The sequence below is a fragment of the Salvelinus alpinus genome, chromosome 1 (genome assembly GCF_045679555.1).
Source record: "Salvelinus alpinus chromosome 1, SLU_Salpinus.1, whole genome shotgun sequence".
In the NCBI taxonomy this organism is placed as follows: Eukaryota; Metazoa; Chordata; class Actinopteri; order Salmoniformes; family Salmonidae; genus Salvelinus; species Salvelinus alpinus.
Genome location: NC_092086.1, coordinates 58499894 through 58563863, shown reverse-complemented (window position 1 = coordinate 58563863; position 63970 = coordinate 58499894). Strand labels below are relative to the sequence as shown.

Sequence of the window (63970 nt, the reverse complement as noted above, 5' to 3'; positions counted from 1 at the left end):
TTTTCATAGCCAATCATTCAGAGTATCTCTACTGCTCCTGCTGTCTCTAGAGAGTTGAAAACAGCAGGTCTGGGACAAGTAGCACGTCCGGTGAACAGGTCAGGGTTCCATAGCCGCAGGCAGAACAGTTGAAACTGGAGCAGCAGCACGGTCAGGTGGACTGGGGACAGCAAGGAGTCATCATGCCAGGTAGTCCTGAAGCATGGTCCTATTGCTCAGGTCCTCCGAGAGAGAGAAAGAGAGAATTAGAGAGAGCATACTTAAATTCACACAGGACACCTGATAAGACAGGAGAAGTATTCCAGATATAACAGACTGACCCTAGCCCCCCGACACATAAACTACTGCAGCATAAATACTGGAGGCTGAGACAGGAGGGGTCAGGAGACACTGTGGCCACATCCGATGATACCCCGGGACAGGGCCAAACAGGCAGGATATAACCCCACCCACTTTGCCAAAGCACAGCCCCCACACCACTAGAGGGATATCTTCAACCACCAACTTACCATCCTGAGACAAGGCCGAGTATAGCCCACAAAGACACAGTTGACATCCACTGTCAACTGTTGGTGCCTTTCCAAATCATGTGCAATTAATTTAATTTACCACAGGTGGACTCCAATCAAGTTGTAGAAACATCTCAACGATGGTCAATTGTAACCTGACCTAAATTTCGAGTCTCATAGCATAGGGTCTGAACACTTATGTAAATTAAGTATTTCTATTTTATATTTATTTGCAAACATTTCTTAAAAATGTAATCCATTTTAGAAAAAGTGGTCTGAATACTTTCCCAATGCACTGTATTTATGAAAAATATGTTGTATTATATTTTACTAACTACCATAGCATGCTGTGAAAATGTATTTTTGATTTATTTAACTAGGCAAGTCAGTCACGAACAAATTCTTATTTTCAATGACGGCTTACGAAAAGGCAAAAGGCCTCCTGCGGGGACAGGGGCTGGGAATAAAAAAAGAAATATAGGACAAAACACACATCACAACAAGAGACACCACAACACTACATAAAGAGAGACTTAAGACAACAACATAGCATGGCAGCAATACATGACAACAACATGGAAGCAACACAACATGGCAGCAGCATAACATGGTAGCAGATTAAAGAGCTCAGCCATATGCTCCTTGTCAGTAACAACCACATTATCGACATTAAGGGACATGGGTAGCTGTGAGGAGGGTTTATTCTCCAGGTCTTTAACCGTTTTCCATAACTTCTTGGGGTTAGACCAACAGAGAGAGAACTGCTCCTTAAAGTAACTAACTTTGGTCTTCCGGATCGCCTGAGTGCACTTTTTTCTCATTTGCCTGAACAAGCCAGTCAGCCTAACTATGCGTGCGCTGAGGCTTTCGCCAAATGGTATTCTTGAGGTGGAGTACAGTGCCTTGCAAAAGTATTCATCCCCCTTGGCGTTTTCGCTATTTTGTTGCATTACAACCTGTAATTTAAATCGATTTTTATTTGGATTTCATGTAATGGGACATACACAAAACAAAACTTTTTGGTTAAAAGTACAACTGAAAATATTTAAAAAAGGAGGTGCAGGCGTCTTCGACATAGGGGATAAAGCTGATTCTACATCAATTTACAGAGACCAGGTCATGAAGGAAGGCTTGCTCATTAAAGTTTTTTAGCAAGCGTCCATGACAAATCAGGACAGGTCATTTCACTGAGCAGCCATTTCGAACACAGGCTGTAAAACTGTGATCACTAAGGACATTACAGAAAACACCAGACTGATACCTATCAGGATTCTTTGTGAGGATAACAACGAGATTAGCCTTTCCTGGGTCTTTGGAGTCATACCTTGTGGGATTGGTAATAATCTGAGAAAGATTTAGCGAGCCCCATTGCTTTAGGACTTGGTCAGGTGGTTTAAGCATGTCCCAGTTTAGGTCACCTAACAGGACACATTCAGACTTAGTGTAAGGTTCCAGGAGAGAGCTTTGGGCATTTAGAGTACAGGCCGGTGCTGATGGAGAACGATAATACCCAGCAACAGTCAAGAGCTATTTGAAAGTTGAATGCTTAAAACACAGCAAATCAAACTGTTTGGAGAAAGACTTTGTGGAGACAAGCAAGCACGGAAGGTGTTCCTTGGTAAAAATTGCCAGAGCACAAGTCAGAATTGGGGCTAGCAACAGTAGATGCACCAGGGTGTACATGCACATTTCCAGATATCATCAGCAGTAATACAATCAGGGCACGGCAGAGGACAGGGAGAGCTCTGTAGTGTTGATTTATGACATTTGAATGTGGATTAGATGGCAACAAGATCATATTGTACAGCAATTTCATCAGGTAACATGAATACCACGTCGGCATCCCGAGTGTGGAAACAAACATAGTCTGTCCCACGGTTGGGTAAACAAGCAACTTCATAGTCAACAAAGCACACAGGAGTCATGAGGCAAATAGCATAAAGCACAAGATAAAATATATAATTACTTGGGGCTAGCCAGTCACTCGCCCCAACAGTGCGTGTGCTGGAGACGAGTGAAAGCTCGGGAGAGAGGGTGGAGTGTGGCGGGGGTACCTGTACCAGACAGGTGGAGGCAGGCTAGGGCAGACGGTGAACAGATCGCCAGGTGGAATCCAAGCAGCAGTGCAGCAGGCAATGGGAGTAGGTGTCACAACCACTTGGGAGAAGATTTTTCAGGTTCCTTGTAGAAATTCCCAGCTAGCTAGCAAGTCTTTGTCCACCGTTTTTTTCCAAGTGGAAAAGGAGGTCATTAGCTAGCTATATCTCTTTAGTGTTGGCAAATTGTCCTTTACAACATCCAAACAAAGTTGTCCTGTGGCTGTTGTATTTTGGAGATTACGGGGAGGATATTTTCTGATGTGATCAAAGCAACAAAATTGTTTATTGAGGTAATTGACAATTGAAGTGTCCTTGCAGCATATCAGATCAAAATAGAGATAAATCCAGGGGATACTGTATTGTAAGGACCTCTGCACAGATGGAGGGGGCTTCAAAGGCCTCTGCATTTGGGTAGGGGAGGCTGTGAAACTCTCCTGCCATTGTTGGGCTCAAGGGCTTTGACACCTCTACTTCACACCTGTGCTAATTGATCTAATCTGTCCTAGCAAGCCTGGTAGCCTTAACTTCGCATTCAGTCCTTGTAAAGTCAAATATATAATTTATATTTGTTTTTCTTCTTGCCTTTAAAAGTAACTTCTGACTAAACATTACTCAGTTCCAGGTTAGATGGTGTTTTCAGGTTTCTTGTGCTTCTTTTGCTGATCGTTGGTTTGCCAGCGCATTCGCTGTATATACCTAGGAAATAATACTCTTTGTTAGTAGGAATCCTTCCAGGTAATTTTGTCCAAAATTAGGTTGCAGGTTTGGAGTTTTGATTTGAAGGTTGATGTTGTGGAGGGTAGAATCCTGTATATGTCCTTGCAGAAAAACAAAACTTTATCTAGCTCATAATCCATCTTTCTGTAAAAACATGCTGAAAATGCAGAAGCCCATCTACTCATTAGCTCTCTCTCTGAATGTTTTACTCTGTGAAGTTCCACATATTTATTTAAATATATAAACATGTGGAAATATATAAAAACAGTCATGCTGGACAAGTGTGCCTGCTAAATTACTCAAATGTTATCTACAATCACCACACGTACTCATTTCATGCATTCTGTAATATTGCTATTAGTACTTTGGTTGGGAACAACACCCAACAGTATATCATGTCTGGATATATAAATTGAAGTAGGTCAAAAACTGTTTTTTTCTTCTTCAATCCATGGATCAACTGGCTAAACAAACAGAACTTGAAACCTCCAGCGGATAAAGGAGATTGATACAAAAAGATTTTATTTTCACAATATCAAAAGTCAACAGTGAACCCTACAGAGATTTGTGGATCAATAGGCATCAACAAGCTAGAGAGAAGAAGAAAAAAACAGTTGTGTGTAGTGATCCCATTTAACCAGTTACTTTATTTTTGTTTGAGTGTAGGTGCATGCTGAATAGCATTGAGAACAATGTTTTTGAAAACTGAGACAAAACACAAGCAAACAGTAAACTGAAATAGCAAACTGGAGCAAAAATCATTTTTGCAGTTCATCCTTTACACAACAGTTATACAAAAATCTAAGAAAAGAAAAATGTGTAAGAAATTATGCATATGGAAAATTCAACCCAGAAATGGGGTTACTTTCCTATATCTGCAGATTAAAAGATTATCTCATCTCCTTTCAAGTATCCCTCCATCTGTAGGACAATGTTCCCATTTTCAAATGTAAAAATACTACAAGATTAAGGGGAATGGCAAATACCAAACAACTCAATGGCGGCAAGAGGGGATAAGAGAAGTTAATAGGAGGGGAGGAAGAAAAAGGAGAACTCCGTGATGGCCATTTTAAAGAGCTGAAATAACAACAGTCATGGGCACAGTTTCAAACGGACCCAAAGCGGTCACAACTAAACACTTCATGATCTTCCGACCAAGGTCTGGACAGTATCAGCAGTATGGTAATAGCTCCACCTCATCCTCTGACAGGGTAGGTGGATAGAGGGCTAGGTAGAGTTTCTGCCATATTGCTCACACTGACACAGCTCTTTCATCTCTCCAGTGGGTAATCAAGAAGTGTCTAGAGCGGGGTTGGCAACCCTGGTCCTGGAGTGCGGCAGGCACTTCCTGTTTTTGATTAAACTGACCTGGAAGACCAAGTGTGTTGAATTTAGGCAATCACTGAACTGATCAATAAGCTTATTAGCTCAGTGTGGCGCCTTGAGACAATTGTACAGTACCTGCGGCACTCCAGGAACAGGGTTGCCTACCCCTGGTCTAGGAGTCAGTTTGAAACAGAACCGAAGAGATTCAAGACACCAGAACCATCCTAACATAAAGGGCGCGTTCCTCTGCCCAGGCATTGCTGACGCATGCCAGATCTTACAACCCCTGGATAGGTATTTTAAGTATCAGCTAACCACATCAAGTTATAGCAAACGACGCATCAAGTTATAGCAATCGACGACAGTCGATGACGTGGCACGTAACCATTGGTTGATGCACGCAACGTCTAAGCAGGGGAACGCGACCAAAGGCTCCATATTCCCTCCAGGGTGAGAGGTCACAGGAAGTAGTCTGCCACTGGCTTTTTGGAGGGAATGCCCCTGGTTTCCTGCGGAGCGGCTTCAAATATGATGAACTCCCTCTGCAGGTGCTCATCCAGCTCCAAGATGGCCGCCACATTACCACATCTGTTTGTCACAGAGAGAGAGACAGAAGGGGTCAGGAAAAAGAGGTGGTTGCTATTACGACCGAAACAAGCTAACCAAGCACATGCATACACAGCAGAGTTTGGCCATAAACTCAGCAGTCCAAATACAGAATATGTAGGACGGGAGAAGAAAACGAGAGGAGAAGCGAGCAAGAAAAAGATGGAGACAGGACACAGACCTGTAGCAGTAGTTGGGTGCGGACCACACAGTGAGCACGGTCTCATTGAAGTGCCACTTGTATCCCTCCATTACCAGCTGGTGGGCCCTGCAGATCATGTGGATGTCGTTGGCTGCGTTGAACTGGGCCACCACGTCACTGCCAAACAGGTAGCCCGCCCCCCTTGGGCTCACACCCCACCCTGTAGTGTCTGGGAGAGAGAGAAGCAGAGATATTCTGGTTGTTACTGGAGTCGTCTCATTCCTTTTCGTTGGGGCATAGATGCTAAAATGTGTGACAGAAAGACTTGGAGGAATCTTCACCATCGTGCTTATAGCTACACGTTTTTGGGGCAGAAGGTTATTTAGGGGGTTGTTTCTGGACAGTATCAGTATCTTACCTTCTGGGTCAGACCACAGCAGGTCACACATGGGGCCGTCGTGAGGCACTTCCTGCTTCCTGTCGATAGTTCTGATTTGGTCCAGAGTTTGAATAGATGGAGAAAGGCCGCCGTGCACACAGAATATCTACACAAAGAGAGAGTAAGAATCTACACTGAACAAAAATATAAAACACAACATGTAAAGTGTTGGTCCCATGTTCCCTGAGCTGAAATAAAAGACCCCTGACATTTTTCATACGCACAAAAAGCTTATTTCTCTCAAGTTTTGTGCACAACTTTAGTGAGCATTTCTCCTTTGCCAAGATGATATGCCACACCTGTCAGGTGGATGGATTAAGAAGCTGATTAAACTGCATGATCATTAGACAGGTGCACCTTGCGCTGGGGACAATAAAAGGCCACCCTAAAATGTGCAGTTTTGTCACACAATCCCACAGATGTCAAGTTGAGGGACCGTGCAATTGGCATGCTGACTGCGGGAATGTCCACCAGAGCAGTTGCCAGAGAATTGAATGTTAATTTCTCTACCATAAGCCATCTCCAACATCTAGAAAATTTGGCAATACATCCAACAGGCCTCACAACCGCCGACCACGTGTATGGCGTCGTGTGGCGAGCAGTTTGCCGACGTCAACATTTTGAACAGAGTGCCCCATGGTGGCGGTAGGGTTAAGGAATAGGCAGGCATAAGCTATGGACAACGAACACAATATAATTTTTAAATCGATGGCAATTTGAATGCACAGAGATGCCGTGACAAGATCCTGAGGACCATTGTTGTGCCATTCATCCGCAGTCATCACCTCATGTTTCAGCATGATAATGCACGGCCCCATGTCGCAAGGATCTGTACACAATTCCTGGAAGCTGAAAATATCCTCGTTTTTTCATGGCCTGCATACTCAGATATGTCACTCATTGAACATGTTTGGGATGCTCTGGATCAACGTGTATGACAGTGTGTTCCAGTTCCTGCCAATATCCAGCAACTTCACATAGCCATTGAAGAGGAGTCAGACAACATTTCACAGGCCACAATCAACAGCCTGATCAACTCTATGCGAAGGAGATGTGTTGCACTGCATGAGGCAAAAAAATAATAATTCAACGTATCTGTGAGCAACAGATGCATATCTTTATTCCCAGTCATGTGAAATCCATAGTTTAGGGCCTAATGAATTTATTTCAATTGACTGACTATATTATATGAACTGTAACTCAGTAAAATCTTTAGAATTGTTGCATGTTGTGTTTATATTGTTGTTCAGTCTAGTTAAGGCCTTACACAATCCAACTCCAGAAACAGGTTTCTTTAAAAACATTATTCTTCATACAGCAGCAAAACATGTTTGAACCGATGAGTGCGATTGCGATCGTTACTTGCATTAATTACAGAGTTAACAATTACAGAGGAAAACTAGAGCTAGCAGGAAAGATATAAAGAGGGGAGATTGTAGCGAGTCGTGCTGTTTCAGTGAGACCTAGATATTTAGTGAGACTAGCCATCTAACCATGACAATCTAGCCTGGTCCCAGATCTATTTTTGCTGTATTGTCAACTCCTATGTTCATTGTCACGTCCCTACATGGCATGACCATAGGAGTTGGTAAGATGGCACAAATAACAATCAGAGAGAAGCAGAGAAATATGACTGAAGGGGCTGGGGAGCGCACCTTGCCGTCGATGATGGCAGAGAGGGACAGGTAATCAAAGATCTCGGTGCAGTATCTCCAAACAGTGACCGAGCCGTACTTTCGGAGGCACTCGTCATAGAAGCCGTAGACCTGTGTGATCTGCCGTGACTCATGGTTCCCTCGGATCAGAGTGATCCTGTCTGGATACCGCACCTGTGGGAGGAGGAAGGGGTAAGTTACTTGTTAGAACTGGTCCTTCAGAGGGACCCTACTGGCTAAAAAGCAAATGAGAGGGGTGGTAGGTCCAACTTTGACCCATAGAGAGCTTAGGTTAGTAGTAGGGCTAGACACAAAGGTCACACATCGCACAGTACAATGAAGAAGTACACAAAAATGTCCAATCATTGCATTTCCTGAATTTACATAAGTTTAAATTGAATTAACCCCCACCTTGCATAGCATTAGAAACACTACTACAGAGGGGGTAAAAGAGGGTCAGAAGAATAAAAACAATTGAATAGCTTTGATTTGGCTTCTCTCGAGTACCTTGAGTGCTAGCAGCAGCAGGAACGTCTCAACACTGTAGAAGCCTCGGTCCACAAAGTCACCCATGAAGAGATAGTTTGTCTCCGGAACATCACCCCCAACCTTGCACACACGCAATTGAAGTGTTAAATAATGACACAGCAAAAATGGCACAGTAGAATATGACATGTATGTAAATTACATAGAGTTTATGGCATTATGAAGCAAAATGGTGCTTCATGGTGCATATGTTGAGTTTGGAACTGTACACACACACCGCACAGAGCAGCACTCAGAAATCATACAGATGAAATGCAGGAAATGCACACAAAAGGAGACTGAACTTACTCTAAACAACTCCTTCAGGTCATAAAACTGTCCATGGATATCCCCACACACCTGTGATAGAAAATGAGAATTGTAGGGAATTAAAGGGAAACAATTCAGGAAGTAAAGCTGAGCAAACATGTATTTAATCCACTAATACTAAACATGTGCTTGTAACATAGAAAAATCTATATTTTTTGTATTTTGATCTTGAACAACGTTTATTAGAGGTAAGGGTAGCGCTATCTTGAATTGCCATGGTAACGCCGATGTGTCATTGCATTGGTAGGAGTGAGCAAATTGTGAGTTTTGGCACAGACTGCAAGTGAATGCTGCCACCGGGAATTTCTTCGCCTCTACTGGATTGCGATCAGGACAACAATATTGAGGAATGAAACTGTATACAATTCCTTTTGATGTAATGATATGTACACTTTAGAGTATTTTTTCAGTTGATGAGTCGGTGAAATGAAATTGCCAAGCCGAGTAGACAATCAGCCAAAATGAGGCAAAGTAGCTAACTAGCTAGCCAGTCTACTTGATTGAGCTCAACTTGTCTTTATGTAAATATTTCATTGATAACTACAAAACTAAAATACTCCTATTGACACTTTGAAGAGCATTTGTCATTATGTATGAGCTAGACCTAGCTAACACAAACTGGCTAATGATTAAGTTAGAAATGAAGAAGTGCTACATGGTATACCGGTACCAAAACATCATGATACTTATGGATACCAACATTTTCGAATACCATAGTGCCGTTTCATATGATACTACCCGTGTTATGTGTTAATAACATTTAGACTACGGGGGGGGTGGTTGAAGAATGCTTTGCATGGCTAAACAAGGAGTTTTCTAGCTTAAGTACATGTTCATTAAAAGTAGTTAAACCTACGCCCCAGTTTGTCATTATACAAGGAACAAACATAAACCTACCAACATTTTCGGCCCTACCGATCTAAAAAAAAACATTGGCACCTGTAATTTCAACAACAACAAAAAGAAAAGTAGCCTCCCGGGTGGCGCAGTGGTCTAAGGCACTGCATCGCAGTGCTAGCTGTGCCACCAGAGACTCTGGGTTTGAGCCCAGGCTCGAAGGAGTCCGGGAGGTCCATGGGACGACGCACAATTGGCTTAGCGTTGTCCGGGTTAGGGAGGGTTTGGCCGGTAGGGATATCCTTGTCTCATCGCACACTAGCGACTCCTGTGGCGGGCCGGGCGCAGTGCATGCTGATCAGGTCGCTAGGTGTACAGTGTTTTCTCCGACACATTGGTGCGGCTGGCTTCCGGGTTGGATACGCGCTGTGTTAAGAAGCAGTGCGGCTTGGTTGGGTTGTGTTTCGGAGGACGCATGACTCTCGACCTTCGTCTCTCCCGAGCCCGTATGGGAGTTGTAGCGATGAGACAAGACAGTAACTACAAACAATTGGATACTACAAAATTGGGGAGAAAAAGTGGGTATTTTTTTAATTACAAATAAAAAATGTAAGCAACAGCATCTAGTCTCTTGTAAGCACCGGTCCAATAATGTCCCCTTCACTTCAATGCGCATATCACGTGGCAGCAGTAATCCGCCCGCCGAATCCCATTCCAGCAATCACTCACCAGCTTCTCTCTATCCTCTCTTCCTGCGCATATGTTCCTCAGTTTTTGAAATAAAATTTAGCCCTGATGGCGAGGGTAGATGCAGACACTGATCAGTCTTCTGTTGTTACATTTGATACATTGGAGCAGTGCGCAGAGCAAGCAAAGTTGATAGGGCTACATTCTATATCATTTAATTCCTGGTATAACCAAGACAAGAAGGCCAGTCTGATAGGCTTTGCAAGTTCGCTGTCACGCAGCAGTGCCAGAGGAAAAACAGCTTCGCGACAGTCATACTTGCAGCTTTACAGCAAAGAAAATGACTTGTCACTAGCTCAAAGGGTGAAAAAATATGACTCACATTACTGGAGCAACCTTTTTCTTCCTGTGCGATTTCGAACGCATTTGATATTTCACAAACCATGTGGCGGGCTGTTTTAAACTAATCCCGGGCCGCTAATCATTGTTTTGATGAACAACGTTCACTCATGTCACCTAGCTGGCTAACAACCTGGTAACTTGACAGTAAGTCTTGGCAAATTTGATTAGCACAGGGTCTGCTACTCATGAGATGTGCTTCAAAAGGTAGGATTAAAATAGGCCTAATGGAAGTCTAAACTATCAAAAATCTCTTTCTGGTGCTCCTTACATTCTGTTTGGTGCCTAACGTTTTTAAAGTTGGGAGCAGTGTGTATGTGTTTCTGGGAGAGAGTTGTGTGTTTATGAGGGAGACTGAGAGCGTGTGTGAGGGAGGGAGAGTGTGTGTCTTAATTGAAGAGTAAAGGTTTCATGCAGTGTTTTCCCCTTACTGCCACAATGACATGCAGACCATTATGCATGTATATTCCTTCCTCCCATCCCTCCAGCCAAATCACAGGCAGGCCTTTGCAAATATGAGCAAATTAGTCATTCTACGCAGTATTCTATTCTACAGTGAACAGTGTGAAGTAAATTCAATATGTTGTATTGCGTAGAAGTGTGAATATCAGTGACACATTTTTTGTGTAGCACATGCGCATAGCGTTTAGAAAACGGGAACAAGTGCCGGGAATGGGGCGAACAGGACACTGGGCCACTGAATCCCCCGGTATCGTGGCAAAACTAGAGGGCTGCTGCAGGATTGCTATTTACCAGTAAAATGTATGATCCCCATATAGCTAACTACATAGCTAGATAAGTGTATTTTTATCTGTGATGCTATGATTCCTAAAAATGGTAAGCCTGCTGGCTGTTGATTCCAAGAATGAATGTACCCTTAGCCTGAAGCCTATCCCTGATGATGGCTAGCTTTAATGACTTTTGAAAGCACAGGCTGGTAGTCAGATGGTAACTAAATCATCCTGGTCTAACTGGTTTGTGACTTACAGGCATAAATTATCATATTATTTCTCTAAAAGTCCAATCAAATCAAATGTTATTGGTCACATACACGTGATTAGCAGATGTTATTGCGGGTGTAGCGAAATGCTTGTGCTTCTAGCTCTGACAGTGCAGTAATATGTAACAAGTTATATCTAAAAAATTACACAACATATACCAAATACACACAAATCTAGGTAGGAATGAACTAAGACTATATACATATGGACGAGCGAGGTCCGAGCAGAACGGACTAAGATACAGTAGAATAGTATAGAATACAGTATATACATATGAGATGAGTAATGCCAGATATGTAAACCTTATTAAAGTGACTAGTGTTCCATTCCTTAAAGTGGCCAGTGATTTATAGTCTATACCTATAGGCAGCAGCCTCTAATGTGCTAGTGATGGCTGTTTAACAGACTGATGGCCTTGAGATATAAGCTGTTTTTCAGTCTCTCAGTCACAGCTTTGATGCACCTGTACTGACCACGCCTTCTGGATGGTAGTGGGGTGAACAGGCAGTGGCCCGGGTGGTTATTGTCCTTGTTGATCTTTTTGGCCTTGCTGTGACATCCTGGAGGGCGGGTAGTTTTCCCCGGTAATGTATCAGGAAGACCGCACCACCCTCTGGAGAGCTTTGCGGTTGTGGGCAGTTGCCGTACCAGGCTGTGATACAGCCGGACAGAATGATTTCAATTGTGCATCTGTAAAAGTTTGAGGGTTTTAGTTGACAAGCCACATTTCTTTAGCCTCCTGAGGTTGAAGAGGCTCTGTTTCACCTTCTTCACTACACTGCCTGTGTGGGTGGTCCATTTCAGTTTGTCAGTGATGTGTTCGCCAAGGAACTTGAAGCTTTCCACGTTCTCCACTGCGGTCCCGTCGATGTAGATAGCAAAGGGTGCACCCTCTGAAGTCCACGACCATCTCCTTTGTTTTGTTGACGTTGAGTGAGAGGTTGTTTTTCAGGCACCACACTCCCAGAGCCCTCACCCTAGGCTGTCTCGTCATCGTTGGTAATCAAGCCTACTACTGTTGTGTCGTCTGCAAACTTGATTGAGTTGGAGGCGTGCTTGGCCATGCAGTCATGGGTGAACAGTAAGTTCAGGATGGGGCTGAGCACGCACCCTTGTGGGGCCGCAGAGTTGAGGATCAGCGGAGTAGAGGTGATGTTTCCTACCTTCACCACCTGGGGTCGGCCCAGCATGGAAGTCCAGGATTCAGTTGCACAGGGCGACTCCACTTTGTCTCTATACTGACGTTTTGCCTGTTTGATTTCCTTGCGGAGTGAATAACTACACTGCTTATATTCTTCCATATTCCCATCCCGCGAATGCTACCATCTATCCACGGTTTCTGGTTAGGGTAGGTTTTAATAGTCACACTGGGTACTATATCTCCTATACACTTCCTCCTAAACTCAGTCACCGTATCCGTGTATGGGTCTTGAATTTTTTACGCAAGCTGCCCGGAAAATATCCCAGTCCGCGTGATCAAAACACTCCTGAAGCGTGGATTCCGATTGGTCAGACCAGCGTTGAATAGTGCGAAGCACAGGTCCTTCCTGTTTGAGTTTCTGCCTATAGGACGGGACGAGCAAGATGGAGTTGTGGTCAGATTTGCCGAAAGGCGGACAGGGGAGGGCCTTGTAAGCATTCCGGAAGTTTGAATAGCAATGGTCGAGAGTCTTAGCAGCGCGAGTAGTACAGTCGATATGTTGACAGAACTTCGACATTCGAGTCCACAGATTTGCTTTGTTAAAATCCCCAGCTACAATAAATGCAGCCTCAGGATATGTGGTTTCCAGCTTGCATAAAGTCCAGTGAAGTTCCTTGAGGGCCGTCCAGGTAACTGCTTGAGGTGGGCTGTAAACGGCCGTGGCGATGTCGGAGGAGAATTCTCTTGGGAGATAATATGGTCTGCATTTAATTGTTAGGTATTTTAGGTCGGGTGAACAAAAGGACTTGAGTTCCTGTATGTTTCTAGAATTACACCATGAGTCGTTAATCATGAAAAACACCCTTCTGTTTCCCGGAGAGATATTTATTCCTGTCTGCGCGATGTACTGAGAATCCTGCTGGCTTTACCGGCTCCGACAGAGTATCCCAAGAGAGCCATGTTTCTGTGAAACAAAGTATGTTACACGCCCCGATGTCTCTCTGGAAAGAAATCCTTGCTCTAAGCTCATCAACTTTGTTATTGCGAAGTCTAAGCCTTTCGAGGGAGGTTCTAAGCCAACATATGGAATTGTTTAAAGATGGTCATACCATGGATCATTTAGATATTTTATTTTAGGGCCCCTGTAGGCATCAGAAAATATAAAATATTGAATTTGGCTTTTGCTACTATAGCTCATTAAAACGCATTGAATAACACATTCATAAATGGCAAAACAGACAGTCAAAAAATAAATCATAAGGAATAAGGTTTTGAAGTGTCTGTCATATATAGGAGATAAGCTCAAGAAATATATTATGTGGGTTGAATGCTGTAACACAGAATAAAACAATTAATACAAGTCCCATGATGGTAATGACTGCCCATTACTGCTTATTAACCATTTATTTACATTAATAAAATATTTGTTTTATTTGATGAGTTTATTATTTCATTCCAAGTCATCATTTCATATAGAGCTGCTGCCTATGCGGTCTGACAAAATCACTATTTTAGTAGTTTTTCAAAGTAAATAAGGCATATACTTTTATGACTGCTGAATACCAACTATCAATCCCTTAGATCATGTATTTTCAGGCTCGCGAAGCAACTGCTTTCTATCTCTCTCCATCCTGTGTTCTCTCTTCTCCCCCTCTCAGGGTCTTGCGCCGCATAGACCGGACAAGTTTAAGTGGGCGTGCAATGGATTATGGTCATTGTAGTTAACTACCACGTTTTCTGTGCTTAACTATGTAGAATATTGGCCTGTTGGAAACTACAACTCCCTACTACATCACAGTGTTCAGGCTTGATCTGATATATCTACAGAAACTGCACATCGAGCTTACAGAAAAACGAGTCTCCCCTTTCCATAATGGGGTCATACTAGTTTGTAGCCCAAACAGTTTGGATGCTACAGATAGAAGTTGGCATATCAGCGGTACTGACTTCAGACGAGTCCGTGTGGCTTCTGGTGGTCGTAGAGCAAAACAGTGAACACCACTGGGCTCCTGAGTCTCTCATCTTTCCATTTTTCAAACCCGTTTGGACGCTACAGACGTTTTCATGAGAAGAGATGGGATGTCTCCTGTTCTGACAAACAGCGCTGTAGCTCTGCCACTTTCCACCGTAGATGTGGAAGGCCGACAGGCGGATGCGGTGGATTGAGACGCATCTTATATAGCTTAAACGGAATGATTTTGATGGGAATTTGTGTATTTTGTTAGATTGACTCACAGGTGCATCAATAGATTTAAGGATTATGGACTATCAGATATGAAATTATGTTACATGTTTGCTCAAAACCTTTGGATAAAAAAATGTAACTGTCGCCTTGCAAGCCGATTGATAACTTCTTGTACAACTCCCTTCCATTCATTGTTCCATTTTTTATGTGCTGAAGGGTCATCATTACTTGGGGAAGATGAGGACGAGATTGAAATGGACGAGCAGGAGGAAGTTTGAGCCACCACGTGATACTGCTGCCTCTGCCAAGTTTTTTGACTGGAAGGTAACTGTCAATGATTATTGTTATGTACTATTAGGCCTATATATAAACTAGGTCTTTTTATTTTTTTTAAACACTCACTCTCTATATGACACTGGGGTGCACTGTCAGCTCTCAGACCTTTGTGTTGAGGACGACACTATAGACATGTCACCTGTGCAACAGGCAGTCAATAGTTGAACCCACAGTAACAAGGACAGGCAGGGGCTGAAGAGACTGGACAACATGCTGCAAACAGTGCTGAGGGACAATCACACCCTCGCAGGACAGATACATAGATATACATACCATATATACTTAGGTACTAGTGAAGGGACTTCTGGTCTTCACCCAATAGCTTAGATTGTCACTGGTCATTTCCCCTTTCTTGCATGCTTTTAATTTGTTCCCATTTTGACTCTTCGTGTATTAGGCTATAGGCCTAGTGGAATGTTTGTAAGAAGAAATTTAAGTTGTAAAAGCAAATTGTTATTATATGCCTAATTCTTATAATATTTTGCAATTCCAGTAAAATTTTGATGACAATATCCCAAAGATGAATGTTGTATATAATGTTATGGTTATGATAGCATGATGTAACTTGCACTTTGTTTTCAGGGTGGAATGAGATCATGTATTCCCTTAACTTTATGGAAAGATTTATATTTCTTATGTATGCGTCTTTCCTTATCAAATGTAAGACTAAATGCCATTTGTAATATGTTTTGGTGCATATATGCATTTACTATACTATCCAAATAAGAAAGTGTCAACACCAGAACATTCCATAAAATTCTAGAAAGATTCCACCGGTCTTTAAAACAGCTGTAACTCATTCACAGTTAAAAGGTATTTCTATTCTGATTTCAGACTATCAATCCTTACAAAACAAGGAAGACTCAATATACTCTAAGTGTTTCTTTATCTTCATTAGGAAGTTGTGTAAATTGCAGTTGTTTGGGAAAAAAAGTGTATGCCACATTTTCACAGGTGTTTTTTCTTGACTGATTACCATTTGATTTACGTCATATCATTTGAAAGGGCTGTTTCTCAGCTTTCAAAATATGTATCATGTTTTCATAATGGTTTGACACCAGCAAAGTATGGCTCATTTAGGTATGCATGATCTCAGTAAATTCAGGAATTTCAAAAAACTCCTACCGATGATGCAAAAATGCCAATATGGCGATTTACAATTAAGTCTGGTTTACAGTCTGTCTATCGACATGTCTGTAGACAATTGTCTTAGCAACATCATGAACATTCTATCGTCGTCCGACATCAAACTTTATACTTATGAAAAAGTATAAACCTATAACAGCCTCTGCATGACATCAGCACCCCAGTGCTCCAAATAGCATACTTTCTCTATTTTAACACCAATAAAACCCATCCGTTTAAAAATGAATTCAGTAAATGTCAACCTAGCAAGCCAGGCAACTAAAATATATTTTCTAAACAATGTTTTGGTTCGTTGTCTAGCCAGTTCAAATAATGACCAGAGTATTGCTGACAACATCTAAACTTTAGTTACTTGTTATCCATTATTACAGGAAAGTAAACCAACATAATTATTTACAAGGTAATGGCAAGCTTACAGAAAATAGCTTAGTGCCATAGTGTGACAAAATAAAAGTAGGTCATTCTGAGAATTTTTGAACTGCATCATAGGAGGATTTGGTCTGGGTACTGTGACAGTCGCAGTGAAGTAAACTTTTTTCACATCTGTGCGACAAGGAAAGTGACAGTCGCAGCGACGGTCTACAGACATTCGACCTGAGTATAAATCAAATGTTGTTTTGACCAGTGACACTGGTCGCATTCTAATTGCCTACAAACACGTCATTAGACCAAGTATGAACTAGACTTTACAGTTAACTGGTGTTCTAAAGCCTAGTGTTTCCATTCCCCCTTAATGTATTCAGCCATCCAACATTACATGTAACATGAGGGCTCAGATTGGGAAGTGCAAATAATGGCAGTCTAGGCAAATCTACAAAGTAATCAAGATGTCTTCTATTCTGAAAATACTCACAGTAACTGGAGAATCCACCCTCTGTACGTTACTCTCCTCTACCAGAATCTCCCTGTAACACAAACACAAGCAGACGACAGGCTTAGTGATGAAGATTTAGATAGTATCAGAAATGTTAAAGTAATACAGCCTTTGTGTTTAATTACCTGGCCTTGGCACACAGTGCTTTGACTTCATTTTCCTTGATGAGTTCACAACGCCTAAGTTGTTCTATCTGTCTGTCCAGATCACTGATGTCCCCCATTGTCACACACATATGGAGCGAGAGGCTCACGCACAATCCTCACTCTGGGGTCTGGAGGAGACACCTACAGGGCCTCGCAAACACAGTGTTTATTCTTCACACAGTCACCCTGGTCCGAACATACACACTCTCGCTGTTCAGGCAGTTCTAGTCACAAAGAGAGCGGCAGATTGGAGCAGTAGAGGGATCTATGGAAGAGTAAGAGATTACATTTTTTAGAGCATGGTAACATGTAGACATTGTTATACGTCTGTTCTGTTCAGTGTGAGGGCTTCAAACAGTGGAAACCCCAATAAACTAACTAGCGTAATAGTTAGCGTTACTAGCGAAGTTTGCGAGTTAGTTAGCATGAAGTGAGTTAAACATTAACATAATAACGTTAGTTAATTGGTAACGTTAGCTCAGTCAGCTAGTTGGCTGGTCTTTTCATTAAGGTTGGTATTATGGTTATATTTGTGTTCATATTTAATACTCAGATAGTTCTCTTTTCTACCACGAACTGCGTTGTTAGGATTAGCTAACCAGTTAGCTAACAATCTTGGCCTGTTTATCAGGTACTTACGAAATGCTAACGTTGCTTAGCTAGCTAATTTAGCTTGCTAGCTAGCTGTTACCAATGTTTTCTAGTCGAAACGGCGTAATCCAAAACTAACATAAATACCTTTGAATATTGTGGAAGAAGAACTCGAGATACATACATATAGCTGTTTTATTCCACGTAAAAGCAATTTTTTTCCGCTCCAAAAGGGTTATTATCTTTTTTCACCGGTTCACCAAACCACAGCCGGACGGGCTCTGTCTGCAACTTCCGCTTTCGGGGACGCGCATTTCGCAGTCATGAAACGGGAGGGGAATTTTTCAGGTTTTAAGCAAATTTCCGACAATTCTACATTTTGACATGACTAATGCCGTGTTCTTATGCTGAAACATAACAAAATTAATGGTGTCCTGACTGTCTACACATATTTTCTACATACTTTCTATTTGGTTTTAGTCGTTTAAGTTGCCACTGAAATAGTTTTTCCAATCCTGAAAATGTCAAATAATAACAATATGAATTTGCTATCCACAAACAATTTCATCCCCATTGATGTATATGAACCCTTGATTGCTTTTTCTATGTATTGGCAAATGAGAGGCGTTGAAGCCATTGGCACTCCCCAGAAGGAATGGATGGAATTCTACAGTATTTAAATTTCATGTTTTAAGGACAATATTACATGTATTTAAGTATTTTTTGTTGTTGTAGTGCGGACACTAACATTAGTACTTAAAAAAAAAAAATATATATATATATACCCTTTTCTAAGAGATTCAAAATTTCTCTCAGGTGCATCCTGTTTCCATTTGTCATCCTTGAGATGTTTCTACAACTTGATTGGAGTACACCTGTGGTAAATTCAATTGATTGGACATGATTTGGAAAGGCTCACACCTGTCTATTGTAGGGGCTGAATCAGAATTAGTTAGGTAACATAGATAAATAAGATGTTTTATTTACATAATATGCTTATGTGAGATACTTGTCATTAGAATGTCTCCTTTTGGACTATACTGTTGGCAGTTGCACTTTTCCCTTCTCTGCTAGGGAAAAGTCACTTGGGGCCCAGAGAGGTGAGAGGTCAGGCTTGTCTTTTACATGTCTGGTAATATGCAGAATATCAGAAAGGAAGAGGTCAGAATGGAACATTGTCTTCATATGTGAATGTATCTGTTAAACCATGTGAAGGGATGATTAAGGGGGAACCAATTATCTCTTGGCTCCACAATGTCTGTACGCCAGTCACTCCCTCCTTTTCCCATCGGGGGGAGGAGTATGGCAGTGTCTGGAACCATTGTATGTCCCCTCTGATGTTGCATTAATCTTGAGATAGTATATGACCTAGAAGTCACTCCCCTCAGTGAGCTTGTCCAGGAGTGGGGAGAAGAGGGGGTGTATCTTGGCTATAAAATATGTTGGTATTCTCTTATAGGCACTCTCAGAATTCATTTATAGACACTGAATTGATCTGTCAAAAGGCTATGGTGAAGCTCATATAATTAAAGATGAAGTTTAAGTATAACTCTGACTTGTGGGTGGTTTATAACTCTCCTCATTTAGTAATACAGGAAACTACCACAACACTATATAAGGTCCCACAGTTGACAGTGCATGTCAGAGCAAAAACCAAGCCATGAGGTCAAAGGAATTGTTCGTAGAGCTCAGACAGGATTGTGTTGAGGCACAGATCTGGGGAAGGGTACCAAAAAAATTCTGACGCATTGAAGGTCTTCAAGAACATAGTAGCCTCCATCATTCTTAAATGGAAGTTTGGACCCACCAAGACTCATCTTAAAACTGTCTGCCCTGCCAAACTGTGCAAGCAAGGGAGAGGGGCCTTGGTCAGGAAGGTGACCAAGAACCCAATGGTCACTCTGACAGAGCTCCAGAGTTCTTCTGTGGAGTTGGGGAAACCTTCCTGAAGGACAACCATCTCTGCAGCACCCCACCAATCAGGCCTTTATGGTAGAGTGGCCACACGGAAGCCACTCCTCAGTAAAAGGCATATGACAGCCCGCTTGAAGTTTGCCAAAAGACACCTGAAGGACTTTCAGACCATGAGAAACAAGATTCTCTGGTCTGATGAAATCAAGACTGAACTCTTTGGCCTGAATGCCAAGCGTCACATCTGGAGGAAACCTGGCACCATCCCTTCGGTGAAGCATGGTGGTGGCAGCATCATGCCATGGGGATGTTTTTCAGCGGCAGGAACTGGGAAACTAGGTTGAGGGAAAGATGAACGGAGCAAAGTATAGAGAGATCCTTAATGAAAACCTTCTCCAGAGCATTCAGGACCTCAGACTGGGGCGAAGGTTCACCTTCCAACAGGACAACAACCCTAAGCACACAGCCAAAACAACGCAAGAGTGGCTTTGGGACAAGTCTCTGAATGTCATTGACTGGCACAGCCATAGCCCGGACTTGAATCCAATCAAACATCTCTGGAGAGACCTGAAAATGGCTGTGCAGCGACGCTCCCCTTCCAACCTGACAGAGCTTGAGAGGATCTGCAGAGAATGGGAGAAACTCCCCAAATACAAGTGTGCCAAGCTTGTATCATCATAACCAAGATGACTCGAGGCTGTAATCGCTGCCAAAGGTGCTTCAACAAGGTACTCAGTAAAGGGTCTGAATACTTATGTAACTAATATATATATATATTTTTTTATTTATTCATTTAGGTATTGTGTGTGTGTGTGTTGAGGGAAAAAACGATTTAATACATTTTAGAATAAGGCTGTAACGTAAGTAAATGTGGAAAAAGTCAAGGGGTCTGAATACTTTCCGAATGCACTGTAAATCTTTGGTCATCCCATGACCCAGTTGGACTGGGTCGACCCACAGTTTGGGAACCAGGCAACTTCCGCTGTCGGGGACGCACATTTCTTAGTCATGAAATGGGAGGGGAAACCCTGGCTGAGAGTACTTTAGTACCTCTGAATGTAGTTTGCGAACCGAAGTGGGCACCGATCCACATTGTTATTGTTTCAATTAAGTAATCTAACTTTTTTTTTAAACAAAGTGGCCTGGAGAAATGTAACCACGCTAAGATTTAGACAGAGCTATAAATGCAATGCCCGACTATCCACGATATCAAAATGATCGTTTTAACCATGTTTTGAGGCTATGAAATGGTTGTTTACATTTTTTTCAAACATTAGGAGTAAACAAGCCTATAGTTTGGGTTCTGACAGGGTACGACAGTTGAACTAAGCTCATGTGGCATTTATAAGTTACATTCTTCAATAATCAAGGGGTATATACAGTTGAAGTCGGACATTTACACACTTAGGTTGGAGTCATTAAAACTCATTTTTCAACCACCCCACAATTGTATTATTAACAAACTATAGTTTTGGCAAGTCGGTTAGGACATCTACTTTGTGCATGAGAATAGTAATTTTTCCAACAATTGTTTACAGATTATTTCACTGTATCACAATTCCAGTGGGTCAGAAGTTTACATACACTGAATTGACTGTGCCTTAAACAGCTTGGAAGATTCCAGAAAATGTAATGGCTTTCGAAGCTTCTGATAGGCTAATTGACATAATTTGAGTCAATTGGAGGTGTACCTGTGGATGTATTTCAAGGCCTTCAAACTCAGTGCCTCTTTGCTTGACATCATGGGAGAATCAAAATAAATAATCCAAGACATCAGAAAAAAAATTGTAGACCTCCACAAGTCTGGTTCATCCTTGGGAGCAATTTCCAAACGCCTGAAGGTACCACGTTCATCTGTACAAACAATAGTACGCAAGTATAAACACCATGGGACCACGCAGCCGTCATACCGCTCAGAAAGGAGACGTGTTCTGTCTCCTAGAGATTAACGTAATTTGGTGTGAAAAGTGCAAATCAATCACAGAACAACAACAAAGGACCTTGTGAAGATGCTGGAGGAAACAGGTACAAAGGTATCTATATCCACAGTAAAACGAATCCTATATCGACATAACCCGAAAGGCCGCTCAGCAAGGGAGAAGCCACTGCTTCAAAACAGCCATAAAAAAATCCAGACTTTTTGCAACTATACATGGGGACAAAGATTGTACTTTTTGGAGAAATGTCCTCTGGTCTGATGAAACAAAAATAGAACTGTTTGGCCATGATGACCATCGTTATGTTTGGAGGAAAAAGGGGGAGGCTTGCAAGCCGAAGAACACCATCCCAACCGTGAAGCACGGGGGTGGCAGCATCATGTTGTGGGGGTGCTTTGCTGCAGGAGGGACTGGTGCACTTCACAAAATAGATGGCATCATGAGGGAGGAAAATTATCTGGATATATTGAAGCAACATCAAGACATCAGTCAGGAAGTTAAAGCTTGGATGCAAATGGGTCTTCCAAATGGACAATGACCCCAAGCATACTTCCAAAGTTGTGGCAAAATGGCTTAAGGACAACAAAGTCAAGGTATTGGAGTGACCATCACAAAGCCCTGACCTCAATCCTATAGAAAATTTGTGGGCAGAACTGAAAAAGCGTGTGCGAGTAAGGAGGCCTACAAACCTGACTCAGTTACACCAGCTCTGTCAGGAGGAATGGGCCAAAATTCACCCAACTTATTGTGGGAAGCTTGTGGAAGGCTACCCAAAACATTTGACCCAAGTTAAACAATTTAAAGGCAATGCTGCCAAATACGAATTGAGTGTATGTAAACTTCTGACCCACTGGGAATGTGATGAAAGAAATAAAACCTGAAAGAAATAATTATCTACTATTATTCTGACATTTCCCATTCTTAAAATAAAGTGGTGATCCTAACTGACCTAAGACAGGGAATTTTTACTAGGATTAAATGTCAGGAATTGTGAAAAACTGAGTTTAAATGTATTTGGCTAAGGTGTATGTAAACTTCTGACTTCAACTGTATAATTAATTTAAGTCTAAATGGATGTAGCAACTAAGGATTCTAGCTTTAATTATGCAATTTATCTTATTTAAAAACAAAGTAGGCCTACAGAACAATAAACCACACATTTGATTCAAAATCAAATCTTTAATCACTTGTCCGTTTTCAAAAGTTACAACAAAATATAACACTGATCATAAAAGCCCACATGTAAACACTGTTAGTAGAGCTAAGTTAGAGCATTCACAATTTTATAACAGTAATCAATAACTCAACAATAGCAGCAAAGAAAAAGTTAATGGTTACATTTTTTTTATATTAGCAGGATACTAGACATTGGAATGTAGTGAAAAGAGAAATATATTAAAACATAAAATCCTGATAATTATCAAAGGCACATTGACAAATGTTGTCTTTGGTGATGGCAGAAAAAATATTAAAAGTTACAGTTGGCTAGTGACCGTTATCTTTCGAAGTGATATGAAACTTGTACCAGTTGTAACAATGTGATTTCTAAGTAAATGGAGGAATCTACCACACACCCAGCAAGGTTGCTAAGGTGCAGGAAGATATGTGTCTGAACAGACCTCTAATTTAAGCAAAAATGTAACACAATAATTATCAGCAATTTCCATCCACCCCAGCTGCAGAGAGTCTCTTCTTCAGACCTCCAAGGAAATACCAAGCACTTCAAAACATGACACTACCTCTTTTGCACTTCCCACCAGTCTTTCTCCCTCTACTATCGCTTATAGTGAGCAGAAGTATCTGTGGACTGGGAAAGCTGTGAGGCCGGAGATGGCGATGCCCAGACTGTCTCCTACACTGGCTGCCGCCATGGCAAACTCCCTCTGTCTGTCGCCAGTCTGCAGGGAGAGAGGGGAAAGGTAAGGGGAGTGGCACACAAACACACACAAACATGTCCGATGGCTGACCCTCCAGCTAATGTTATATATTGACATACACACAACCGTATACGCAGGCTGACAAACAAACACACACACACACACACCCTAGTGACTGACCTCCTTGCTGATGAAGTAGAATGTGTTGACGTATGCAGCTCCTCCCAGCAACCCCTCGTAGAGGACTATCACAAACACCAGCCACGCACTGGGCAGGAACTGGTAGTACACCGACAATAACAGCAACACCGCGTTCACACACTGAGGGAGACAGAGCAACACCTCGTTCACACACACTGAGGGACCAGGGACCGTATTCACAAAGCATCTAAGAGTAGGAGTGCTGATCTAGGACAATAAAATGACATGGACAGGGGGGACCCGATCCTAAATCAACACACCTACACTGAGATGCTTTATGAATAAGGGTACAAAAGGTAGTGGTGGGGATGGTGGGGGAGGGGAGGAAGAAGAAAATATAAAGCCAGGTGGAGAGAGATAAAGATCAGAGAAAGTTATAGCTCCACCACTAGGTCTGTTACGGTGACTGTATTACCCCAACACCGGCAATCACGAGTCATGACCGTTGAGTCACGGTAACTATGCTTCTCCAAAACTGCGCTCTAATCCATATCCTTGCTGATATCATGGATAGTAATGGTTCGTGAACATTCCAAGAATTGAAAAACAGATACCTACCAGGCAAATCTCTTTTCTATATTTACAATTTAGCTCAGCTTTGCTGGCCTATGGAGTCCCTTGGGAAACCCAACTACCGAACCATCCAATACTGGGATTTATAAATAAATGATCTGGGCTCCTGAAAGGACTGATCTCTATAAATTTAGAAAACTTTTGGAAAGCTCATATTCTGAGCTAGTCATAAAAAATGGTCCACAGATCTAATTGAATCGGAACAACCCTTTAACTGGAACAGAACATTGAAAAATATGACTATGGCATCCTGTAAACTGAACCATCAATTTATACATTAAGTGTGTTCAGACTGTATTTAACACCAAGGAAATGTTTTACGATTAAATTGACCCCAACTCCTAGCTGTGTCCCCTAAATCAGGTAGGCACATTCCTCCATATGTGGGTGTACCCTGCAGTTAAATGCTTCTTGGGCAAAGACACAAAATTAATTTAGAAGCGCATGAATGTAAATGCAATGCTTTGTATCTATTATGTTACTTAACGATGATAGCTCCTTGAATCTCTCAATCAGAGATGATTAATGCTGACAGGCAACACTGCCGCAAAATATTATGTTGGATCTTACATGGCAATCACCTCACTCTCTCCCAATTCGCCAGTGGATACAGTTACTTTTAGAAGTTATAACATCATTTGTATTTATTATGGATCCCCATTAGCTGCTGCCTTGGCATTGGAAAACCTTCCTGGTCTTTGAGGTTAAATCTGTTTGAAATTCACTGCTTGGCTGAGGAATCTTACAATTATCTGTATGAGATAGTCATTAAAAAATCATGTTAAACACTATTATTGCACACAGAGTGAGACCATGCAACTTATGTGACTTGTTAAGCAAATGTTTACTCCTGAACTTATCTAGGCGTGCAAAGGGGTTGAATACTTATTGACTCAAGACATTTCAGCTTTTCATTTTTAATTAATTTGGAAACATTTCTAAAAACATAATTCCATTTTTACATTATGGGGTATTGTGTGTAGGCCAGTGACACAATCTCAATTGAATCCATTTTAAATCCAGGCTGTAACACAATAAAATGTAGAAAAATCTAAGGGGTGTGAATACCTTCTCAAGGCACAGCACCAAATAAAAATGGCCTAGAAGGCCAGCATCCCGGAGTCGCCTCTTCACTGTTGACGTTGAGACTGGTGTTTTGAGGGTACTATTTAATGAAGCTGCCAGTAGAGGACTTGTGAGGCGTCTGTTTCTCAAACTAGACACTAAATGTGTCCCACTCTTTCTATTCTGGTTAGAGCCAGTTGCCACAGATGTCTCAAGTTTTTAGGGAGAATGCAATTGGCATGATGACTGCAGGAATGTTCACCAGAGCTGTTGTCAAATAATTAAATGTTAATTTCTGTACCATAAGCCATCTCCATTGTTTTAGAGAATTTGGCAATACGTCCAACCGGCCTCACAACCGCAGTCTGTATGGCATCGTTTGGGCGAGCGGTTTACTGATGTCAACGTTGTGAACAGAGTGCCCCATGGTAGGGTTATGGTATGGGGAGGCATAAGCTACGGACAACGAATACAATTGCATTTTATCGATGGCAATTTGAATGCACAGAGATACCGTGACGAGATCCTGAGGCCCATTGTCGTGCACGGCCCCATGTCGCAAGGATCTGTACACAATTACTGGAAGCTGAAAATATCCCAGTTCTTCCGTGGCCTGCATAGTCAGACATGTTACCCGTTGAGCATGTTTGGGATGATCTGGATCGACGTGTACGACAGCGTGTTCCAGTCCCGGCCAATATCAAACAACTTTGCACTGCTATTGAAGAGGAGTTGGACAACATTCCACAGGCCACAATCAACAGCCTGATTGACTCTATGCAAAGGAGATGTGTCACGCTGCATCAGGAAAATGGTGGTCACACCAGATACTGACTGGTTTTCTGATCCAGACTCTTTTTTTTTTTTTTAAGGTATCTGTGACCAACAGATGCATATCTGTATTCTCAGTCATGTGAAATCCAAAGAGTAGGGCCTAATGAACTAATTTCAAATGACTGATTTCCTTACATGAACTGTAACTCAGTAAAATCTTTGAAATTGTTGCATTTTGTGTTTATTTTTGGTCAGTATATTATTTAGTATGTAAAGACAACATTACATTGAGAATAGTCTAATGTGTGAGAATAGTATGATTGTGAATGATGCCCAGTGTGTGCAGTCTAAAGAAAAACAGCACATGCATTATTTTTCAACTTTTTCAGCTCATAGGCCTATATGTTTTGATACGGTTTGTATCACTGTTTGCATCATGGCCAAATTACTCGAAGCGTAGCATATAAGCCTAGGACCCCTGGAACAGGGTTGGCGAGCCCATAGCCAACAGAACTTAGTGAAACGTGTTCTTATAAGCCCAGTCATTGCGCCATAGCGTGTGAACAGAGTTTTGACTGGCCACTATTTAAAAGAGGATCCCAGCTTTCTTGTGATGCTATATTTATTTCTCAATTCTTAAAATTAAGCACATTAATCCTCTTTATGACCAGTGTAGCCTTCCTGGCATATAAAACATTAAATCCCACGTAACGTTCTTTCTATTTGAGTGCAGGCTAAGGATTTTTTTTTGCGGGCCATTCTAAACTAAAGTGCACAAATATGTAAACACCAGATTACATTGAGAATAGTCAGATGGGTGAGAATATTATCAAGTACTTGTCAAATTGTGAATGAGAGACTGATGAAGTGTGTGCAACCTGGGCAAGAAACAGCAGAGCGCATGCCTTTCATCCAATTTTTTTCAAATCATCATTAGTCGCACAACTAAAGTTGCATACATAACTACATATTCAGCATATAGAAGGACCTGTTTCAAATGATCACTTTGCTTACCACTCAACACAGAATAGCCATGTGGGCACACCCTCTGAAGTCAATATCCTTTCTATTTTATTCAAACTATTTTCAATTATATTCTTCTCCCTATCAAGTAATGCCACAGAATTCAAAAAAAATCTTGTCTGCTAAAATAATTAGTGTAGCTCACAGCCATATAGCAGAGCCAGATCAGGGCCTAACATAAGGACAACTCAAAGTATGCTGTTCTGTTCTTTGGTATAGGCTACATTTTCTTCATATCATAATTTTTCTTTAGACCTGCTTAAAATAATACATGTATTGTGATGGTGTAGGCTATATTAAATGGATTTATTAGACTTTAAAATGCAGATGTTCCAAAGATCTGCATCAGTGGCTTGTAGGCTATTCATGGAAGCCCGAAGATGCTAAACGTTTTTGTTATTTAAAGGACTATTACCGTGAGACAGACAGTTATTTGCATAACAGTTACCGGCTGATAAATATTCATGACCGACACAGCCCTCTCCATCATGCAGTAACTAAAAAAAGTGTGAAACAAATCAAAATATATTGCATTTGAGATTATTCAAAGTAGCCACACTTTGCCTTGCACACTCGTGGCATTCTCAGCTTCATGAGGTAGTCACCTGGAATGTATTTCAACTAACAGGTGTGCCTTGTCAAGTTCATTTGTGGAATTTCTTTCCTTCTTAATGCGTTTGAGCCAATCAGTTGTGTTGTGACAAATTAGGGGTGGTATACAGAAGATAGCCCTATTTGGTAAAAGACCAAGTCCATATTATGGCAAGAACAGCTCAAATAAGCAAAAGTAATGATACTGTCATTTATTTTAAGACATGAAGGTCAGTCAATCTGGAACATTCCAAGAACTTTTAAACTTTCTTCAAGTGCAGTCGGAAAAACCATCAAGTGCTATGATGAAAATGGCTCTCGTGAGGACCGCCACAGGAAAGGAAGACCCAGAGTTACCTCTGCTGCAGAGGATCAGTTCATTAGAGTTACCAGCCTCAGAAATTGCAGCCCAAATAAATGCTTCACAGAGTTCAAGTAACAGACATCTCAACATCAACTGTTCAGAGGAGATTGCGTGAATCAGGCCTTCATGGTCAAATTGCTGCAAAGAAACCACTACTAAAGGACACCAATAAGAAGAAGAGACTTGCTTGGGCCAAGAAACACAAGCAATGGACATTAGACCGGTGGAAATCTGTCCTTTGGTCTGATGAGTCCAAATTTGACATTTTTGGTTCCAATCGCCGTGTCTTTGTGAGACGCAGAGTAAGTGAATGGATGATCTCCGCATGTGTGGTTCCCACCGTGAAGAATGGAGGATGATGTGTTATGGTGCTTTGCTGGTGACACTGATTTATTTAGAATTCAAGGCAAACTTAACCAGCATGGTTACCACAGCATTCTGCAGCGATAGTCCCAAACCAGATGGAGTGGCATATCATTTTTCAAGGGCTATTTGTCCAAGGAGAGTGATGAGTGCTGCATCAGATGACCTGGCCTCCACAATCACCCGACCTCAACCCAATTGAGATGGTTTAGGATGAGTTTGACCGCAGAGTGAAGGAAAAGCAGTCAACAAGTGCTCAGTATATGTGGGAACTACTTCAAGACTGTTGGAAAATCATTCCAGGTGAAGCTAGTTCAGAGAATGCCAAAAGTGTGCAAAGCTGTCATCAAAGCAAAGGGTGGCTACTTAGAAGAATCTCAAATATATATTTGTATAACAATTTTGTTTACTACATGATTCCACATCTGTTATTTCATAGTTTTGATAATTCTACAATGTAGAAAATAGTCAAAATAAAATAAAAACCCTGGAATGAGTAGGTGTCTAAACTTTTGACTGGTACTGTATCTCATCTATTGTTCACTCACCTGAAGCAGAGAGAGAGCCCAGATTCTCCTGAACTTCACACAGCAGAGAGAGGATCGCGAGACCAACACCCCCACCTGGTACAGTGTCTGGTACCTGAACACACACGAAGAATGTGAGTTAATAGCTTTACACCACTTAATCATACCATTACAATGGAGAAATATGAATCTTTATATGGCACTAAAGTAAAAAAAGATATACAGTTGAAGTCGGAAGTTTGCATAGACCTTAGCCAAATACATTTTAACTCAGTTTTTCACAATTCCTGACATTTAATCCTAGTAGAAATTCCCCGTCTTAGGTCAGTTAGGATCACCACTTTATTTTAAGAATGTGAAATGTCACAATAATAGTAGAGAGAATGATTTATTTCAGCTTTTATTTCTTTCATCACATTCCCAGTAGGTCAGAAGTTTACATACACTCAATTAGTATTTGGTAGCATTGCCTTTAAATTGTTTAACTTGGGTCAAACGTTTTGGGTAGCCTTCCACAAGCTTCCCACAATAAATTGGGTACATTTTGGCTCATTCCTCCTGACAGAGCTGGTGTAACTGAGTCAGGTTTGTAGGCCTCCTTGCTCGCACACACTTCTTCAGTTCTGCCCACAAATTTTCTATAGGATTGAGGTCAGGGATTTGTGATGGCCACTCCAATACCTTGACTTTGTTGTCCTTAACCATTTTGCCACAACTTTGGAAGTATGCTTGGGGTCATTGTCCATTTGGAAGACCCATTTGCGACCAACCTTTAACTTCCTGACTGATGTCTTGAGATGTTGCTTCAATATATCCAGATAATCTTCCTCCCTCATGATGCCATCTATTTTGTGAAGCACCCCCACAACATGATGCTGCCACCCCCGTGCTTCACGGTTGGGATGGTGTTCTTCGGTTTGCAAGCCTCCCCCTTTTTCCTCCAAACATAACAATGGTCATCATGGCCAAACAGTTCTATTTTTGTTTCATCAGACCAGAGGACATTTCTCTGTTTTGGAGCAGTGGCTCTTTCCTTGCTGAGTGGCCTTTCAGGTTATGTCGACATAGGATTCGTTTTACTGTGGATATAGATACTTTTGTACCCGTTTCCTCCAGCATCTTCACAAGGTCTTTTGCTGTTGTTCTGGGATTGATTAGCACTTTTCGCACCAAATTACGTTACTCTCTATGAGACAGAAGGCGTCTCCTTCCTGAGCGGTATGACGGCTGCGTGGTCCCATGGTGTTTATACTTGCGTACTATTGTTTGTACAGATGAACGTGGTACCTTCAGGCGTTTGGAAATTGCTTCCAAGGATGAACCAGACTTGTGAAGGTCTACAATTTTTTTCTGAGGTCTTGGCTGATTTCTTTTGATTTTCCCATGATGTCAAGCAAAAAGGCACTGAGTTTGAAGGTAGGCCTTGAAATACATCCACAGGTACACCTCCAATTGACTCAAATGATGTCAAATGATGTAAATTAGCCTATCAGAAGCTTCGAAAGCCATGACATAATTTTCTGGAATTGTTTAAAGGCACGGTCAACTTAGTGTATGTAAACTTCTGACCCACTGGAATTGTGATACAGGGAATTATAAGTGAAATAATCTGTCTGTAAACAATTGTTGGAAAAATTACTTGTGTCATGCACAAAGTAGATGCCCTAACCGACTTTCCAAAACTATAGTTTGTAACAAGAAATTTGTGGAGTGGTTGAAAAACGAGTTTTAATGACCCCAACCTAAGCGCATGTAAACTTCCGATTTCAACTGTATATATTCTGAATGGTACTGACCAGCGATACTGCTCTGCATGGGAGAGATAGAAGTTTGGGAAATATAGGAGTTCCAACTGTAAAGAAAGTTGAAAAATTAGGAAATTAGTTCTACTGTAACAAGAAGTTGGCGTTCATCCATACTATACAATGAGAATGGAAGTGATGGTGAGAATATCAACTAGTTGCAGTGACACTATAAACTGCCAAGGGGCGACAGAGGCCTACTCACCAGGCCCTGGTTGATGAAGTACTCCGCGAAGTAGACAACTCCTAACGGAACCACAAACCTCAGAAGACCCTGAGGGGAGGCGGTAGAATTGATATTAGCAGATTGGCAATAACACATATAGTACTGGAGCACATCAAGACTGAGTAAAACTTACTAGGCCAGGGTTAAACTGATTATTTAGCACATGTGAAAATGAAATTCAAGTAAAGCTGTTCTGTGTATTTCACATTGGGGAATTGAGTTTGTATCGACTGGGAAATAAGGATATTTATGAGATTTTGGCCTGGCTTACCCTGGCCTGGGCCAACTTTGAGAGTATAACTTTTTAATCTGAAAATGGTACAGACCAAGTCCACTTTTCTAAAGTGACTTCAAACTCACTTTAATGATGTGTAGTTTCTCAATAAATGTCAGTGGTCCAGTGACCTTGTCTTCTGTTATATTCAGAAGGAAGAGAAGATGGGCTGTTTGGTTAATCAATGTCCTACAAAATATTTTACAATTAAAATGTAATATTTCACTACTTAGAAATATCTTGTGTTAAACATCCATATTACCACACATCACTTTCCTCAAAATTCTTTACCTTACCACATGCTGACATGATAAACACACCTTCAGCACCTTTCTCCCGCTCCTCCTCTTCATCAGTGTCATCCAATAGGGGCCGCCTGCTCTGTGAGTCTCCGCCCCTCACAGACTCCACCTCCCTGCACTTCCACTGTGGGAAGGATGGGGGGAAGACTAGCAGGAAAAAATAGCTGAGGGGAATGTGGGGGAAAAGGAAGAGAAAAAGACAAAAAGGGGGTGAAGGGTTCAGATAAACTGACAGAAAAGGAGTGATCCTTTCCCCACTCACCTAACAAACGACACATTAACTTAACATCACATCAACATTGTTTATGGGACCGACCAGGGGTGAAAGTATACAGAACAAAAATATAAACGCAACATGCAATTTCAACAAGTTATTGTTCATAAGGAAATCAGTCAATTGAAATAAATAAATTAGGCCCTAATCTATGGATTTCACATGACTGGGCAGGGGTGCAGCCATAGGTGGGCCTGGGAGGGCACAGGCCCACCCACATGGAAGCAAGGCCCACCCAATCAGAATGTGTTTTCCCCCCAAAAATTGCTTTATTACAGACAGAAATTCTCCTCAGTTTCATCAGCTGCCCGGGTGGCTAGTCTCAGAAGATCCCGCAGGTGAAGAAGCCCGGATGTGGAGGTCCTGGGCAATGGCTGGCATGGTTACACGTTGTCGGCGGTTGTGAGGCCGGTTGGACGTACTTCCAAATTGTGCACAACATTTTAGAGAAATAAGCTGTTTGTGTGTACGGAAAATGTCTGGGATGTTTTATTTTTTCAGCCCATGAAACATAGGACCAACACTTTACATGTTGCGTTTATATTTTTGTTCAGTAGAGAACGAATTTCTTCCCAGTATGGGACCTCCTATGTGTGCATGCGCTTGTCAAACTATCACTTCAAAGGGCTCCTTTACTAGACTACCGACACACGCTCATCCACTCACAACATATTTCCAGCCTCCAAACAGTGGTGAATGGAAAGAGACATCGGTTACACAAAACACCAAAAAAAATGTAATGACATTTGGCGATTTGAGAATTTATGCACCCACTGCTGTCCTCGCGCGTCTCGGCCACTCATCTCTGCCTTGGCAAAATGTCAGTGTTCTCGTGGAACCACATCGCAGTTGAGTGTAGACTATACTACCATTCGCAAATTTTTCATGCCTCTGACTTGCGGTAATGATAAATAGTGGCGTAATAGCCTACAGTTTAATTTACATTTTGTTTTAATTATTGTGGTAGGCTCATGTTTCTTGTACGACGTACCCCCACTACTTATTTTGCCAGGACGCCTTACCGAACTACCTTACTTTCACCCCTGGGACTGACCTGATCACCATGGCTACAGGTACGACCAGCATGATGAGCAGCGTGTTCCTGGGAGAGAGGCCAGCCTGCGTGAGAGCAGAGTACAGCAGAGCCCCGGCCACACCTGCTCCACCGGTGCCCGAGCCCCAGCCCCCCAACACATCTCTGAGAGGGCGGATAGAAGGAGACATGGGGTGAGAGTGTCGAGAGAAAAAAAACTGAGGGGGTTGAGTGAGAATACCTTTTATGTAAAAAAAAGAACTGCAAAGTAAACAACTTACTGAACTGTTAGTAAATCAGAGCGATAGTCTACCTGCTAAAGAAGACAGTGAGAGAGAGGAAGGAGAGCTCTCCCAGTCCAGCGCTCACACTGGCAAAGATCACACCTAGAAGATACACAGTACTTTAATATGGATGCAAATATGTACTCTAATACGATACACATAGTAATAGGGTTTCAAAAATGAATGGTTAAAATACGGTCTCACAGCATATAGAGTAAGGGTGAAACAATTGTAATAGTGCCTTATGAAAGTATTCATTTTCCTTGAATTATTCCACGTTGTTGTTCCAGCCTGAATTCAAAATGGATTAAATAAAATAAGTATCACCCATCTACACACAATACCCCATAATGACAAACTGAAAACATGTTTTTAGAAATGCTTTGTTAATTTATTGAAAATGAAATACAGAAATCTCATTTCCTCTTCCTCTAGGATTTTGCCTGTGCTTAGCTCCATCCTGTTTCTTTTTTATCCTAAAGTACTCCCCAGTCCTTAACGATTACAAGCCTACCCATAACATGATACGGCCACCACTATGCTCGAAAATATAGAAAGGGGTACTCAGTAATGTGTTGTATTGGACTTGTCCCAAACATAATACATTGTATTCAGGACAAAAATGTAATTGCTTTGCCATTTTTTTTTGCAGTATTACTTTAGTGCCTTGTTGCAAACAGGATGCATGTTTTGGAATATTTGTATTCTGTACAGGCTTCCTTCTTTTCACTCTGTCATTCAGGTTAGTATTGTGGAGTAACTACAATGTTGTTGATCCATCCTCAGTTTTCTACTATCACAGCCATTAAACTCTAACGGTTTTTTAAAAAGTCACCATTGGCCTCATGGTGAAATTCCTGAGCGGTTTCCTTCTTCCCGGGCAACGGAGATAGGAAGAATGTCTGTATGTTTGTAGTGACTGGGTGTATTGATACGCCATCCAAAGTGTAATGAATAACATCACCATGCTCAAAGGGATATTCAATGTCTGCTTCTTTTTTAACATCTACCAATAGGTCCCCTTCTTTGCGAGGCATTGGAAAACCTCCCTCGTCTTTGTGGTTGAATCTGTGTTTGAAATTCACTGCTTGACTGAGGGATCTTACAATTATCTGTATGTGTGGGGTACAGAGATGAGGGAGTCATTAAAAAATCATGTTAAACACTATTATTGCACACAGAGAGTGCATGTAACTTGTGACTTGTTAAGAAAATGTTTACTCCTGAACTTATCTAGGCTTGCCATAACAAAGGGGTTGAATATTTATTGACTCATGACATTTCAGCTTTTAATTTGTAATTAACATAATTCCACTTTGACATAATGGGGTATTGCCTGTAGGCCGGTGACAAATTCTCAATTCAATACATTTTAAATTCAGGCTGTAACACAACAAAATGGAAAAGGGGTGTGAATATTTCTGAAGTCACTGTAAGTCCTGCCTTTCTTGTGAGTTGAAAGGGTCTATCTGGGATTGGTACATTATTTTTAAACTATATACAGTATATAGCCATGGATTTATAAATGCTTCATGAGCTTAGTTCAACTGTTCTAACCCATCAAAACCCCAAATATAAGTCTGTTTTACTCCATTGTTTGTAAACAATGTCATTGTAAACAAATAAGGTTAAGATTCAAAACATGGTTAACATGGTTAAAACTACAGCACCTTCAGAAAGTATTCATACCCCCCTTGACTTATACCACATTTTTGTGTTTACAGCCTGAATTCAAAATATTTCTCACCCATCTACCTCATAATGACAAAGTGAAAATACGTTTTGACATTTTTGCAAACATATTGAAAATGAAATACAGATATCTCATTTACATAAGTATTCACACCCCTTTGCTATGACACACCAAATTGAGCTCCGGTGCATCCAATTTCCTTTGAACATCCTTGATGTCACAACAACTTGATTGGAGTCCGCCTGTGGCCAACTCAGTTGTTTGGACATGATTTACAAAATTGAAAAAAACTATAAAAAAGGTCCCACAGTTGACAGCTCATGTCAGAGCAGAAACTACACCATGAAGTCCAAGGAACTGTCCATAGATCACCGAGATTTGTGATGAGGCATATATCTGGGGAAGGGTATAACACAATTTCTAGAGTGTTGAACGTTTCCAAGAGCACAGTGGTCTCATCATTGCGAAATTGAAAAAAATATGGAATCACCCATACTCTGCCTATAGGTGGCCGTCTGACCAAACTGAGCAACCAGGCAAGAAGGACCTTGGTCAGGGATCTGACCAAGAACCCAATGACAGAACTACAGAGTTCCTTGTCTTAGATAGGAGAACCTACCAGAAGGACAACGGTCTCCAGAGCACTTCACCAATCTGGGCTTTATAAGAGAGTGGTCAGACAGAAGCCACTACTTAGAAAAAGGCACGACAGCACGCCTGGAGTTTACAAAAAGACATGAAAGACTCAGATCATAAAGTAAAGGATTCTGTGGTCTGATGAGACAAAGAATGTACTCTTTGGCCTGAATGCAAAGCACCATGTCTGGAGAAAAGGATATTTGAAATTGGATGACAACTTGTTTTTAACCAGGAAAGAATGTTTTATAACTGACTTTTTCCTGACATAACATAGGTACTGCAGATCCCCTTATTGTATGGGACACTTTTAAAAATGTGCCTTTAGAGGCCATGCAATTCAACTCATCTTTTTTTTTTAAAAGCACAGGAAATAGCAGGACTAACAGTACAGATAGATAGCAATAAAAACTGTACCATAGAGGCACAGAATATGTTAGAGGGAAAACAAAAACAAATAGACTTATTCAAGAAAGATCAAGTGTAATATATTATAAAAAATAACGCCAACTGCTAAAAGCTTGGAACACCTGTATTTGGGGAGTTTCACCCACTCTTCTCTGCAGATCCCCTCAGGTTTAAGTCCGTGCTCTGGCTGGGCCAATCAAAGACATTCAGAGACTTGTCCCGAGGCCACTCCTGTGTTGTCTTAGCTGTGTGCTTAGGGTTGTTCTCCTGTTGGAAAGGTGAACCTTCGCCCCAGTCTGAGGTCCTGAGAGCTCTGGAACAGGTTTATCAAGGATCTCTCAGTACTTTGTTCCGTTAATCTTTCCCTCAATTCTGACAAGACTCCCAACCCCTGCTGCTGAAAAACATCCCCACAGCATGATTCTGCCACTATCACGCTTCAATGTAGGGATGGTGCCAGGTTTCCTCCAGACGTGATGCTTGGCATTCAGGCCAAAGGGTTCAATCTTGATTTCATCAGACCAGAGAATCTTGTTTCTCATGGTGTGAGAGTCTTTAAGTGCCTTTTGGAAAACTCCAAGCGGGCAGCCATTTTACTAAAGGAGTAGCTTCCGTCTGGCGACTCCACCATAAACACCTGATTGGTGGAGTGCTGCAGAGATGGTTGTCCTTCTGGAAGGTTCTGCAATCTCCACAGACGAACTCTAGCACTCTGAGTGACCATCGGGTTCTTGGTCACCTCCCTGACCAAGGCCCTTCTCTCCCGATTACTCAGTTTGGCCGGACGACCAGCGCTAGGAAGATTGGTGGTTCTAAACTTCATCCATTATTGAATGATGGAGGACACTGTGTTCTTGGGGACCTTCAATGCTGCAGACATTTTTTGGTACCCTTCCCCAGATCTTTGCCTCGACACAATACTGTTTCAGCGCTCTACGAACAATTCCTTGAACCTCAAGGCTTGGTTTTTGCTCTAACATGCACTGTCAACTGTGGGACCTTATATAGAGAGGTGTGTGCCTTTCCAAATCATGTCCAATCAATTGAATTTACCACAGGTGGACTCCAATCAAATTGTAGAAATATATCAACGATGATCAATGGAAACAGGATGCACCGGAGCTCAATTTCTAGTCTAATAGCAAAGGGTCTGAATACTTACGTAAATAAGGTCTTTTTTAAGTTGAAATAAATGTGCAAAAATGTCTAAAAACCTGTTTTCGCTTTGTCATTATGGGGTGTTGTCTGTAGATTGCTGATGATTGTTTTTACATTTAATCCATTTTAGAATAAGGCTGTAACGTAACAAAATGTGGAAAAAGTCAAGGGGTCTGAATAGTTTCCGAAGGCACTGTATACACACACACAGTACCAGTCAAAAGTTTGGACACACCTACTCATTCCAGGGTTTTTATTTTTACTATTTTCTACATTGTAGAATAATAGTGAAGACATCAACACTATGAAATAACACATATGGAATCACTTAGTAACCACAAAAGTGTTTTAAAAAATCTAAATCTTTAAAAATCTTTAAGTAGCCATCCTTTGCCTTGATGACAGCTTTGCACACACTTGGAATTCTCTCAACCAGCTTCATGAGGTAGTCACCTGGAATACAGTTCCATTAGCAGGTGTGCCTTGTTAAAAGTTCATTTGTGGAATTTATTTCCTTCTTAATGCGTTTGAGCCAATCAGTTGTTGTGACAAGGTAGGGGTGGTATACAGAAGATAGTCTTTTACCAAATAGGGCTAAGTCCATATTATGGCAAGAACAGCTGAAATAAGCAAAGAGAGGCAGGCCACAAATGTGCATGTGTCTGCTCAAACGGTCAGAAACAGACTCCATGAGGGTGGTATGAGGGCCCGACGTCCACAGGTGGGGGTTGTGCTTACAGCCCAACACCGTGCAGGACGTTTGGCATTTGCCAGAGAACACCAAGATTGGCAAATTCGCCACTGGCGCCGTGCTCTTCACAGATGAAAGCAGGTTCACACTGAGCACATGAGCACATGTGACAGACGTGACAGAGTCTGGAGACGCCGTGGAGAACGTTCTGCTGCCTGCAACATCCTCCAGCATGACCGGTTTGGCAGTGGGTCAGTCATGGTGTGGGGTGGCATTTCTTTGTGGGGCCGCACAGCCCTCCATGTGCTCGCCAGAGGTAGCCTGACTGCCATTAGGTACCGAGATGAGATCCTCAGACCCTTTGTGAGACCATATGCTGACACATGCACATTTGTGGCCTGCTGGAGGTCATTTTGCAGGGCTCTGGTAGTGCTCCTCCTTGCACAAAGGCGGAGGTAGCGGTCCTGCTGCTGGGTTGTTGCCCTCCTACGGCCTCCTCCACGTCTCCTGATGTACTGGCCTGTCTCCTGGTAGCGCCTCCATGCTCTGGACACTACGCTGACAGACACAGCAAACCTTTTTGCCACAGCTCGCATTGATGTGCCATCCTGGATGAACTGCACTACCTGAGCCACTTGTGTGGGTTGTAGACTCCGTCTCATGCTACCACTAGAGTGAAAGCACCGCCAGCATTCAAAAGTGACCAAAACATCAGCCAGGAAGCATAGGAACTGAGAAGTGGTCTGTGGTCACCACCTGCAGAACCATTCCTTTATTGGGGGTGTCTTGCTAATTGCCTATAATTTCCACCTTTTGTCTATTCCATTTGCACACCAGCATGTGAAATGTATTGTCAATCAGTGTTGCTTCCTAAGTGGACAGTTTGATTTCACAGAAGTGTGATTGACTTGGAGTTACATTGTGTTGTTTAAGTGTTCCCTTTATTTTTTTGAGCAGTGTATATAGTATGCTTACTCATAGTATGGATATAGTTAGTAAGCAAAAGGTTCCCGGATGTCGGACTAAATTCGCCAAAACAGGAAGTATACACACAGAGGACACTATTTCTGTACTTTTATGGCCCAAAATGCAATTCTTCAGAAAATGGTCGTGGCTTCACAACATTTTCAGATTTGAAGCAAATGGCAGAAAATATGCAGCCGAAGTCCGACGAGAGTGAATACAATGTCATTGAACTAATTAATGACAAATGTTAAGAAAATGTTGAGCAATGTAATAAAGTAATGACTTTTCAAATAATAATAATCGAACTTGCCAGGCAGTATATTAACTAACCAACGTTTAAAGACTTGATTATTCACATCATTCTTAGCTAAGTGGTATAGTCGTTGTGCGTTTCCATGGACAATTTTAATTTTGGCTAACTACTACGATTTCAGAGCACTCTCACTCTCGATGTCAGTAAACATTGGCAAAAAAAGCATAATAAATTGTTGCCAGCAGCACAGTTACAGTCACCAACGCTCTGGATAGCCAGCTCTGCTATGGCGAATAAAATGGTCAGAGTGAGGTGTTCTCTAATTTGTGTCTGGAAGTAGCTAGCCAATGTTAGCCAGTTAGCTTGGGTTCTTGACTGCAGTTGAACGCTTGGATCAACCCAACTACTCAGCCAGAGCGTCCAGCGTGCGCTCTGAACGCTCTGAATTTATCTGACAACGCTCTGGATTTACGAACGCCCAGTGCACACTCTGGCACTGCAGATTGAATTTACGAACACACCTGAAATCGTAAAATGTTTAGCTAGTAATTTGTTACGCTAACAAGCTACGATACTGTTTGTTTACAGTATAATAAAATGAACTAATAGTAAATGGTATATACTGTATATTACATACTTAATGAGTATGTTAGTATGGGTTTTCGAACACAGCTAAGGTGTATGGATACATTCTGACGACACTGTATAATTTTGATCTCATGTACTCACAACTGTCTATGAATTAATATTTACATTTCTCCAGCCACATTCATCTGTTTACCAAAACAAGTGGCGTGGGGTGACTGCTTTGTTGTTTTTCGAATCCCAGATTTACCCTTTAATATACACATGACCGAAAGGAACCACTGCTTTTAAATCAGGGTAAGGCGACTGGAAACATGACTGAATACAATCAGTGTAGCTATTCCCTCCGCAAGGCAATCAAACAAGCTAAGCGTAAGTATAGAGAAAAAGTAGTCGCAATTCAACGACTGAGACACGAGAGGAATGTGGCAGGGTCTACAGTCAATCACGGACTACAAAAAGAAAAACAGCCTCGTCGCAGACCCCGATGTCTTGCTCCCAGACAAACTAAACTTCTTTGCTCGCTTTGAGGACAATACAGTGGCACCGACACGGCCCGCTACCAAAACCTGAGGACTCTCCTTCACCGCAGCCAATGTGAGTAAAACATTTAAACGTGTTAACCCTCGCAAGGCTGCCGGCCCAGACTGGATCCCTAGCCGCCTCCACAGAGCATGCTCAGACCAGCCGGCTGGTATGTTTACGGACATATTCAATCTCTCCCTATCCCAGTCTGCTGTTCCCACATGCTTCAAGAGGGCCACCATTGTTCCTGTTCCCAAGAAAGCGAAGGTAACTGAGCTAAACGACTATCGCCCCGTAGCACTCACTTCTGTCATCATGAAATGCTTTGAGAGACTGGTCGAGGATCATATCACCTCCACCCTACCTGACACCCTAGACCCACTTCAATTTGCTTACCGCCCCAATAAGTCCACAGACGACGCAATCACACTGCCCTAACCCATTTGGACAAGAGGAATACCTATGTAAGAATGTTGTTCATCGACTACAGCTCAGCATTTAACACCATAGTACCCTCCAAACTCGTCATTAAGGTCAAGACCCTGGGTCTCGACCCCGCCCTGTGCAACTGGGTCCTGGACTTTGACGGGCCGCCCCCAGGTGGTGAGGGTAGGAAACAATATCTCCACCCCGCTGATCCTCAACACTGGGGCCCCACAAGGGTGTGTTTTCAGCCCTCTCCTGTACTCCCTGTTCACCCATGACTGTGTGGCCATCCACGCCTCCAACTCAATCATGAAGTTTGCAGACGACACTACAGTGGTAGGCTTGTTTACCAACAACAACGAGACTGCCTACAGGGAGGAGGTGAGGGCCCTTGGAGTGTGGTGTCAGGAAAATAACCTCACACTCAACAACAAAAAAGGAGTTGATCGTGGACTTCATGAAACAGCAGAGGGATCACCCCCCTATCCACATTGACGGAACAGTAGTGGAGAAGGTGGAAAGTTAAGTTCCTCGGCGTACACATCACGGACAAACTGAAATGGTCCACCCACACAGACAACGTGGTGAAGAAGGCGCAACAGTGCCTCTTCAACCTCAGGAGGCTGAAGAAATTTGACTTGGTCACCAAAAACACTCAAACTTTTACAGATGCACAATCGAGAGCATCCTGTCGTGCTGCATCACCACCTGGTACGGCAACTGCTCCGCCCACAACCGCAAGGCTCTCCAGAGGGTAGTGAGGTCTGCACAACGCATCACCGGGGGCAAACTACCTGCCCTCCAAGACACCTACACCACCCGGTCACAGGAAGGCCAAAAAGATCAACAAGGACAACAACCACCCGAGCCACTGCCTGTTCACCCCGCTATCATCCAGAAGGTGAGGTCAGTACAGGTGCATCAAAGCGGGGACCGAGAGACTGAAAAACAGCTTCTATCTCAAGGCCATCAGACTGTTAAACAGCCATCACTAACATTGAGTGGCTGCTGCCAACATACTGACTCAAATCTCTAGCCACTTTAATAATAATAAAATTGGATGTAATAAATGTATCACTAGTCACTTCAAACAATGCCACTTTATATAATGTTTACATACCCTACATTACTTCTCATTTGTATATACTGTACTCTATACGAGAGGTCGACCGATTATGATTTTTCAACGCCGATACCGATACCGATTATTGGATGACAAAAGAAAGGCCGATACCGATTAATCTGGCTATTTCTTACATTTTTTTGTAATAATGACAATTACAACAATACTGAATGAACACTTATTTTAACTTAATATAATAGATCAATAAAATCAATTTAGCCTCAAATAAATAATAAACTTGTTCAATTTGGTTCAAATAATGCAAAAACTAAGTGTTGGAGAAGAAAGTAAAAGTGCAATATGTGCCATGTAAGAAAGCTAACATTTAAGTTCCTTGCTCAGAACATGAGAGCATATGAAAGAAGTTTTAGGTTATAGTTATTATAGGACTATTTCTCTCTATACGATTTGTATTTCATATACCTTTGACTATTGGATGTTCTTATAGGCACTTTACTATTGCCAGTGTAACAGTATAGCTTCCGGCTCTCTCCTCGCTCCTACCTGGGCTCGAACCAGGAACACATCGACAACAGCCACACTCGAAGCAGCGTTACCCATGCAGAGCAAGGGGAACAACTACTCCAAGTGACGTCACCGATTGAAACGCTATTAGCGCGCACCCCGCTAACTAGCTAGCCATTTCACATCGGTTACACCAGCCTAATCTCGGGAGTTGATAGGCTTGAAGTCCTAAACAGCTGCTGGCAAAACGCACAAAAGTGCTGTTTGAATGAATGCTTACGAGCCTGCTGGTGCCTACCGTCGCTCAGTCAGACTGCTCTATCAAATCATAGACTTAATTATAACATAATAACACACAGAAATACGAGCCTTAGGTCATTAATATGGTCGAATCTGGAAACTATCATCTCGAAAACAAAACGTTTATTCTTTCAGTGAAATACGGAACCGTTCCGTATTTTATCTAACGGGTGGCATCCATAAGTCTAAATATTCCTGTTACATTGCACAAGCTTCAATGTCAAGTCATAATTTCGTAAAATTCGGGCAAATTAGTTCGCAACGAGCCAGGCGGCCCAAACTGTTGCATATACCCTGACTGCGTGCAATGAACGCAAGAGAAGTGACACAATTTCACCTGGTTAATATTGCCCGCTAACCTGGATTTCTTTTAGCTAAATATGCAGGTTTAAAAATATATACTTCTGTGTATTGATTTTAAGAAAGGCATTGATGTTTATGGTTAGGTACAGTTGTGCAACGATTGTGCTTTTATCGCAAATGCGCTTTTGTTAAATCATCACCCGTTTGACGAAGTTGGCTGTCTTTGTTAGGAAGAAATAGTCTTCACACAGTTCTCAACGAGCCAGGCGGCCCAAACTGCTGCATATACCCTGACTCTGTTGCAAGAGAAGTGACACAATTTTCCTAGTTCAAAGAAATTCATGTTAGCAGGCAATATTAACTAAATATGCAGGTTTAAAAATATATACTTGTGTATTGATTTTAAGAAAGGCATTGATGTTTATGGTTAGGTACACGGAGCAACGACAGTCCTTTTTCGCGACAGTCCTTTTTCGCGAAATAAAAATGATTAATTAATCAGCTAAATCAGCTATTAACAGAACTGCTTACTGGCTAGATGCGTCCCCATGGTTACCATATCAGTGAGATAGTGTCTGGTTTCAGGGGAAATGTCAGAGCTGCAATGTTCTAGGAATTAAAATAGTGATCAATGATCATATCATTTTTCAAATGTTGCCGTCCCCATGCACAAACATAGGCCTACACACACATTACCCAAAATACTTATCCACACGGTAGAAGAAAAGGACACCAGAAGGAAGCTTGCAATCGCTGTTGCAACGCATACCAACACTCGGAAACTGTGGACAAAAACACAACCTCCAAATTGACATGTGCACTCAAATTGCCAAACCTTTGCAAACTCAAACAAAATGGTAATGTAGGATAATATTGTTCCTGTATTATGTTATGATTAGCAAAAGCTAAGATACGCCCATTGTCAACATCTTACTACAATGTTAATTTACTGTAAGAAAAAGTATTCAAAGACAACTGGGAAAGCACCGTCTGTCCTTCTCTTACCCATAAGGGAGTTCGTGGATGAAGAATGGAGCAGAGAACTTGATTAGGAGAGTGGGAAGAATATCAGCCAACAAAACAGCCTTGGAGAGGGGGGACAGAGAGGTCACACACATGTTAACCAGGCAGGATCAGGCTGGTCACTTTAATAATGTTTACATACTGCTTTACTCATTTCATATGTATATACACTGTATTTTAGTCAATGCCACTCTGACATTGCTCGTCCTAATATTTATATATTTCTTCACTCCATTCTTTTACTTTAGATTTGTGTGTATTGTTGTGAATCGTTAGCTATTTCTGCACTGTTGGAGCTAGGAACACAAGCATTTCGCTACACCCGCAATAACATCTGCGGAATAAAATAAAATTTGATCACACACACTTTCACAGCTGCAGTGCATCTCTATTTACCGCGGTAGAAACAGGGCTGCAGTCGTAGTGACTTCCTTTTCCACCTTCAACGTCCAAGGCAACTGTGGATGGGGTCTGAAGAAGAAGGAAACGGAGAGAGAGAGAGAGAGAGAGAGAATGAAAGAATATTGCCAATATAGTACTTTGACACTAACAATAGATAGGAATGTTATGGCGATACAGCATTCTACAACCCATTCTTACAGGTGATGTGGAGTTGTGAGACCCTTGTTGTTTTAAGATGTCATGGGCTGCACTCAGCATCACCACGTACGCAAAGTTATTGCACAACCCCAGCAACCTGAAGACAAGGGTCAGGAGGAAAGGTGGGAGACACAATGTTGAATTTCAAATAATGAATTTATATTGCTTGCATTTCAGAACATTCAGTGCAGGGAGGGGGGGGCATGCAGAGATGATAAGTGTCAGTGGGCCAATGAATGATAGCAAGTTCACTGAGGCTACGCAATGATGCTGTAGGGCAAACTGAGGATAAGATGTAGCCAGCCTTCCTATGTAGATTAAGACACCGCGGAGCCAGTGCAAGATATGGCTTCAAAACGTACCTCAAACTAGGGATGACAATTGCGTTGTACTACGAATTTTCCCAACTGCTACACTGAGTAGATGGAACGACTGCTAATTTTTAAGTAAACTGCCGTTTTTGTCCTCATGCTAGCTAGCAGAAGCCACAGCAGACATTTTAGAATTCCATAATGGCTGCTGTGGGTACATACATACTTATCGCTGGGGCCAGACAGAATCTACAAGGAGTGGTTCAGTCAGTCTTTACAACATATTGTGCCTTCAGAAAGTATTCACACCCCTTGACGTTTTCCACATTTTGTTTTGTTACAAAGTGGGATTGACTTTTTGTCAACAATCTACACAAAGTATTCTGTAATGTCAAAGTGGGGGGGGAAAAAAACACTAATATAAACTACTTAACCAAAAGTATGTGGACACCTGCTCGTCGAACATCTCATTCCAAAATCATGGGCATTAATATGGAGTTGGTCCCCCTTTTGCTGCTAGAACAGCCTCCACTCTTCTAGGAATGCTTTCTTCTAAATGTTGAAACATTGCTGCGGGGACTTGCTTCCATTCATCCACAAGAGCATTAGTGAGGTCGGGCACTGATGTTGGGCGATTAGGCCTGGCTCGCAGTCAGCGTTCCAATTCATCCCAAAGTTATTCGGTGGGGTTGAGGTCAAGACTCTGTGCAGGTCAAACAAGATCTTCCACACCGATCGACAAACCATTTCTCGATGGGACCTCACTTTGCACATGGGGGCATTGTCATGCTGAAACTGTTGTCACAAAGTTGGAAGCATAGAATGTATGGTGTAACGTTAGGATTTCTCTCCACTGGAACTAAGGGGCCTAGCCTGAACCTTGAAAAATAGCCACAAACCATTTTTCCTCCTCCACCAAACTTTACTGTTGGCACTATGCAATGGGGCAGGTAGCGTTCTCTAGGCATCCGCCAAACCCAGAGTTTTCCGTCGGACTGCCAGATGGTCAAATGTGATTCATCACACCAGAGTCCAATGGCGGCGAGCTTTACACCACTCCAGCTGACGCTTGGCATTGCGCAAGGTGATCTTAGGCTGTGAGGCAGCTCGGCCACGGAAACCTATTTCATGAAGCTCCCGATGAACGGTTATTGTGCTGATGTTGCTTCCAGAGGCAGGTTGGAACTCGGTAGTGAGTGTTGCCACCGAGGACATTTTTATGAGCTATGCGCTTCAGCACTCGGCGGTCCCGTTCTGTGAGCTTGTGTGGCCTACCACTTCGCAGCTTAGCCGTTGTTGCTCCTAGACGTTTCCAATTCACAATAACAGCACTTACAGTTGACCGGGGCAGCTCTAGCAAGACAGAAATTTGACAAACTGACTTGTTGGAAAGGTGGAATCCCATGACAGTGCCACGTTGAAAGTCACTGAGCTCTTCAGTAAGGCCATTCGACTGCAAAGGTTTGTCTATGGCTGTGTGCTCTATTTTATACATCCGTTAGCAACGGGTTTTTAAGGAGTGTCCAAAAACTTTTTTTTATTTCTGGGTACGTCTCTAAGAGCTTTCCACACCTGGATTGTGCAACATTTGCCCATTCTGTTTTTCAAAATACGTCAAGCTCTGTCAAATGAGTTGTTGATCATTGTTAGACAACCATTTTCAGGTCTTGCCATAAATTTTCAAGCAGATCTAAGTCAAAACTGTAATTTTGCCACTCAGGAACATTCACTGTCACATTGGGTAAGCAACTGCAGTGTAGATTTGGTCTTATGTTTTAGGTTATTGTCTTGCTGAAAGGTGAATTCATCTCCCAGTGTCTGGTGGAAAGCAGACTGAACCAGATTTCCTTTAGGAATGGAGCCAAGTCCAAGTAAAATCCTTTATTTTTTATCCTGAAAAAACTCTGCAGTCCTTAATGATTACAAGCATACCCATAACATGATGCAGCCACCACTATGCTTGAAAAATATGTATTGAATTTGACCGAAACATAACACTTTGTATTCAGGACAAAAAGTGAATTGCTTTGCCACATTTTTTGCGGTATTACTTTAGTGCCTTGTTGCAAACAGAATGTATGATTTGGAACATTTGCATTCTTTACAGGCTTCCTTATTTTTACTCTGTCAATTAGGTTAGTATTGTGGAGTAACTACAATGTGGTTTATCCATCCTCAGTTGTCTCCAATCACAGTTACCATTGGCCTCATGGTGAAACCCCTGAGCGGACTCCTTCCTCTCCGGCAACTGAGTTAGGAAGGATGCCTGTATCTTTGTAATGACTGGGTGTATTGATCCACCATCCAAAGTGTAATTAACACCATATTGAATGGATTTTTTATTTTTTTTACCCATCTAAGAATAGGTACCCTTCCTTGAAAGGCATTGGAAAACCTCCCTGGTCTTTGTAGTTGAATCTGTGTTTGAAATTCACAGCTCAACTGAGGAACCTTACAACTATCTGTATGTGTGGGGTATAGCAATGAGGTAGTCATAAAAAAAGGCTAGTCATAATAAATAAATCATGTTAAACACTATTATTGCACACAATGAGTCCATTCAACTTATTATGTGACTTGTTAAGCCAATTCTTACTCCTGAAATTATTTAGGCTTGCCAAAACAAAGAGATTGAATATGTATCAATACAATTCTGCTTTTCGGTTTTAATTAATATGTAAAAAAAAAAATGTATTTCTACTTTGGGGGGGCTCACGAGTGGCGCAGAGGTGTCATAACCGACCCTGGTTCGATCTCAGACTGTACCACAACCGGCCGTGATCGGGAGTCCCCATAGGGCGGTGCACAATTGGCCCAGCGTCGTCTGGTTAGGGGAGGGTTTGGCGGGGGTAGGCCGACATTGTAAATAAGAACGTGTTCTTAACTGACTTGCCTAGTTAAATAAAATACAATTATGGGGAGTTGTGTGTAGGCCAGTGACAACAAATCTCAATTTAATCCATTTTAAATTCAGGCTGTAACAACAACCTAGGGAAAAAGTAAAGGGGTGTGAATAGTTTCTGAAGGCACTGTAGCTTGCCTGCCCTATTCCATCGAGTACTTAACATGCGCACCACTAATTCAATATCCAACTGATTATGGCATTAGGCCGAGTATGGCATTAAACAAACTATTGTATTAACCTGACTATCCACAGTAATCACATGATTGTTTGCATGTAACCGTGTTCACTGTAGCTAACTAAATAGGTTTGATTCAAATAACGGCACATTTAAATAAATAAAATACTGGTAGTTAGGCTCATTTCTGATTTCACATCACATTCACCATAGTAGAACATCTCAAAACTAAACTCACCAAAAACCAGTCCAATTTCTCCAGCGCGAGCTACGACCTACAGACAGTACAGAGACATGGTGTTAATAAAATAACCAAATGAAATATAAATAGTTAAATAGCCTACTAGTTAGCCAGCCACACAGCAGTGTGATCTGTCTGGTCGGTGTAACAAATCATAAGTGTGACACACGATTTACCCTCACTGTCAGATGGCATATCTGGGTCTGCATTGACGCTGACTGCTTCGTCCATGATTAAAATCGATTTGTAAACAGAAACTACATAAACAGCTAACGTTACTCTTACACAGCTGTCCAATTAGCTAGCAATCTAGCTAGCTACTTCCTCAATGTTATCTTGTGGTGTTCCGCAAATTTCCATACGTCACAGATTTGACAGCATTTTTTACATAACTTCAGGCAGACAGGCGAATGTTATAGCTAACTGACTAGTATAAAACGTTTTCCTTATCGCTTTCATTTTGGTTCATAGATGTTTACTACAATGCAACTTCGGACCGATTCAAAGCAAACAACAAAACATCGCGTGTAGCAGCGAAATATCCCCCCTTAGAAATACTACTGCACACTGGTTCCACATATTGCAGATAGAGTACCACAGTATGAGTCATAATACTAAGAAAACCTAGAGGTCAAACAGGGAAATGGTTCCAATCGTTTTCCCACCATTAATTTTTCCCATAAGGAATTTTAAAAACACTTAAAATAAGGGCTATATTTTGTATAGACTTAACCTGACATGACGTTTTGATAATCATGCATATCTCTCTAGGACAAGGTAACTTTTTTTTACAAAAACTACTCAGCTGCAAATGTAATGATGTCCAGCTAATTGGACTTCTTGGACACTTGTGCAGTACAATTAATAACTGTGGCTATAAATGCTACAAAATCCACCTTCTTCACAATAAGTGTATCTAGATCACTTGATTGACATATAACATTTGCAACTGGTTGAGGTGCATCCAACGCCACATCTTCTCCAACACTGTGGCCTCTTGCCCCTTCAACTCTCTTCACAACCTCCACATAGGAGATTTGCTGTACAACCCTGATCCTTGACACCTCAACCTCTTTCACCCTAACAGGGTACTGAGGGAATTCAGGAATATGATCCCCACCACAGTTGTAACATTCAATAACGTCTGCAAACACTTGACACGTGGCCAAACGTTTTACACTTCTTGCATTGCATCAGGTTTTGCACAACCACTCTCACAAAGTATCTTATACAGTGTATTCGGAAAAGTATTCAGACTCCTTGACTTTTTCCACATTTTATTACGTTGCAGCATTATTCTAACATGTATAAAATATTTTTTCCCCTCATCAAGCTACACACAATACCCCATAATGACAAAGTGAAAACAGGTTTTTATAAATGTTAGCAAATGTATTACAAATAAAAAACAGAACTACCTTATTTACATAATCATTCAGACCCTTTGCTATGAGAATTGAACTTGAGCTCAGGTGCATCCTGTTTACAATGATCATCCTTAAGCTGTCTCTACAACTTGATTGGAGTCCACCTGTGGTAAATTCAATTGAATGGACATGATTTGGAAAGGCACACATCTGTCTATATAATGTTCCACAGTGGCAGTGCATATCAAATCAAATCAAATTGATTAGTCACATACATGTGTTTGGCAGATGTTAATGCGGGTGTAGCAAAATGCTTGTGCTTCTAGTTCTGACAGTGCAACAATATCTAACAAGTAAAATCTAACAATTTCCCAACAAATACCTAATACACACAAATCTAAGTAAAGGAATGGAATTAACAATATATAAATATATGGATGAGCAATGTCAGAGCAGCATAGACTAAGATACAGTGGATAGTATAGAATACAGTATATACATATGAGATGAGTAATGCAAGATATGTAAACATTATTAAAGTGACTAGTGTTCCATTTATTAAAGTGGCCAATGATTTCAAGTCTGTATATGTAGGCAGCACCCTCTCTGTGCTAGTGATGGCTAACAGTCTGAAGGCCTTGAGATAGAAGTTGTTTTTCAGTCTCTCAGTCCCAGCCTTGATGCACCTGTATTGACCTCGCCTTCTGGATGATATCGGGGTGAACAGGCAGTGGCTCGGGTGGTTGTTATCCTTGATGATCTTTTTTGCATTCCTGTGATATCGGGTGCTGTAGGTGTCCTGGAGGGCAGGTAGTTTGCCCCCGGTGATGCGTTGTGCAGACCGCACCACCCTCTGGAGAGCTTTGCGGTTGTGGGTGGTGCAGTTGCCGTACCAAGCAGTGATACAGCACGACAGGATGCTCTCAATTGTGCATCTGTAAATGTTTGTGAGGGTTTTAGGTGACAAGCCAAATTTCTTCAGCCTCCTGAGGTTGAAGAGGCGCTGATGCGCCTTCTTCACTACACTGTCTGTGTGGGTGGACCATTTCAGTTTGTCAGTGATATATACGCAGAGGAACTTAACTTTCCACCTTCTCCACTGCGGTCCCGTCGATGTGGATAGGGGGGTGCTCCCTCTGCTGTTTTCTGAAGTCCACGATCATCTCCTATGTTTTGTTGACGTTCAATAGCAGTCAATATTAATCGTCACCTTATTTCAGTCTCATCTGAAAGTTGTAAATTCTTGGTTATCTTCATGAACCCTGGCTAACAAGTTGAATCAGCAATACAAAATTGGGTTTAATTATTTATTTACTAAATACCTAACTAATCACACAGAATTACATGTACACAGAATGAATCATACCTTGATTACAAATTATGTCATAAAAGAAAACGTCCCTAGCGGACGGAACAGATATGACAGCTGGTTACACAAAGAAAAGGGGTTGGGTTTGAGTGAAAGAGCGGGAAGACTGAAGAACAAAGGGAGATGCGATGTCTCTATCGGGCCGTAGGCAGCTACTCTATCGTAAATACAGAATCTTATGCATTCTAAATTACCGCCCATTTGGAAAAGGAAAATGCAATAAATATTTACTCTGAGCTGCGCTTCAATAGGTTGGTGGTAGATGGAAGGCTGTGTTGCCCAACAGAGTCCTTTGTCCTTTGAAGAGTGTCTCTGGTGGTGAACGGGAAACGTTGTAGTGTCGTCGTTGTGTGGTAGACGGGATACTCTGTCCGTCCTTTCCTAGCCAACGTTTACAGCGGCCGCTGCTAACTCAACGGCTTGGAGGTATCACTTCTGTAGCGAATAAGAGTTCAAAGTTCATACCATTCACAACCAAAGCTCATGCTGAGGTTGGCTTCGTTCTGTAGTTATTATCTGAATCATTCTGACATCGGATCGTCATCCTAATGTACCCGGAACAGGAGGTTACATTTACATCAAGGGCTTATATAGTGGAGGGAGAAGGGTGTGTTTCATAGTTTATAACCCATGTCTCTTCACAGGGGCGGGCCACTGATTGAGCAGAGCCCTAACCTTATGAAAACCCAAATCTCTCATTTGGAAGCTAAAATTACATTTAATCTTTTCACCAATAATTTTATATTTAAAAATTTGAATTGCACAACAATTCCAGGTGAATCTGATAACTATAATGTGTAGACTTTCCCAGATACAGTTTAGGTCGTCCTGTCATCAGTCACAATGTCTCAGATGACCACCGAACTGACATCATATTCATTAAGTACCAACGCATATTTTCAACTGGTTCTATTACCGAAATATGGTTCCTTTCCCGCCACTTGTTTGATGTTCCCAGACTCTCTATGTTTAACAAAGGCTTTACAAGAGTCCCTCTGTAGAGTCAAGAGAGAGGGAAGGGAGAAAGGTATTTATGGGGGGTCATAAACCTTACCCACAGGCAAACGTCATGACACCAGGGCCTGAACATTAGCGAGTAAAATACTCGGAAGTGGTGGGTGGTGTGTGCGCCACCTAAGTCGGACTAGAAGACCTTATCGAGTCCCTCTTTTTCACCGGCGTTGTTTTGGTCGGCCTCTGGAATCAGTTCAATTGCCCAAGGTGGTGCGAACAAAGGATCTGATTCGGGAAAGTCGTATTCCTGATCGTAATGCTGGTAGTGCTGGTGATTTACCGCTGTTGTCACGCCCTGACCTTAGAGATCCTTATTATTCTCTATGTTTGGTTAGGTCAGGGTGTGACTCGGGTGGGAAAGTCTATGTTGTCTATTTCTTTGTTTTTGGCCGAGTGTGGTTCCCAATCAGAGGCAGCTGTCTATCGTTGTCTCTGATTGGGGATCATATATAAGTTGTCATTTTCCTTTTGGGTTTTGTGGGATCTTGTTTTCTGTTTAGTTTCTTAGCCTTACAGAACTGTGCGCTTTCGTTTTTTTAACTTTGTTATTTTGTTTGGTGTCATCAATGAAGTTACGTTGTACGCCTACCACGCAGCGCCTTGGTCCACTCTTCATCATTCCACAAACGAGAGCTGTAACAGCTGTTCTTATATCAAAAAGTTATTCCCAGCTGTATGTAATAACACATAACATTTTCTTGGCTAACAATGTAAGAAATAATACATAAATTCACAAAATACTGCAAAGTTTCCTAAGAACTATAAGCAAGGCAGCCCTCTGTCAGCGCCATCTTATCTCAATATCAGAGCAAAAACCAAGCCATGAGGTCGAAGGAATTGTCCTTAGAGCTCCGAGACAGGATTTTGTAGAGGCACAGATCTGGGTAAGAGTACCCAAAACATTTCTGCAGCATTGAAGGTGCCCAAGAACACAGTGGCCTTCATCATTCTTAAATGGAAGAAGTTTGGAACCACCAAGACAGTAAGGACAAGCATCTCTGCAACATTCCACCAATTCCTTGCTGAAAACCTGCTCCAGAGCGCTCAGGACCTCAGACTGGGGCGACGGTTCACCTTGCAACAGGACAACGACCCTAAGCACACAGTCAAGACAAAGCAGTGGCTTCGAGTAAAGTCTATGAATGTCCTTGATTGGCTCAGCCAGAGCCCTAACTTGAACCCGATTGAACATCTCTGGTGAGACCTGAAAATAGCTGTGCTGCGACACACCTCATCCAACCTGACAGAGCTTGAGAGGATCTGCAGAGAAGAATGGGAGAAACTCCCCAAATACAGGTGTGCCAAGCTTGTAGCGTCATACCCATGAAGACTTAAGGCTGTAATCGCTGCCAAAGGTGCTTCAACAAAGTACTGAGTATAGGGTCTGAATACTTGTCTAAATTAGATTTTCATTTCTATTATAAATTTTTTAGCAAAAACTTATAAAAAACTGTTTTTTCTTTGTCATTATGGGGTATTGTGTGTAGGTCAGTTTTAGAATAAAAAAGTCAAGTGGTCTGAATACTTTCCGAATGCACTGTATATCCAAGCTTTACATAGGTTGGTAGATACTCTTCATCAAACATCAATAATAGACCTCCTTTTTCTCATTCTCCATATGGGTCAAGCGATGTGCATTAACTGGCCCTGGATTTTTTTGCCTAAGATATTGATTATCAATGTCCAACGGGATGCCAGAAAACACCTTTTACCGGTGCCGTGCTCCAAAAATCAAAGCTGTCCAATTCATGCTTTGATAATTTTGAGAGCCACAATGGGCGCTCCTTTTGCTCTTTAGATACACACAATATTAACACCAAACCACTCCTGGTTACTTTGACTGCATCCACTTTTCCCAGCGCCTTCTTCACCTTGTGACTTCGAAAGGGTTTCCCAAATGAACTTAAATTTTAGCACTTTTTGTTTCAATCTTGGACTTCACTGTTGTCCACTCATCTTTCTCACTAACTGTAGTCGACATGCTTTCAGCTTCAAATAACACTTCTGATTCCACCATGTCAACCTCCTCCATTCGGCTCAATGTTACAGTCCTTCCTCAGTCAAAATTGACACAAAACACAACAACAACAGCCCACTTTCTAGGACTAAATTAATTAAATTGCATTGTTAAATACATATGAGAATTGCTTTAGGAAACGCAGTTCAAATGTACAGTATTTAATTGAGTGAAGTCTGACAGGTACCGGTAGCCACATTTTGATTTGGTCCTTTCTAATTTGCCCATCTAGTGATTATTACCCCCTGGCCTCTACATAAAGCAACCATTAATCTACAAAATGGAGGTGATAAGTATAGTGTGTGTGTGTGTGTGTGTGTGTGTGTGTGTGTGTGTGTGTGTGTGTGTGTGTGTGTGTGTGTGTGTGTGTGTGTGTGTGTCTGTGTCTGTGTGTGCAAATTGTAAAGCTACACACAAGGCATTGTGTCTGTCTTGTCTTTCATTTGGTTGGATGGTAACTGGAAGAGCTATGGGTTGTTGATGACTACTGTCTGTAGTTCTGCTGGTCCGTGATGCTGCAGGTGAGGTCAGAACATTATTTATCAAAAGACAATTAATCATTAATTTTACTTACAGTATCCGTCCGAAGTTTGGACACACCTACTCATTCAAGGGTTTTTCTTTATTCTTACTATTTTCTACATTCTAGAATAATAGTGAAGACATTAAAACTATGAAATAACACATATGGAATCATGTAGTAACCTAAAACGTTATACAAATCAAAATATATTTTATATTTGAGATTCTTCAAAGTAGCCACCCTTTGCCTTGATGACAGCTTTGCACACTCTTGGCATTCTCTCAACCAGCTTCATGAGGTAGTCACCTGGAATGCATTTCCATTAACAGGTGTGCCTTGTTAATTTAATAGCTTGAGGTAGAAATATCACCTCATCTCTCTTTTTGAGAATTTGCATTCTGAAAAAAAAAAAAAAGGTATTTTATCAGCAACCCAGACGAGCAGCCTGCTATCATTGGAACTGTTAATCAGATTGCACATGTGTAACATTGATGTAATCTAAGCATGGACTTCTATAAAGCTGGACATCAGTCAGTGTGTCTATCCATTGAACAGCCGTCTGGTTGGTTGGATACTGACAGGAAAAGCTATGGGTTTTTGGGGACTACTGCCTGTAATTTTGCTGGTCCAAGATGCTGCAGGTGAGGTCAAGAGAAATGTATTAATTAAAATAGCATCAAATCGTTTTTAGCTTGCTTAGTCCACAGTAACATTTACATTCATCAGATAATGATTTTTTTTTTTTTACTGGTGTTCTTTTAAATTGAGCATCATTAGCCTACATATTTGGGCATGTACATAATTGTTTTATTTTCCATCCACTGGAATCAAGAACTTCAAGCATATCTCTCTGTTTTGGCATTAGTGATCACTAAGGGCTCGATTCAATCCATATTTATAGCTCAGATTTAAATGTAAATGTAATTTCCAACTGAGACAACATATGTAGCATTTACCGCGGCATGAATGCAGTTTCTGCTAACGCCTTTAAATTTTTTATTGCACTGTTATGCAGCTCTTCAGTGCTACGAATATCACCACTAAATATAAATACATATCACCACTATATCTTCTTAAAGGGGAAATCGGCAGTTGCTACATCCATTTAGGACTTGTAAATTAAGTTGATTCTTGAAGAATATCACTTAATAAATGCCTCATGAGTTTAGTTTGTAACCCATCAGAACCCAAAGCTTATTTCACTCCAATGTTTTTGCAAAGTAGATGTAAACAAACATTATATAGCCTCAAAACATGGTTAAAACTGTAATTGTGATATCATGGATGGTCAGTCCTTGCATCCAGAGCTCTGTCGGTGAATTTGAAAGTGGTTACAATCCTCCAGCCCAATACCCCCACTTTTTACCGAAACAGGGGTGGGGAGGAACACTTTGTTATTATTTCAACTGCTCAGATTTTCTGTTGCAGTGGCACTAACTTCAGAGTTCTGATAGGAGCAAAGTATCAGATGCAGACAGTGTTTGTACATGAAAGAGGGTCACAGTCTGGCATTCTTTCCACCCTCCAACACCTCCCTCTCTAGAGTCGTTTGTGCCCCAGGCTCGGAGCTCTATCGTGGGGGGAAAGGATGCTCAAAAGGGCAGCTGGCCGTGGATAGCCTACCTGTTAATCACGGATGATACAGGCTTCTTTAGCTGTGGCGGATCCCTCCTTACTGAGGAATGGGTGCTCACCGCTGCACACTGTGTTGACCCGTAAGTGTGTTTGTGTGGGAAGGAGGTTTGCATGTTGAACTCATTATCGTGTCTGCAACCAAAATTCAGTTTTTTCCGTGGTTGTAATTTTCTTAACGTGTCTACAAGCAAAAAACGAGTTTACAAACCAGAATGACAACATTATGATTTCAAAGGCCAAATTTGCGTGCTGGAATAGAACCGAAAGATCTGTATGTGGTTGTATGAAACATGTCAATGTCTGTGTAATGTTCTTATCCAACCTGGACTCAGGGGTAGACATGACATAGTAAAAGTAAATCTGGAACATGCAGATTAGTATGATATGTTACGTTTCGTATGGCATCTATTCATTTGTGGATGTCCATCATCCATTTCGTATGATATGTTACAAATTACAATTCGTATGATATGTTACAAATTGCAAGTCGTACAATATGTTACGAATTTTCTAAATGTTAAGTAGTAACAAGGTAGCTAAAAAGTAGTAAGTAGTTGCAAAGTTGCTAATTAGCTAAAATGCTAAAGTTGTCCGTGATAAGATTCAAACACCCAACCTTTGGGTTGCTAGAGATTCACGTTATACCCATTCACCCCGACTAACAATCCTACTTTCGTATTTGCCTTAAGTAACCTTATATCTTATGTAACCATACCAAACATAACATATCATTCTAATTTCAGTGTTCTGGATTGACATTTACTATGTTACACCTAGTCTATGAGACCAGGCTGTTTTATCTGTCTGCGTGTGAATTAGGAATGACAACCCTATTCCATACCGTTCCTACATTCGTCTGGGGACACACAGCCTGAATGAGCCATCAGTGTTTTATCGATCCATCTCACGCATCGTCATTCACCCACAGTACAAGAAACAGCATTTGGCCCTGCTGCACGACATCGCTTTGGTGAAGCTGAGTAAAAAGGTGACCTTCTCCTCCCTGGTGAAGCCCGTGACCCTGCCCAAACCGGGTGATGCCTTCCGCCCATTGAGGAATTGCTGGATCGCTGGCTGGGGCAACGTCGGGAACAATGGTGAGCAAACACACAGCAACACCAATATACAAACACTCACAGTGCCAGGTTCTAAAGCATAGCTTTGGTTGGTTTTGTCTTGATTGAATGCCAGCATTCAATTCTGAGGGTGACATTTTAGTAGTGTAAAATCATTTTGCAAAGTGCAAGATTTACCACAAACCTCATTATAAAGCGTGGTTCCAGCATTGAATGCTGATTGGCTGAAATGCTGATCGGATATGACCCCCCTAAAATGTTTTACTGTTCTAATTATGTTGGTAACCAGTTTATAATAGCAATAAGGCACCTCTGGGGTTTGAGGTATATGGCTAATATACTACAGCTAATGGCTGTATCCCAGCACTCCACGTTGTGCTTGGCCAGGGTATATTGGCCATATACCCCCCGCCCGTGCTTTATTGCAGTGTGATTTATAAACTTTTATTTACTCAGGGGATCCCAATTGAGACCAGTTTCTCATTTACAATGGTGCCCTGAGGACCCCCCCAAAAATACAATCAATACAACAACAAAAAAGATAAAAACAAGTTATAATAAGCAATTGAAACATTTGCACATTGTTAAAGAAAGATTTCAAAATTAAATCACAATGCCAGATTATAATAAGATTTACTGTATTGTGTACACTTTGCACAATGTATTTTGTTTTCCTCCAGCTTCTGTTGTTTGTAGTTAGTGAGTATTTCCCCCTTAAATTTTCCCTCTCCCTGCCCTGCCCGTTCACTTCCTCCCCCACCCCTGTTTCTATCCTACATCTTACTCTTCTTCTTTTTCCCTCCCTCCAGTGGAATTGTCTGGTAATAGGACCCTCCAGGAGCTGGAGCTGCCCATCGTGAAACGGAGCACCTGTAAGCAAAAGTTTTCGGGCTTCACTGACAACATGCTGTGTGCTGGCTCCATGGAAGGAGGGAAAGACTCCTGTCAGGTGAGTCCTCTTTCCTGGTCCCCTGATTGGTAAGTATACATGTCTTATACAAACACCGACCCTCCCTCTCTCTCTCACACACACACACGTGGGCACACACACTAGTGATGTGCCAGTCCCCGTGGGGCGGGCGGGTTTAGGGTCATGAAATATTGTTAATTGTTCAATAAATGTTCAAGAGGAAAAAAAGGAACTGTACAGATCATTTTCTATATTTTTTGGTTAGGGTCGGGTAAGGGCCTTAGATTTTCGCTTTATCACATAATCAGCTGGTTGCGGATGGGTTATTAGCAATTGTGGGTGGGTGCAAGTGAACAAACAGCTGACCCACATCACTGACACACACACACACACACACACACACACACACACACACACACACACACACACACACACACACACACACACACACACACACACACACACTCTCTCTCTTTTTCTCTCTCACACTTACTTGAATGCTGTAAATGTATGTTTGTGTTGTTTTTCTTTGTTCTACAGGGGGACTCTGGTGGGCCGTTGGTTTGTCGCTCATCTGGTGAGTTTGTCCAGGTGGGAATCATGAGTTTTGGGGATACCAATGGCTGTGCTTTGGAAGGCTTCCCTGGATTCTACACCCGTGTGGCCCGCTACATGGACTTCATCCAGGCGGCTATAACCTCAGACAGACAGGCTTCTGCTGAGGCCTAGGTCACCATGAAACGCTATCTGTTTACAGTCCATATCCCCCTCTCGCTCTCTCTTCCCTTTCTCTTCAGTTCCCTATTGAGCCAAAGTCCTTACTTGAGATGCAGCACGCATTGATTTAAAAAGTCAAGATATTGGCATTGATTCTGAATTACTTTGTGGTTTTATTCTTTACCAGACATGGGTTAAAATACAATTTATTTTATTTCAATTATTTTCAAATATATTTCAAAGTAAGTATTTAGACAACTCTTCCTTGAAAATACAAGATGTTGAATATTGGCATGTTGTCACGACTTCCGCCGAAGTCGGCCCCTCTCCTTGTTCGGGTGGTGTTTGGCGGTCGACGTCACCGGCTTTCTAGTCACCACCAATCCATGTTTCATTTTCGTTTTGTTTTGTCTGTATTACACACACCTGGTTTCAATACCCATATCATGTTCCTTATTTAACCCTCTGGCATACCTTTCTGTTCTGTCCGTGATTGTTGGTGTCTTAGTGGTTGTTGTAGGTGTTATTTTGTATGTATTTTCCTTATTGGAATATTGCTTGTTTTTTGTTGTTGAGTAAACTCAGTTGTTTTGCTCAAACCTGTGTCCTGCGCCTGACTCCGCTACATCTCTGCACCCAATCGCTGACACATGTATTTGAAATATTTAAATACTCCATGCATTTGAACCCATGGGTATTTTAAATGTATTTGGAAACAAGTATTTCAAAATAGTTTAAAATATAATGTATAGGAAATTATTAGAAAATACACAGAAAATACATATTTAAAATATAAATACTTTAATTAAACATGTATTGGAACCCAGGTCTGTTGTAAAAAAAATGTTCAACGAATTATTGACTATGTACATTTCAATAGTAGCTCCTTAGTAAACTGCAAGCATCAACCCTTCTGTTCCAGTTTTTTTTGTGTGAGAGTGTCACAAAGTAGAAAGTGACTGGTTCTAGAATCTAGGTTGAGCGGTGTGAAGCAGCGACCAGAGCTAGGGTCCTCTTTTATCATCTGGGCCAGGGGTTCCGATATCAAAGTATACAGCAGGAGAGACAGGGGACATCCTTGTCTGACATCCATGATCACTACATGCCAGGCATGTGCACAGATAGGGCTCCACCAGTGCTCGAGCCTTTTGCCCCTGTAACGGCTGTCATATTCGTTCTCCTCCTCAGACGAGGAGGAGCATGGATCGGACCAACACGCAGCGAGGTATGTAGACATAATGATTTATTAAATGAAGACGAAACACGAAGAACACTTGAATAAACTACAAAACAACAAACGAAGTTAAACAGACCTGAACTTGTGAACATAAAAAACAATGAACGCACGAACAGGAAAGAACGAGACGAGACAGTACCGTGTGGTGTAACAAACACAGACACAGCAACAATCACCCACAAACAAACAGTGAGAACAGCCTACCTTAATATGGTTCTCAATCAGAGGAAACGTCAAACACCTGCCTCTAATTGAGAACCATATCAGGCAACACATTTAACCCAACATAGAAACACTTAACATAGAATGCCCACCCCAACTCACACCCTGACCAACTAAACACATACAAAAACAAGGAAAACAGGTCAGGAACGTGACAGCCCCTACTATGAGTAAGTGCCCTTTTGCCCTCCTATCAGCTCGGGAATTTTTTAGTTGATGAATTACTTTATAGTCTCTTTAAAAAATATAGATTTTAAATGTAACGAATTGCGCATAAACTATCTCATAAAATTTCTCTTGAATCTTGAAAAATATCTCCTTCCCCACACTTCCACCTCAAGTGTGCACTTGCCTGACTTCTGCATGTAGTGCACTGTACAGTAATTGGCTACCGGTGGTGAGTTTGAATACTTGTAGGTTACTTTTGAGTTGGACCTGTCATGTATGTCTCTTACTGTTATGGACAGAGAAGGGGGCAATTCACGTGTTTGTTAGTAAGAGGCAGACGCAAACTCAAATCAAGTAAAAAATAGTTTGTTTTGATAGCATAGCTAACTAGCTAGCTAACTAGCAGATTTACATCATAATTCGCTATGCTCAGCTGATAGCCTCTTTTCCCAATGTCACTCATTATCCCACTGGGCACACAGTGGTTGAATCAACATTGTTTACATGTAATTTGAATGAAATCATTTTGAACCAACGTGGAAAAGACGTTGAATTTACGTATGTGCCCAGTGGGACGTCTCTAGTTAGTACCCTACTAGGAGTCACTGGCATGAGTGTGTTGTTGCATGAAGTAAATAGGCCATTGCAACAAAACAAAAACAAATTTGATATAGAAACAGTTTGTAAATTATGAATTTCGAGTTATGAATTTTCTGGCGGCATTTTTGTTGTTGTTGAGAACCTGCATCCCCAAAGGTCTGTGTCTGACCATGCTACATGCAGCAAAGTTTAATGGGATCGTGGTGGAAACTAGTGATGCACCGATATGACATTTTTGGCCGATACCGATATCCAATATTTTCCTTGCCCCCCCCAAAAAACTATACCGATAAGCGATATAAAAAATGTTGGCCTTTTAAGCATTCTAGTACAGTTAAATAGTTAACACACACACATGGACGCAGCGGTCTAAGGCACTGCATCTCATTGCAAGAGGAGTCACTACAATCCCTGGTTTGAATCCAGGCTGTATCACATCCGGCCGTGGTTGGGAGTCCCATAGGGCGCCGCACAATTGGCCCAGTGTCGTCCGGGTTTGGCCAGGGTAGGCCGTCATTGTAAATAAGATTTCGTTCTTAACTGACTTGCCTAGTAAAATAAAGGTTACACACACACACCACACTGACCAAAAAGTTATTTTTTTGGCATTTACTGTACGTACAGTTGAAGTCGGAAGTTTACATACACTTAAGTTGGAGTCATTAAAACTCGTTTTTCAACCACTCCACAAATTTCTTGTTACAAACTATGGTTTTGGCAAGTCGGTTAGGACATCTACTTTATGTATGACACAAGTAATTTTTCCAAGAATAGTTTACAGACAGATTATTTCACTTATAATTAACTTTATCACAATTCCAGTGGGTCAGAAGTTTACATACACTAAGTTGACTGTGCCTTTAAACAGCTTGGAAAATTCCAGAAAATGATGTCATGGCTTTAGAAGCGTCTGATAGGCTAATTGACATCATTTGAGTCAATTGGAGGTGTACCTTTGGATGTATTTCAAGGCCTACCTTCAAACTCAGTGCCTCTTTGCTTGACATCATGGGAAAATCATAAGCAATAAGCCATGACCTCAGAAAAAAATGTGTAGATCTCCACAAGTCTGGTTCATCCTTGGGAGTTATTTCCAAACGCCTGAAGGTACCACGTTCATCTGCACAAACAATAGTACGCAAGTATATACACCATGGGAGCACGCAACCGGCATACCGCTCAGGAAGGAGACGCGTACTGTCTCCTAGAGATGAATGTACTTTGGTGCGAAAAGTGCAAATCAATCCCTGTCACGACTTCTGCCGAAGTCGGTTCCTCTCCTTGTTCTGGCGGTGTTCAGCAGTCGATGTCACCGGTCTTCTAGCCATTGCCGATCCATTTTTTATTTTCCATTTGCTTTGTCTTGTTTTCCCACACACCTGGATTTCATTCCATCATTATGTGTTGTGTATTTAACCCTCTGTTCCCCCCATGTCTTTGTGTGGTATTGTTTGTTGTAAGTGCTTGTGCACATGTTGACTGGTTTTGTACCCAAGTTGTTATTTTCTTGATACCAGTTACGCACCTCTTACAATCCCAGAACAACAGCAAAGGACCTTGTGAAGATGCTGGAGGAAACAGGTACAAAAGTATCTATATTCACAGTAAAATGAGTCCTATATCGACATAACCTGAAAGGCCGCTCAGCAAGGAAGAAGCCACTGCTCCGAAACTGCCATTCTGTCACGGCCGTCGAAAGAACTGGACCAAAGCGCAGCGTAGATATTCGTTTTATTTAGAATGACGCCGACAAAACAATAAACAATACCAAAACGACCGTGAAGCTTAAGGGCATATAGTGCCACAAACAAAGACAACTTCCCACACAGAAAGGAGGGAAAAGGGATACCTAAGTATGGTTCCCAATCAGAGACAACGATAGACAGCTGTCCATGATTGAGAACCATACCCGGCCAAAACAAAGAAATACAAAAACATAGAAAATAGAACATAGAATGCCCACCCAAATCACACCCTGACCAAACCCAAAATAGAGACATAAAAAGCTCTCCAAGGTCAGGGCGTGACACATAAAAAAGCCAGATTACGGTTTGCAACTGCACATGGGGACAAAGATCGTACTTTATGGATAAATGTCCTCTGGTCTGATGAAACAAAAATAGAACTGTTTGGCCATTATGTTTGGAGGAAAAAGGGGGACGCTTGCAAGCCGAAGAACACCATCCCAACCTTGAAGCATGGGGTGGTAGCAGCATATTGTGGGGGTGCTTTGCTGCAGGAAGGACTGGTGCACTTCACAAAATAGATGGCAGACCACGATGTCTTGCTCCCAGACAAACTAAAAAACTTCTTTGCTCGCTTTGAGGACAATACAGTGCCACTGACACGGCCCGCTACCAAAACCTGCAGGCTCTCCTTCACTACAGCCAACATGAGTAAAACATTTCAACGTGTTAACCCTCGCAAGGCTGCCGGCCCAGACGGCATGACCAGCCGCGTCCTCAGAGCATGCTCAGACCAGCTGGCTGGTGTGTTTACGGAAATATTCAATCAATCCTTATCCCAGTCTGCTGTTCCCACATGCTTCAAGAGGGCCACCATTGTTCCTGTTCCCAAGAAAGCGAAGGTAACTGAGCTAAATGACTATCGCCCGGTAGCACTCACTTCAGTCATCATGAAGTGCTTTGAGAGACTAGTCAAGGACCATATCACCTCCACCCTACCTGACACCCTAGACCCACTCCAATTTACTTACCGGCCCAATAGGTCCACAGACAACGCAATCGCAATCGCAATCACACTGCACACTGCCCTAACCCATCTGGACAAGAGGAATACCTATGTAAGAATGTTGTTCATCGACTACAGCTCAGCATTTAACACCATAGTACCCTCCAAACTCGTCATCAAGCTCGAGACCCTGGGTCTCGAACCCGCCCTGTGCAACTGGGTCCTGAACTTCCTGACGGGCCGTCCCCAGGTGGTGAGGGTAGGTAACAACATCTCCACCCCGCTGATCCTCAACACTGGGGCCCCATAACGGTACGTTCTCAGCCCTCTCCTGTACTCCCTGTTCACCCATGACTGCATGGCCATGCACGCCTCCAACTCAATCATCAAGACTACAACAGCAGTAGGCTTGATTACCAACAACGACGAGACGGCCTACAGGGAGGAGGTGAGGGCCCTCGGAGTGTGGTGTCAGGAAAATAACCTCACACTCAATGTCAACAAAACAAAGGAGATGATCGTGGACTTCAGGAAACAGCAGAGGG

The 63970-nt window shown here is 41.8% G+C and overlaps 3 protein-coding genes across 7 annotated transcripts; 1 reads left to right on the top strand and 2 right to left on the bottom strand.

Annotated features, from left to right (window-relative positions):
- Positions 1–3821: 3821 nt before the first annotated feature.
- On the bottom strand, positions 3822–18030 carry LOC139545735 (serine/threonine-protein phosphatase 4 catalytic subunit B). Of its 2 annotated transcripts, none has more exons than XM_071353945.1 (9): positions 17876–18030; positions 17080–17365; positions 16934–16985; positions 8328–8378; positions 8001–8102; positions 7494–7667; positions 5818–5944; positions 5439–5628; positions 3822–5239 (listed from the first exon to the last, which is right to left on the bottom strand). In XM_071353945.1, exons 2-9 carry the CDS (start codon positions 17187–17189, stop codon positions 5110–5112), a joined length of 936 nt encoding a protein of 311 aa, XP_071210046.1. In that variant the 5' UTR covers positions 17190–17365; positions 17876–18030; the 3' UTR covers positions 3822–5109. The 2 variants fall into 2 exon arrangements, with proteins under 2 accessions (XP_071210046.1, XP_071209959.1); XM_071353858.1 differs by having other exon boundaries at positions 17839–17998.
- A 4673-nt stretch (positions 18031–22703) lies between these two features.
- cln3 (CLN3 lysosomal/endosomal transmembrane protein, battenin) lies at positions 22704–48432 on the bottom strand. Of its 3 annotated transcripts, none has more exons than XM_071351978.1 (15): positions 48056–48432; positions 47877–47913; positions 44248–44344; positions 44044–44118; positions 43630–43709; positions 43321–43406; positions 33122–33194; positions 32830–32973; positions 31496–31665; positions 31286–31338; positions 30905–30973; positions 30694–30749; positions 28919–29012; positions 23597–23737; positions 22704–23437 (listed from the first exon to the last, which is right to left on the bottom strand). In XM_071351978.1, exons 1-15 carry the CDS (start codon positions 48108–48110, stop codon positions 23321–23323), a joined length of 1347 nt encoding a protein of 448 aa, XP_071208079.1. In that variant the 5' UTR covers positions 48111–48432; the 3' UTR covers positions 22704–23320. The 3 variants fall into 3 exon arrangements, with proteins under 3 accessions (XP_071208079.1, XP_071208087.1, XP_071208124.1); XM_071351986.1 differs by having other exon boundaries at positions 48062–48432; XM_071352023.1 differs by having other exon boundaries at positions 31520–31665; positions 48056–48431.
- A 6287-nt stretch (positions 48433–54719) lies between these two features.
- Positions 54720–59415, top strand: LOC139545817 (tryptase-2-like). 2 transcript variants are annotated; one of them, XM_071354096.1, is made up of 5 exons: positions 54720–54810; positions 55713–55884; positions 56675–56901; positions 57690–57829; positions 58331–59415. In XM_071354096.1, exons 1-5 carry the CDS (start codon positions 54759–54761, stop codon positions 58517–58519), a joined length of 780 nt encoding a protein of 259 aa, XP_071210197.1. In that variant the 5' UTR covers positions 54720–54758; the 3' UTR covers positions 58520–59415. The 2 variants fall into 2 exon arrangements, with proteins under 2 accessions (XP_071210197.1, XP_071210154.1); XM_071354053.1 differs by having other exon boundaries at positions 54722–54810; positions 56624–56901.
- Positions 59416–63970: the final 4555 nt, after the last annotated feature.

What these genes read in the sequence shown, in the direction of transcription:
- cln3 (XM_071351978.1), bottom strand. Translation starts at nt 48,110, where the DNA reads ATGGACGAAGCAGTCAGCGTCAATGCAGACCCAGATATGCCATCTGAC. An exon ending in GCAGCCCTGTTTCTACCGCG is followed by an intron (nt 43,710 to 44,043) that starts GTAAATAGAGAT and finishes CCCCTCTCCAAG; the next exon opens with GCTGTTTTGTTGGCTGATAT. An exon ending in GGGCTCTCTCTCTGCTTCAG is followed by an intron (nt 23,738 to 28,918) that starts GTGAGTGAACAA and finishes TGTCTCCCTCAG; the next exon opens with TGTGTGAACGCGGTGTTGCT.
- LOC139545735 (XM_071353945.1), bottom strand. Translation starts at nt 17,189, where the DNA reads ATGTGTGTGACAATGGGGGACATCAGTGATCTGGACAGACAGATAGAA. An exon ending in GGGTGGATTCTCCAGTTACT is followed by an intron (nt 8,379 to 16,933) that starts GTGAGTATTTTC and finishes TTTCTATCACAG; the next exon opens with GTGTGTGGGGATATCCATGG. An exon ending in TGCTGCTGCTAGCACTCAAG is followed by an intron (nt 7,668 to 8,000) that starts GTACTCGAGAGA and finishes CTCCTCCCACAG; the next exon opens with GTGCGGTATCCAGACAGGAT.
- LOC139545817 (XM_071354053.1), top strand. Translation starts at nt 54,759, where the DNA reads ATGGGTTTTTGGGGACTACTGCCTGTAATTTTGCTGGTCCAAGATGCT. An exon ending in GGGCAACGTCGGGAACAATG is followed by an intron (nt 56,902 to 57,689) that starts GTGAGCAAACAC and finishes CCCTCCCTCCAG; the next exon opens with TGGAATTGTCTGGTAATAGG. An exon ending in GAGGGAAAGACTCCTGTCAG is followed by an intron (nt 57,830 to 58,330) that starts GTGAGTCCTCTT and finishes TTTGTTCTACAG; the next exon opens with GGGGACTCTGGTGGGCCGTT.